Source organism: Peromyscus eremicus, chromosome 1, assembly GCF_949786415.1.
Source record: "Peromyscus eremicus chromosome 1, PerEre_H2_v1, whole genome shotgun sequence".
Taxonomy (NCBI): domain Eukaryota; kingdom Metazoa; phylum Chordata; class Mammalia; order Rodentia; family Cricetidae; genus Peromyscus; species Peromyscus eremicus.
In genome coordinates this window covers 26,991,652-27,063,740 of record NC_081416.1, presented here as the reverse complement: position 1 = coordinate 27,063,740, position 72,089 = coordinate 26,991,652, and positions in this window count along the sequence as shown.

The window sequence follows — 72,089 nt, the reverse complement described above, 5'->3', positions numbered from 1 at the left end:
ATTAAGAAGGACATGCTCTCAGGGAAGCTCATGAGAAGGTAGGAAAACAAGGCGGTGAGGAGCAGTGGACTAGGCAGGGGTAGCATTTTAGATAAAACCTTAGATTTAGATTTTGCTTTGGGACAAAGAAGCTAAGACTCTGAGCTCTACTTTAAGTTATTTTGAAGCTACCCCTGGCTTTGTCTTCTCTCTAGTTCTGAAAACTCTTTTTGGTTGTCAACTTGACTACATCTGGAATCAACTACAATCAAGAAATGGAAGGCACACCTATGAGATATTTTTTACTTTGTTTGAAGTGGGTGGCTCTGTAGCCAGAAAAAAAAAGAGAGATGATAGGATGAAAGGATAGGTTATTGAACCTACTTTTAAAGAGCAACAACTTGTTTAAAATGTTTTACATTGGTATAGATTTTAGTTCATTGATACAAATTTAAAGTTAATTTTGTTATACTGTATGTGCATTTCTACTCTTATTTAATGTTATTTATATACAACTCATTAAAAATTGTAATGTATCATTAAGAAATACAAATTAATAGTTAATTATCTATGACAGTCAAACTTATAGTCATGTTAGTTTAGTTTTCTAGGTATACATAGATATATTTCAGATAAATAGGAAATCTTCAAACACTTCAAAGACCTACAGTATGGTATTTAAAATGTTTTAAAAACTTAGACTTTCTGGACAATGAGACATGTCTGCTCCTGGCAGCACCAATTTAATTCAAAGAGAAAGATGGGCATCGAAGACACTCCATATGAAGTTTATCTTCTTCTTGGCAAAAATAGCCATTTGGGCTAGAAATTGTTCTTGCCTGCACTGCTTGACAAGATGTTGTATTGACTGGACATGCAGGACCCATAAGAAGATGACCACTGCAAGGCGAGATGGTCCTTCAGGTTCCTGCTTCGCAGAGGAGACTACCAGACATTCTACAGGATACAGAAAAAAGTGACTGAGAGACTAGGCCTATGGGCTGAGGATGGATGACCCAACATTGCAGAAGAACTTTAGGTGACTGTCCAGGCAGCCAGCTGTCTCCGTCATTCTAGATTTTTGGAAGTTGTTTACAATGTGCTTCCTGTTTACTTAGGTAATATTATATCCTTCTGTGGTCTTTAATGTAGTTGAAGACTAGATAATTATAGTTTTCTTTGGTTATGATAAAAGATAAATTAGATATAAAACTTTAGACTCACAAATGTAGAATAGATAGAATATTTTCTTTAATTTTGCCAAATACAAATAGACTAGATATTATAACTGTAATTCTTGCTTGATTACTGTTTTGTTATATGTAATTTTAGTATGTTAAAGTTAAACCCTTCCTTTTTGATTAGACAGAAAAGGGGAGGTGCTGTGGGATGTTCTGTATGCTGTGAATGTATTGCTCTGATTGGTTGATAAATAAAATGCTGATTGGTCAGTAACCAGGCAGGAAGTAGAGGTAGGATAAACAGACAAGGAGAATTCTGGGAACAGGAAGGCTGAGTCAGGAGACACCAGCCTGTCGTCCAGGGAGCAGCATGTAATGGCACACAGGTGAAGCCACGGATACGTGGCAACATATAGATTAACAGAAATGGGCTGAGTTTAAATGTAAGAGCTAGTCAGTGGTAGGCCTGAGCTAATGGCCGAGCAGTTTTAATTCATATAAGCTTCTAAGCGATTATTTTATAAGTGGCTGCAGGGTCCGTGGGGCTGGGCAGGACTGAAGAAAACATCAGCTACATGGCTCCGTATCTAGTACATACATTTGAGGGAGGAAGACACATACCTTTAATCTGGATCTTGAGGAAGGAAGGCACACCTTTAATTTGGGCATATATTCTGCTGGAAATCTATATAAGGACTTGGAAGAAGAAAGCTTTTGCTCTTTGCTTGGTTGATCTCACTAGCAAGTCCATTCCTTCAATGGCATTAGAGCTTAGTTTTTTTTGGGATTCTAGTGTCTACTAAAGACCAGCTGAGACATCCAGCCTCGTGGACTGAACAACTTGTGGACTCTTGGAGTTTCTGTTCATAGCCAGCCATAGCCTGTAATCATTCTAATACATCTCCTTCATATATATATATATGAATACACTGGTCTTCTTAGGGATGAGAACTTACATTTAGAAGCAAGCAGATGATCATGCACAAGACAAATTGCAGACAAATCACCAGAACTTATTACACAGATTCCAAGATTGTGCTTCTCACAATCTTTGTGGCACACTGTCTTTTAGTATATGCTGAAAATAAAAAAAAAATCCCCCCCAAAAAAACACTGAAGCAAATGTATGCTACAAAAAGGTACCTTATGAGAAATATTCTTAGGAGAATCTTAGGAGAGATATTCAAGGCAGCACCTTTGAGAACTGCACGGTTATATAATTTTTTTTAGTTTCATGGGGAAAATATCTGCATAGAGCCTCATACCATAGAATTATTGTATGGGATTTTTTCTCTCAAATTTTCTCAGTAGTTAAGGGGGAAGAAGGCTTATTTTATTTCTTCTTTGATAATTTCATTTTTGTAAAAGCCTATAGCTTTTCTCCATTACTCAACCTTTAGGTGAGCAGTTTTAAAATGTTTTATTAGAGTAGGTGAATTAAATATGCCCTGATTGTTGAAATATACCATGATTATTGAAACCTAATGACAATAACATTTAACATTTTTAGATTAATTGCCTTATTTTCAAGCTCCCTCAAAGGAATCTAGACTTAGGTAAGACAATGAGGAGTCACCCCCTTTCTTAATGCACAAACATTAAAAACATTCATCTGAGCCGGGCAGTGGTGGTGCATGCCTTTAATCCCAGCACTCGGGAGGCAGAGCCAGGCAAATCTCTGTGAGTTCGAGGCCAGCTTGGTCTACAGAGCGAGTTCCAGGACAGGCGCCAAAACTACACAGGGAAACCCTGTCTCAAAAAACCAAAAAATAAAAAATAAAAATAAAAATAAAATATCCATCCGAAGCAGATCTTACTCTGATAGATGTGCATGTTGGCACTGGGGGCTCAGTCTGGAGTTCTAGGAAGAATTAGGTGTATATTGCATAGTTATTTGAGAACTGATATTATCACAAGTGAGTTTATGAGATACAATTCCGTTGATAGTCTCAAATAAAGAATAAGATCTATTATTTATCTTTAATCTATTACCCCACTGACACACACACAGTAAAACAAACAGAAAGATGATTCCCATAAGGAAAGGGGATCCAAAGCAGCAGAGAGTTCCAGTCTCTCCAAGGGCTCGGATTTTTACACATTTGTAAATTAGATAAATTCTCTTTCTCCTCTGGAACTGGCTGGTTTGGACTATCACATGGGGATTGAATACTCCAGATAAAGACAGGGTAGCTGATTAATTACCCTTCCTTAAAAGTTCCAAAGAGCAGTATCCTCCTGTGGGGTTATTAAAAGCCCATCAAGATAAACACCAGAAATTTATGTAATGTGGAAATAAATAAGAACGAGACTATATAATGGCAATTTTTCAAAATCAGAATAAAAACCAAATGCAGCCCCTTAAATTAAACTGAAACATTATTCTATAAAAACGTGTTCAGGCCAGGCAGTGGGTGCATGCCTTTAGTCCCAGTACTTATGAGGCAGAGCCAAGTGGATCTCTATGACTTCGAGGCCAGCTTGGTCTACAGAGCAAGATCCAGGACAGGCACCAGAGCTACACAGAGAAACCCTGTCTCGAAAAACCATAAACAAAACAAAACAAAACAAAAAACAAACAAACAAAAAAACCCCAAAAACTTGATCGGGACCATGTAGCACTGCTGTTATATTACGTCATCATCTGTTGGTATTCCTGGAAATGGGGCACCCTTTATCAAAGCACTATTAAACATGGAGGCTCTTTGCATCTGGAATTCTTGGCTTATTCATTATTACTCTTTTTCTGGTCATTTCAAAAGAAGTTATTTGTTTCCCTTAACCAGATTGACTGGTTTTGTTTCTTTCCTGAAAAATGACTTGTTGAAGGGAATCAACTAAGAAACAGCTTGTATACTGGAGATAATACAAGGAAGCACAGAGCCGACAGCTCACCCGAAGGAGCACATTTGTTTTGGGAGAATTTTAATGAGCTCTAAAGAAAAACAACCATCAGAAATTAGCTCCTGATAGATGAGCTAATGAATTTAAGAAAGGAAAGACAGTTACTGTTCAGGACTCCATTTTAACATGTTCCTTAATATGTTGAACTACATAGAAATGGCAAGAACAACAACAACAACAAAAACAACAAAAAACAAAAAAAAAACCATGATATTGGAAAGAAATATTTGGTTTCATTGAAAATATGTGTTTTTATTGTCAACAATATAACAAACAAGACCACTCAATGATCCAAAGGAAGTTGGCAAAAGAATTGCTTAGTGTCAGTTACTCAAACCTGTAATTAACATTTTTATTGAATATCCTTGATCCAGTCAGTGAATTATGCTATCAGTTTTGTCATAATGGACCACATAGTATATTTATGCAGTATTTTTGCTTAGTATATGCATCCTTTGTGAAGCTTTTTCTTAATTGCTTGGGCTATAATCCTTGTGAGTACATTCTGTGGTTTGAACTGTGAACCTTTGTTCACCCTTTCTTTTTTGTGCTTATTTAACATTCTTTACTGAGTTAAGAAATGTTCCTCTTTGAAAAACTGACTCAGTCCATGAGGGTATAGTAATCTCCATACCAAGATATGTCTTAGCTGGGAGACATGTTTGTAGCTAGAGTTTTCCTGCCTTGCCCACAGTCAGGACAAATCTTTGTCACCTGCCAGTCCCACAGCCACTCAGACCCAACCAAGTAAACACAGAGACTTATATTGGTTACAAACTGCATGGCCGTGGCAGGCTTCTGGCTAACTATTCTTATAGCTTAAATTAATCCATTTCCATAAATCTATACCTTGCCACATGACTCGTGGCTTACCTGCATCTTCACATGCTGCTTGTCATGGTGGCGGCTGGCAATGTCTCCCTCCGCCTTCCTGTTTTCTCTTTTCTCTTCTCTGTTAGTCCCACCTATAATTCCTGCCTAGCCACTGGCCAATCAGTGTTTTATTTATTGACCAATCAGAGTAATTTGACATACAGACCATCCCACAGCACATGTTATTGAGAAGACATTGATCTCTTTCTTTCGGCTGTCAATTGAATTGAAAGAAAATGGAACTATCTGAAATTAGCATTACAGAACACATATACTCTGAACGTATTTTTTCATAAGAATAAACTCACTTTGTATAACACTTGAATACTCAAATTCCAAATACACATAGTCAATGGAAGATTGTCTGCATGATAACCTATTTATTCCTTTTCTTTCTTTCTTTCTTTCTTTCTTTTTTTTTTTTTTTTTTGAGACAGGGTTTCTCTGTGTAGCTTTGTGCCTTTCCTGGAACTCACTTTGGAGACCAGGCTGGCCTTGAACTCACAGAGATCTGCCTGCCTCTACCTCCCGAGTGCTGGGATTAAAGGCGTGCACCATCACCACCCGGCTTATTTATTCCTTTTCTTGCTTTAATCTAAATAAGCTGTATAATGTAATAATCAAAGGAAACTGGCCTTTCTATTGGCCTGGGGATAATATTGATCACAGTGCTTATTGTCTTCCATGTTTAGTTAAGAAATAGGGAAGAGTGCTTAGCCTTTCATGTCACAATTGGGACGAGATGATGAGATGTCATTTCGAACTAAGGTGACAGAGCTCAAACTTCCCAGCATTGTTTGGTTTCAGGCTGTTCTCATGAAATTGCTAAGAGTGCCTCTTTATTTGTTTGTTTATTTATTTATTTGGTAATATTCTGAAGTATTTTTGTTTTAAAGATTGAACATAAAATGTTACCACAGGCACATATTACATCCAATTTAAGATTTACAAGGGGAGATAAAAGTACTTAAATGTCTTCAAAATAGTTGGTCAGTATTTTTTTCAAAAAGTTCAACTTTTGGTAATAGGCAAATTACCAATTTCATATTCTAGCCTAAGTGCTAAGTAAAATATAGCCACAGATCCAGTACTAGGCAGAAGTGGGTTACATGAAAATCTAGCCTTGGCTGAGGCTTTGAAGCAATTGGTGCATTTGAGTATTTCCTTGTAGTATCTTGAGTAGAAAATTTAGGATCAGAAAAACCTCTCACTCGGTCATTGTAGAGGTCAAACCAAATGCCATGTAAGAGAAGGAGGTATCCTAAGTTTTACAAATTTTATGACACACAGCTTAAAGGCTAACAGTGTCCTATATCAGAAATTTTATGCTGATGACCTTAAAATTTTGGATCTCAGAGGAACAATAAATTATACAGCCAATATTGCTGTTTAGAATTTTACTCACCTCTAAAGGGGCTTAAAGGACAGTTCTCTGTATGGATAACACGTAAGGAACAAAAACTTTCTGTCTTTGAATGTACTTACACGTCTTATCCTAAACAGCACAATGCCATACATATGATGCAGGCTAGTGGCCTTCTTTATTTTTAAAAATATATATTTTGTATCTGTTCTTTGAAAATTTCATGCATGTATACAATGTATTTTGACCATACTCACCCCATCCTCCCTCCAACTCCTGCCAGAGTCCTCTCACAATGGTCCCCCTCCCAACTTTGTGTCCTCCCCCTTTTTTAAACCTACTTGAACCCAGTGCGTGCTTCGTGTGTGTTCATTAGGGTAGGACCATCCATGGTAGCCATGGCAACCTAATGGGAGCCACATCCTTGAAGAAAACCGACTCTCCCTCTCCCAGTGGCTATCCACTGCCAATAGCTTCTCAGTGAGGATGGGCTTCATGAGATTCTACCATCCATGCTGGAATTCAGACTGGCTTTATCTTGTACAGGCAGACACAGCCACTAGATGAGTTCATGTCCATGTTTTGTAACAGTTCTCTCCAACTGCCTATAGCCTTGTCATCACAACTTTTACAATGGTCCCCAAGCCTTGAGGGGAGAGACTGTGATCCAGATGTTATTTCACAATAACTTGATCTCTGCATTTTGACCAGTTGTGGATCTTTTTATTAACTCCCCTCGCTTACAGCTGTTCTCAATCTGTGGGTTGAGACCCCTTTGGGGATGAACAACCCTTTTACAGGGGTGGTATAAGACCATCAGAAACCACAAATATTTATATTACAATTCACAACAGGAGCGAAAGTACAGCTATGAAGTAGCAACAAAAAAATTTATAGGGGGGGTCACCACAACATAAGGAACTTTATTAAAGGGTTGCAGCATTAGGAAGGTTGAGATATACTGCTCAATTGCAAAAATAAACTTCTCTGATAAGGCTGAGAGATGCTCTCATCTAGGGATATGAAGATAAATATTTAATAGGCAATTTGATACCATGTCAGTTTAGCAAAATAACAGTAGTAGATTTTCCCTAGTGCTTATGAACTCCCCAGCCAGGGGTTCCTGGCCACAGTTGCTGCAGTACTAGTATCAAGTTCTCCACTGTGAAGTGGACCTCAACTATAGTTTTCAAAAGTATGTGGTTGCCCCCATCACATTCATGCCACTCTTTGTGTTCCAATGGGCACATCTTGCTGGGTTGGTCATTGTTGCATGCAGGATTCACAGCTGGATGGGACTGTTGATGACTGCCCCCCTACCCCAGCATCCTGTATAGCATCTTACAGCACCGTGGCAGGTAGCCAATGAGAAGGAAGCTTGATATTGATGAAGATATTGATGCAGAGGCATTATTTCTTCTATAAAAATCATTTTATTTTTAAGGTTGAAAAGAAATCAGCAACTCAAATATGAAAATTGGTTATTCTGAAACAGCTAGCAAATTGCAAATCTACAAATCCAGCTATCTTTTTGAGCCTTTCTTTGATTGGTGAATTGTGCAGAAATGATCAAGTTCAATTCAAAGATGCATTTTGTCTTCTCAAGTTTCTGAATGTTGTATGGGGACTGTAATTCTGCCTATAAGATGGTGCTATTAGGGAGTGAATAAAGAAAGTAATTGATATTTTATTCTTCTCCTTGCAATGAATATTGCTTATTATCTTTTCAGAGTACAATTGAGCAAAGAGTGATTACTCTTACATAGGTACAAGTGCATAACATATGGAGAAAGCTAAAAATGAAAATAGCCTTTAGCTTCCAGCATCATTTTTCCAACTGTTAAGTGAATCCTGACTTGTGAAGTGGATATCAACTGTGAAAAATGGGCTTTTTTAGTCTTCCTGTAAATGTGGAATCCAGCAAGATAAAGTTAGCAGAAAAAATGATAATATAGACTTTTCTATCTATGGCTATGACTAAGAGATTCCTAGTAACACGTCTTTTAGGTGATATCTTTTTGAAGTGTACATCAGAAAGCTTGAAAAGTACAGATTACAGCAGGCAGTTTTTGCAAAGCTTCAGTAGCAGATGGATGTATGAAGATATTAATTGAGTTTACATTAATTTAATACCTTACCTACTTGTTCACTTACAGGAACTTTGCATATTGTGTTAGAAAATACTTGTGAAATCAGTCCATAGATTTTACTCCATTAAAGGGAAATACATGGTTATTCTAATTATTTTTTTAAATATACTCTTCCCTCATGGTAGATATTTCCCACTAATCAAATAATGTCAATAGAATACATATGATGCTAGTTTAGCTACTTCATTTGCAAGTGTTTACTCATAATGATGTCAACTTTTTGTATTTCAAGTATATCACTAAACTCATGCACATATAATGAACTCTCCCAGTACAATAAGTAATTAAGAAAATGTCCTACAACTGGATCTTTTGGAGATATTTTCTCAGTTGAGGTTCTCTCCTTTCAGATAATGCTAGCTTTCTGTGTCAAGTCGACATAGAACCAGCCAACATTCCTGGTCACCAGAATCTGTGTTCCAAGACCAGAGTTGCTTACACTGGATGTAACATATCTTCTTCCATAAATAGGCATCCCATGCTGGTACTTGGAACTGAGGAGACAGCTTTGTGTTGGATGATGAAGGGTGGAGCTGGATGCCAGGGTTGACTGCATAGTCACCCTTGCATTTGACTAGTTAAGAATGAAGTGGCTTTTTGAAACACATACCCTAGGGTGGGACACCCTGCTCAGCCTTGACACAGGAGAGAGGGGCTTGGCCCTGCCTCAACTTAGTATGCCAGACTTTGTTGACTCCCCAAGGGAGGCCTTAACCTCTCTGAGGAGTGGATACAGGGTGGAATGGGGGAAGGTGGAGGGTGGGAGGAGGGGAGGGAGGGAGAACTAGGATTGGTATATAAAATAGAAAACAAACTTTTTAAAATGAAAAAGAGTGTCTGTTTTATGTGTCTTTTATGGAAATTTAAAATCTTTAATTCCATGGATCATTTATGCAACTCACATACATCTAGCTTAACCAGACCCTCTCTGTACCCTGGAAGTTTGTTCAGTCTTTTGACATTTCCTAGCTTTGCAAATGGATTCTCTGGATCACCAAGTTTAGCACTCTTGGCCCAGGTCCTTTGCACTGCCACCACGACATGGCCCAAGGCTCTTCTCTGCATGCTGCAGCCCTCTGAGGCCTCCATAGCCACTGCCGTCTGCTTGACCTCTTAAGCATGCTGGGATTTCAGTCTTTTTGTGTGGCATGAATTCTGTATATTAATGTGCTAACTCATTGAACATGAAGGTGCGTCAAAATGTAGTTTGGGGAGAACATGCAAAATCTATTCACAGTTTTCCTACTCATTATTATTACCTGAGTTCTAGTCACAGATACTGTGTGACAAAATTAGCACATAATTCTATCACCTGGTCACTGTAATAACCTTAGTTGCTGTGGGATGTTCTGTATGTCAAATGTGTTGTTCTGATTGGTTAATAAATAAAACACTGATTGATTGGCCAGTAGCCAGGCAGGAAGTATAGGTGGGACAAGCAGAGAAGAGAATTCTGGAAAGTGGAAGGCTGAGGCAGAGAGACACTGCCAGCCGCCCCCATGACAAGGGAGATGCAAGGTACCAGTAAGCCACGAGCCACATGGCAAAGTATAGATTAATAGAAATGGGTTAATTTAAGATATAAGAAGTAGATATCAAGAAGCCTGCCATGGCCATACAGTTTGTAAGCAATACAAGTCTCTGTGTGGTTACTTGTTTGGGTCTAAGCGACTGTGGGGCTGGCGGGTGAGAGAGATTTGTCCTGACTGTGAGCCAGGCAGGACCAGAAAAACTCCAGTTACATCTACGCTTAGTCAATATTCTCTCCCCCCCAACCCGTGTGTGTGTGTGTGTGTGTGTGTGTGTGTGTGTGTGTGTGTGTTGCTATTGGGTAAGCCCAAAGCTTTCAACATACTGGACAGTTACTTTATCATAGAGTCAAATACTCAGTACCTGAAATCTAAATTATTGTTGAAAAAAAATATAGTCTATTTTCTCCTCTGCTCAAAACACAGTAATGGATTTTTGCTTACCAAAGAATAGAGTTAAGATTTATCAGTATACTCTATACATATATTGCTGGTTCTCGCTACAACCCAAGTCCATATATCCAGATGTCTGTCTCTTATTTAGCCTAAATTCCAGCAAGAATAATGACTTCCATGTCCCAGAAGCCTCTGCATGATTCCTTGCTTTGTGCTTCTGCATCTGTTGCCTCTGTTCCTGAACTGTTTTATGTTGTATATATCCTATTCAACAGAGAACTAATTTAGTCACCCATCAGGTTACAGCATCACCGTGGGTTGAAATGGCAACCTCACCTCACCTTCTTGTGATTTCTTCAGTTCCAATTAAGTTGAATCTATTTGCCTTGAGGTCTTATAACAGAACATGTGCTTTCTTCATATAATGCTTTGGTTGACAGTTATCTTTTATTTCCTCATTTTTCAAAATTTTATTTTTGAAATTGTAATATAATCACAACATTTCTCCCTTCTCTTTCTTCCTTCCAAACCTTCCCATGTACCTCTGTCCACTTTCCTTCAAACTCTTGTGCTCCTTTTCACCAATTGTTACTGCATGCATGTATACATATATATGTATGCCTAAATATCTGCTCAGTCCATATAACATTACTTGGATGTATATTTTTAAGACTGACTATTTGGCATTGGACCACCAATTGGTGTGGTCTTTCCAGTTCTCAGCTTCCCTCAGTTGCCTGTAGTTCATTGTGTAGGGTTGAATCCTTGTGGGCTTTTCCCCATCTGCTGTGGCAGGCCCGTTGGTGTAATCCTTGTTCAGCTCATGTTTGTGTAGGCATATTGGTGAGACTTTTTGGTATAGCTTTTTATATTCCTGGGAGACACAATCTCACAGCAAACTCCCTGATCCTCTGGCTCATGGCAGTTATTTTTTAGAATCTGAAATATAGTATTCCAAGCCACCCTGGTTCTTGCTGAGAAATCTTCGATTATTTTGATGGGCCTGCCTTTGTTGGTGGACTGGGTTTCTCTCTTTCAGCTTTCAATGTACTGCCTTCATCTTGTATTTTAGTGCTTTTAATTAGAATATGAGTTATACTTTCATCTACTATATTGACTTTCTTATTTCATTAAGCTGATTCTATTCTCTTGGAATTCACTAGGTGTTTATCTGTGTTCTCTTCGGTTTCTTTCTTTCTTTTTTTGAACATGTATAATATTTCTTTTGACTTCTTTGATTTTATCTAATTCATTCTCACTAGAAGCTGTAGCTTTGAGATTATTATTTTAAGAGTCTTGTTGCCTTGATTTTTCATGTTTTTTAAGACTTGAACATCTGGTCTTAAACTATTGAATGGATCTTTTTGACTTTTAAAAGTTACTCATTCTTTTAGTATAAGTGTTTATTATTTTTACAAGGGATTAAATTATAGTAGAGGTAAGTATCAATTTTTTTTCTGGTAGCATTATGTTTATCATATAATGTGCCTCTAAAAGTAGAAAACTGTATGGAATAACATTCACTATTAAAGGGTTTCCGCATTATCAATATAGTAAATAAAGGAGGAATAACTATGAAGAGAAGAGGGCTAGGTGGGGTATAACCATCTCAGGGTATGAGTTCTTGACACTTGCTCTGGGTTTCCAGAGAGTAGAGTTCACAGAGGATCTGAGTTGCCAAACCATCCAGCAGGAGTCTTTAAAATGGCATCTCAGCTTTGCTCCAGTCAAGTGCTTAAGAGGGCAGGTTCTCCTATCCCCCGTTCTGCTGCTGCTGAGTTGAACTTCTGTCTCACTTCCTCTCTTCTGTTCTCTTTGAGGTGCCCATTACTGAGAGTACAATGCCAGTTTTTTGAGGTTCTCTTCTTTAGCATGTTTCAGTCACTCCCTTTCAGTATTAAGGAAGCATGCTATAGACTGCACCTATCCTTGAAAGGCTGGATGGACTTTCTCTTGCTCTGCTTTGTAAAGTTTTCTAATTTTCTCTGCTGTGAAACTAGAGGTTTCAGCAGTTACTCACCTATTCTGGTTGTTGATGTCCAACTGATGTCTACAGCTTATTCCCTGGAAATTACGGTAGACCATATCTGCATTTTGGTTACCTCCTCTGAGTTTGTTCTACATTTTTTCAATGCCAATTTTCCTTATGCAATAGAAAAAGATGGTAGAAAGCTGTTTTTCATGGACTCCTTTGTGACTCTCTAGTTTTTGCTTCAAATGATGCTTTCTAAAATTAATACTCAGTGTTAGTATGTTTTCTGGTCTCTTATTGTCTATTTATAAAATTAAGGTATAGATTAGGCATATGCAGAATTGGTTAGACCAAAATTAGCTAGTTACCTTTCAAAAATGAATATAGATTGATCATTTTCATGACTTGATAATTATAAAAGAAGACTGATTGCAGACCACATTCTCAGAACAAAGCTTTCTAAATGAGAATGGCAGAAAATATGTAGATAGGACAGAAGAGTCATCAGTAGATTTTCAACTCCTAAGAAATTACAAACTTAATATAGTAACTCATAACAAAACTCTGAGAATTTAATCAAACAATTACACACAGAATGGTATTTAATTAAGAAGTAATCAACAGGATTTCAGGCTTGATAAGAAATAATCAAACTCAGATGATAATATCATGTGAGAGAACATCTTTATAAAGAGTTAGCAAATAAAATTGATCCTTTGCTTCATCACGGGTACATCCCAAGGCTCAAATATTAGCAGAAATGCCCCCAAAAGAGCTACCCACTGTAACAAAATGAGAAGTAATTTTCTGTGGTGATTAATGAGCCCCACACCTCAGTGATTTCCAATCATAAAAGCTTCTTTCTCATACATTTCATACTAGTTGTGAGTAAAATATAGCTTTGCTTTCACGTTTTTATTTCAAGTCCAGTGGGAGGAAGAAGCACCTATTTGGGACAATATGTTCTTCTAGGAAAGGACACCCAAGAGGATGTGTTTAAACTTGACATCACTTTTAAAGGTCCTCTTTAGATGTGGCATATGTCACAACTGCTTACACTCCATTGTCAAAGCAAGCCATGTAACTAAGCCTTATGTGAGTGTGAGGAAGTATCTGATACCAACACAGAAGCTCTGCAAGGCTTGTGCCAGTTGTGAGAGTGTTAGTGTTATATATCCTTCTTATGAGATGGGATGGGTAGTTTGGAAGAGTAATTTCCTATACCACAGTCTGAATTTGGATATAAAGAGGACAGACGCACAATTAGAGTCTTGGCAGAGACCTAGAGTTAGTTTGAAAATGAACATGTTTGTGACATAACATTTCTGACATAATCCATTTCTGTGTAGTCCATTATTTAAGAAGCTTAGTTGGTTTCAGGTTTAAGGACCTAGGCACACAGATTTCAGATGATCCTGGTGACAGTGTGGACTCTATCACTTATTATAATAGTGTGTGGTTGTTGATTTTAACCCAGATTAATTTAGATGCTCTGATTCTCAGTGTTTTTGTTGGCAGCTTTTTCCCCTCATGTATAAATGTAAAAGACACAGTTATATGCTTCTCCAGTTTTATTCACATTGGTGTGAGTCCATGTGAGTGACTCAGCCTAGTAGGCTGTGAACACATAAAGACATAGCTCTTATATCCTGTATGAGATACTCAGGTCATTTTCTTCTTTTTTGCATGACTGGAATTTCTGGGTATATGTGTGAATCCCCAAAGGACACAGTGTGTGTTATCACTCAGATGTTTGGGTTTTGTTTCTGCAATATTGATCAACCACCAACTATAGAAGAAGATAAAGAATGATCTCAAGATGGGGACTTGCAAAGATTAATTGAAAGAACTTTTATAAAACATGGTTGACCAGATGGCTCAGTGGGTAAATGTATCTGCCACCAAGCCAGACAACCTGAGTTCAATCCTCAGGACAACATATGGTGATAAGAGAGTTATCACTCTGTCCACATGTGTGCAGTATCATTCATGCATGCATGTAACACACACACACACACACACACAGAGAGAGAGAGAGAGAGAGAGAGAGAGAGAGAGAGAGAGAGAGAGAGAATAAAAAAATATAAGCAAGAGATATTGAGACCATGATTGAAAAAAGCACAGGGACAAATAGCCAAACTAGTGGAAACATATGAATTGTGAACCAATAGCTGAGGAGTCCCCATGAAACTGGACCAGGCTCTCTGGATATGTGAGACAGTTGATTAGCTTGAACTGTTTGGGAGGCCCCCAAGCAGTGGGACCGGGACCTGTCCTTGGTGCATGGGCTGGATTTTTGGAATCTAGTGCCTATGCTGAGACACTTTGCTCAGCCTTGGTGTAGGGAGGAAAGGACTGGATCTGCCTCAACTGAATCTACCAGGCTGGGCTGACTCCCCATGGGAGATCTTGCCTTGGAGGAGGTGGAAATGGGGGGTGAATGGGGGGAAGGCTGGGGGATGGGAGTAGGGAGGACAGGGGAATCCATGGCTGATATGTAAAATTAAATTAATTATAAAATATATTTTTTTAAAAAAGATACTTGTACCAGGACCCTACCACACATAAGAAAATCTGTAGGTGTCAATAACTGTGTTATTTGTATATGACCCACAAGTATCCTCTGCATATATTTAAGCATATCTTGATCACATAAAACAACTAATCCATCATAAATGCTCTAAGTAGTAATTGTATTATACTGTTTATGGAATATTTTCAGCCTGTGGTTGATTGAACCTATAAAGGTAGAACCCACACAAAGAGGGTGACTGATGAATGACATCTTCATAGAACCATCTGATAGAAGTAGAGTCCACACTTCTGTTCACAACCTAAATATATTGTCCTACTTTTCTGTAAAAAGAGCTCTAAGCACAGGGAATGTGTCTTGGAGTTCCTTCACGAAGATGCTATTTTTCTTGCTTCCCTCCCTTGATATAAAACAGTAGAGAAACTGGCATTCTGGGCCCAGGGTGTTTTTGTTCAGCCTATTTTCTCATACTGCAGTAGCCATGTTTTCAGATGTTATGGTGTTAGCTGGGTATCTCTGAGGCCAAATGAACCTTTCTCGTGTGTGTGTGTGTGTGTGTGTGTGTGTGTATCATTTTTCTCATTGAAGTCTCATCTCTTCTCATGTTAAGAAGAGAAGACCTCCCCAAACAATAGAATTCCAGGAATTCATATGCATGAAGACATACACTACATAGTGCTGCCATGGGCCAGTATTACAGCCAATGTCTTCTAGACTAAAAAAATCATCTGATAAATGTTTATTGATTGCTGTAGGGAAGGGCTTCTGCCTACATTTGAATTTCAAGCCATTGCTCAGTAGCTGTATGAAACAGGTTGAGCCAAGCTGACCTCATTTCCTCCCCAGAAGCCTATTACTTTGTCCTGACTGTAAGTGAGGCAACCCTGCAACCATGGAGTAAGCTTCATTGACAAAATAAAGCACACACTTTTCTGGGTTTGAGAGGGGACAGATCATACAGGCTGCTGGTTTACATTTGGGAATTTAAAATTTAAAAGTTTTAAAAGTTAAAATTTAAAACTTAAAAAGTTTAAAAGTTAAAAGATTTGTATAGCGTATGATAGCAGTAAAATAATATTAATGCCCTTATTCAGAGAAACAAACAACAATGTCCATTCACATACATGTAGAAGAACATGGGGGAGAAGAAAGGAGTTGACTCAAGAATCCAGAGTGTGGACTCTGATAGGAATTGTATTGAAATGAAGAGAGCCAGGGTGTTACACCATCTCCACGGCACCAATTTCATCATTTAAAAAATCACATTTCCAAACCCTCTACTGTCTCTTATTGATGAAACAGTAATTAAAATTTGAGTCAATCAGAAGAGAACACTGACTATCGGGGATTCTAAGAAGGAGCTTAGAATGTGAGGGAAGCCAGAGGTAGCTGCATCAGGGAAGCATTTTCTTGGAGATAAAAGCACTGTGGGTGTAAGAAGAGTCTCTGGGTCCCTTGCAAACAGATCACAATAAAATACAAGGAAATAAAAAAATCAGAAGATGAAAGCAAGGGGAAGAAATATAAAAGGAACAAGATAAAATACCTTAAAAGCAGAAAAACATGATAGCAAGCAAATATTACTATGAATTATTTTTATATGTGGTATTGTGGTAATGTGTTTTGAAAGATTTTTGGAATTCTCTTACAGTACTGATAAAAGGTTTCCTAGTTTGCTTTAATTACCAAATTAACACAGTTTAAAATAACCTGAGAAGAAAAACCTCCGTCAGATTGGCCTGTAAGAATGTCTGTGGGGCATTGTCTTGGTTGTTAATTGATGGAGGAGAGCCCGGCCCACTGTTGGTGTCTCTGTTCCTTGCACAGTTGGTTCTGGGCTATTATAGGAAATTTAGCTAAGCATGACAAACAGTGGGCAGAATTCCTCCATGGTTTCTGCTTTATGTTCCAGATCTGATTTCCCTCAGTGGTGGTACTGTGGCCTGGAAGTGTTAGGTGAAATAAAGCCTTCCTCCTCCCTGTTTCTCTTGGTCAAACTGTTTTTAATCACAGCAACAGGAAAGAAATTAGAATAGGAGGTAAAATATGATCTAGCCACTTGGGGAAAGAGTGGGGTACTATCTTAAGAGTTAAGCATATGTTTATAATCTTTAATACAGTTTTGTTAGAAACCAGTGAAAACTATTTTCAAACAGAAAATGAATATAAATGTTTCAATGATTTTGTTGCTGTTTTTATAGGCATGAGAAAGTGGAAATAACCCAGCCACCTTGCATATACATAAACTATCGTATGGTCCTAATACAGAATCCTATATAGCACTTAAAAGAGCACATTATGAATAAAAGCAACAACATGGGTGGATGTCACAAGCACTATGCAAGATGAAGAAGCTGTCTTCAAAAGGCTATTATTTGATTTTACTTGTATGATATACTGGAATAGGCAAAACTATAAGGATAGAAAACAGCTAAGTTCTGATGTGGGAAGGTTCACTATAAAAGGTCATTGGGGAATCTTGTGGCAAGATGGAAATATTCATACACATGCACACACACATATATACATATACATATTATACATACACACATATATTACACACATATATATTACATATATATGTTAATGTGTGTGTATTTGTGTGTGTCTGTGTGTATGTGCACGCACGCACATGTATATGAATGTGCCCACAGAGGCCAGGAGATGGTGTCAGATCCTCTGGGGATATAGACAACTGTGAATGGTCTAATAGATACCAGGAACTTAACTCTGGTTCTTTGTAAGATCCCAAGCAATCTAAAAAACTGCACCATCTCTCCATCCTCTTGTGTCTTAATTCTAGTGGTTTTTATGTAATTATATGCATGGACCCATAGGTGGAATAGCATATTTTAAAATATTAGTTTTCCTTCATCTAAATTGTATATCAACACATTTTTTAGTTTTAGAGATTCTTTTTTTCCATTTTATTGAAAATAGATTCTTTTCTCATAAAATATATCCTGATTATAGTTTCCCCTCCCTCTATTCCTCCCACTTCCTCCCCACCTCCTCTCCCCTCTAGATCCACTCCTTTTCTGTCTCTCAGAAAAGAACAGGTTTATAAGAGATAACAACCAAACATGACAAAGTAAAATATAATAAGATAAAGCAAAAACTATCATATTGAAGTTGGACATAGTAACCCAATAGGAGGAAAAGGGTCCCAAGATCAGGTACAAGAATCAGAGACCTACTTGTTCTCAATCAGGATTCACATAAAAAATACTAAGCTAATATGCACAGAGGATCTGGTGCAGACCCAATTAGACCCTGTTCTTGCTGCTTCAGTCTCTGTGAGCTCATATGCACCTTGGTTAGTTCATTCAGAGAGTCTTTTTCTCCTGGTGTCCTCCATCCCCTTTGGCTCTTACAATCTTTCTGCCTCTTCTTCTTTGGGATTTCTGGAGCTCTGAGGGGAGAGATTTAATGGAGACCTCCTGTATAGATTCTCCATGTAGAGATTCTTGTTAAAATTTTACAGATAAAATAATATAATATTTGATATTTAGTTCAAGTTAACCCAATGGTTTAAGAAAAATATATAAAGGTATATGTAAAATCATATTGTCCAAAATTATTAACCATTAAAATTAGAGCTCCATATTTTATATACTCTACTGTTCTACATATTTGACCCTAACTATAATAAATAACATTTTGAATATAAAATATTATATGTAATTGGAAAATATCAAACATATAATAGGGATTCAATCTCAAATACTCTTAAGGTCAAAGAAGCAAATTGTGCTTATTTTTCAGGAAGCTGTTCTGTTGACATCATTGACAGAGGCTGGTTTGAAAGCACTGGGGTTAAGAATCCTAGGTTGGAATTTCATAAAGTGGAATATTCCATTTAATGAAACATCATTTTTTCAGAGTGGTTGATTTCCCAGATTTATTTGTATACAACTTATCTCCCTCCCTCCCTCTCTCTCTCTCCTCTCTCTCTCTCTCTCTCTCTCTCTCTCTCTCTCTCTCTCTCTCTCTTCCCCTCCTCTCTTTCCCTGTGCAAAGGAGAATTGTACAATATTTCATAGACCATACCAAAATAAGTAGACTAGTATCCCATACTATTTTTGATATTAGCTATCCATACCAAGAGACAAACTAATCCTGAGGTAGCAAACACATTATGTTAGGATAATGCTAGCTGCTATGACACATGATTTCCAGAAGTAAAATGGTTTAAAATCAGAATTACTTTCTCTCATACTCCTATCTAAGAGTAATTTGTATAGCAAGCCAGTGTCTTTTGTGCACTCTTTCAAGATGTGAAGCTTGTTACACTTTGAATGTGGCACCTTCAAAAATCTAGGTGTTAGTAGTGTGATAGTTATGAGACTGAACTTTTAACAGGTGGATAAGCTACAGCAGATTTTCCCTGTTCAATGAAATTATGCGCCCTTATATGAAGGCTTTGAAGAGGGCATTCACGACTTTTCCCTTCTGCCTTCTGCAATGTGAGGCCACAGAATTCCTTCCTTCAGAAGGCATGCAGTACGATTTCTATGGACCCTCACCCAATTTTTACTCTTTGGGCTGTACTCTATGTAAATCACCTGTTCTTAGGCATTCCGTTCCTGCAGCACAAATGATTAAGATATATCCCTTAACATCATAGCCCTTCTCCATCTCCCATGTGTTCAAAAGTGTCTTTATCTACCCAAGCTGAATAAAGGATAGAGGAGACACAGTGGCATCTTAATCAGCTTTGTCCAGAAGTGACCGCCATCTCTTCAGCTCTCATGTCGGTGTTGAAGCCCCGCCCACCCCTGCTTCTTTTCCCGCAGTCTATATGGATACAGTGTGGGTCTGAGAAATGCAGTTATTGGCTAGGGAGGTGTATCATGTGAAAAGAGAATGCAGATTTTTTTTTTTTTTTTTTTTTTGCAATACAGTTCAGTTCTATATATCAGCCATGGATTCCCTTGTTCTCCCCCCTCCCGCCCCCCTCACCTTCCCCCCAGCCCACCCCCTATTCCCACCTCCTCCAGGGCAAAGCCTCCCCGGAGGACTGAGATCAACCTGTTAGACTCAGTCCAGGTAGGTCCAGTCCCCTCCTCCCAGGCCTAGCCAAGCGACCCTGCATAAGCCCCAGGCTTCAAACAGCCAACCCATGCAATGAGCACAGGACCCGGTCCCACTGCCTGGATGCCTCCCAAACAGATCAAGCCAATCAACTGTCTCACCCATTCAGAGGGCCTGATCCAGTTGGGGACCCCTCAGCCATTGGTTCGTTTGTGTTTCCATTCATTTGGCTATTTGTCTCTGTGCTTTATCCAACCTTGGTCTCAACAGAGAATGCAGATTTTTATAAGAAGTCAACCGTCTATAGTCTGCGTCACAGTGCATTTGAGTATTACATAAATATATGTAGAAAATTCAATGCAGATAATTGGTGTTTTCACAGGATATTATGACATAAATTATCTTAAGTGGAGCTGTGCTTCAATATCTTAAAAGCTGTCACATAATTATATTATTCGGTCTGCTTTAAAAGCACTGGAAGGGTCACTAATTTTTTAACATAGAAAAATTTCTGAATTGCCTAACCTGATATAGATTACAAGGAAGTTGTTTCTTCAGAGGCTGTGCCTCCTGCCTAATACTGGAAGCAGAGGTTGGGATTTTAGACTATGGTTAGCATATAGAATGTTTGTTAAGGAAATTCAGGCCCTTGATGTGAATGAAGAGGATAAAGGGAACAGTACTGGTTGGATACATGAAGAGACTGGACTAAAATGAGGCTGCAAATAATGCTTTCAAGCTAAAAGTTCTCATTGGGATTTCCCTGTTTGGGTGAAGAAATGCCTGAGATTTTCTTCCCTGACTCTTTGTAACTCACTGGGGTGGATTTGCTCAAAACGGGTGTGTGGTGGATACTACTGAAAGACAACTTGACAAGATATAGCAGGGTCTGGAAGACAACTTTGTGGTCATATCTGTGAAGAATTCCTACATCATATTAACTGAGCTATAAAAACCCACCCTAAATATGAGTAGCGCCACTTCATCTGCTGGGGAATAAAGAGCAGACAACATTTGGATCAAAAAGGAAAGTAATTTCTTCTTCCCTTACGTTGCGTGGGTGTTTCGTCACAGCAGCAAGAGAGGTAGCTAATAGATACTGGATGGACAGTTCACTTTAGCTACCACAGCCCCGAAAGACTGATGTTGAAAACTACCCGCCCCCTGCCCTCTCATCAACTTAATTTAAACCCTTTAAGAAGAAACTCTGAGATGAAGTGATGGTATTCCCAAACCCATCACCAGTTTATAGGATCATGTGCTAGAGTCCCATTTTCCATGTTCAAGACACACCATTTACTACATGTATTGATTTAGAAAAATTATTTAATGCCCCAGAACCTCAGTTTACCTGTTACAAAGTAGAATATCATGAAAACACATATATTAGATATTAGTAATAATATATAGACTGGGCATGTTATACTTACATATTTAGGAATATGTATGTATATGCATAACATATATAATATAATATAAAACACTCTCATGTACCCCTCCTTGCTCTTTTTCAAATTCATCAGCATGTATATATTGATATATACATATGTATATATTGACACACACATATATGTTGATGAAAAAGAAATAATGAATTTTAAAAAGAGCAAGGAGGAGTATACAGGAGTGTTTAGAGAGAGAAAGAGAAGGGAGATTATGTAAGTATGTTATAATTTCAAAAAATAAAAGAAATAACAAAAAATAAATATATGGTGATAATTTTAAATGTTCTTACCCAGTTGTGAACCCTGTGAGCTATAATAATGACTGGCTAAGCAAGATATGCCCACTGTACAAGAGTGGCGTGAATGTTATGGGAGTAACCAACTACCTTCTGATTGTATTTAAGGCTCACTCCACAAGAAAGGACTCACACCTGGTATTATTAACTTGGTCAGAAACCATGGCTGGCTAGGACATATGCCATATGGAGAATAAATACTATTATTCTGGTAAACAGAGATAATATTAAACTATTCTCTAAGTTCTTATCTTTACTCTTAGAATAGTCTATCTCTGGTTCCTCATCAGAGAGGCTTCCTTTTGTAGTTAGATTGTGATTAATGAAGAGACTCACAACTGTTCATGGTAGGAAGAAGATGAGGCTGTGGAGTGTTCAGTTGTAAATGAGACATGTATTATCCATCCTACCCCAAGGCTCAGAGATCATTATGGGAAGGGGACAGAAAAATCGCAAGAGTTAGAAGTAGTGAACATCTGCAGCAAAATAATGTTATTAGGCATGACAGTGCATTGTACATATGAACTCCCAGGGGCTGTGACTGTGTGCACACGATGAAGCCAACCACAATCCCAGCATGGAGAGGGAGGAGGTCAAGAAGTCTCACCCATAGCCAAGGCACGACTGCAAACTTTGGAGGAGGGTGAATCCATTTTCTTCAGGGATGCAGCCTCTGAGAGGATATCCATGCCGATTAGCCAATCTTACACTTGTGTACATGTAGACAACAGTAAGTGAATGCAGTGTGTTTTTAAGAAAAGAGCACACAGATTTGGGAGCTAAAAGCAGTAGGAAAAAAGGGAAAGAACTGGAGAGGAGGAAATGATAGCTAGATTTGATCAATGTGCATTACATGCATGAGTGATTCACAAATAAAATATTAATAGACATAGAATAATAATAAATAAATATAATACATAAAAAGTGTATACAGTGATTAGCACTATTGTTTTCAGTCACTTTTATTCTCTGCTACAGCACACTAACACACCAACAGTTCCTCAAAAAAGCCCACTCTCTAATCAGGATCAGATATTTTCAATGTCATGTTTGGAGCCCTTGTAGTCGGTCATTTACTCAAATTGTGTCTTGTACTGTCTGACTCTTCATCACGCATGTGATTATTTTGCAACTGCTGGCTCTGTTATTTTCCAACATGTTTCTGGCAGAACAGCTTCTTTACAGCTTATCTAGAAATAAATTCTTTTCTTTCCTGAATATTTAAAATGTGAAGTAGTTTTAAATAACCTTTTTCAGCACAGTGAATAGTAATTTGCTAAGATTTTCAGGGTACCAAATCATTCTGGTCACTCAGCTGATGTCCTGAAATCTTGACTCTTTGAGACACTAAAAGATCAGATAAAAAAAAAAATAGGAACACAATGTCCAGGAAATTCTCACTGAAATATTCATGTAAGACTTGAGGGCAACTTCCCAAATGAAGCTCCAGAATAAGTTGGCCTAGTGCCCTAATTAGCTGACACATTAGACTTAGAAAAGTTAAAATGTGGAGCAGGAAATTTGCAATGGTTGGTGGTCATGATAATTTAAGTTGCTGGCCTGTCTGGAGTTCTATGAGTAGGCTAATAGACAATGGGCGGAGAGAGTGACATGCCATGAGACAGTGGACTGGGGTTAAAAAGAAACACCAAAAGCAGAACTTACCTATTTCTACTTAGTTTAGTGAGCATTTGAAAAGGATGTATTAGAAATTTGACAAAAGCAAACAATTCAAGCAGTACCATATGTTTTCTTTATATATTGTATCAGTCAAGTTTCTCTACAGTAACAGAACCAATGAAATGAATATTTACACACACACACATGCACACACACACACACACACACACACACAGTTTATTAAATCAGCTTATGCTGAAACAGCAATGAGAGTTGTCTTGCACCTGAGAGGCAGAGAATCTGGTAGTTTGTTGGTCTTCGAGGCTGGGTGCCTCTGCCATCAGAGTAACCCACAGTAGGTATCTCTCACTGTGGAGGCCAAGGGCTGCATAACTACTGCTGTCAGAAGGTGCTAACCACATTTGGAGTAGGTCTTTCACGTCAATGAAGGTGTTCAAGACAATTCCTCAGTTGAGTTTCCCTATTCAAGTGATTCTAATTTGTATCAAGTTGACATTGAAACCAACAATCACATATGTGGAAACTAAAACAAGACAAACAAACAAAAACAAAGGATGATCTGAAAGCAGAAGAGATTGTTAAGGACTGGGAAAGGGGTCAGGGAGAAGATAGAAGGAAGGTTGATGGACATAATGAACACATGTGTGGGAATACCACAGTAAATTCTTCCCCAAATAGTAAACATCTCCTTCACCTCTCCATTTCTCACCCTACATTACTTCACCCTTCCCCAAACTAAATATTGCAAACAGCTTCTTATTTCTCTCAGAACTTGTCTGTGCATATAAACAATATATGTATGTTTGCAACTCCTGTCTTACACCTTGAAAATGTCAGTTTGATAGTATTATTCTCATCCTCATTTTACATAGGAAGGAACGAAGCGATTTAAATGTTACTCAAAAATATATAGCTAATAAATGGTATAGCCATGATGAATATATCTTTGTTTATATCATGTATGCAATCATTTATATCTATAAGCAAATATCATGTGTGGATTTTATTAGCGCTTTTCTGTTTGAAGGTCAATTATATGAAATCTTTTTATATTTCCAACAATGCTGTTAGGTTATGCAGTGAAAACACCATGTGACCTGTGCAGGTTGCATACTGCATAATTCAAAGAGATGTTTTTCATATGTATCATACTTTGAGTTGAATTCTGGGAATATATCCACATGGCATCAGTGTTTGTTCATATTGATGTAATTTTGGATGAAAACCCTCTGCCCAGCTAGTATGCTCACTAGAAATGGTACCTACTTACAACAGTGTTAGAATGTCCAAACTCAACAATTTTTAAAATCTTCCCCACCTGGCAGCCTGCCTCTTCCTATTCCCATGATGTCTTTATTTATCATGGTATCTCTTTCCTTGTTCTCCCATTCTGTCTCTGTTCCAACTCGACCCTCCTATTTCCTTTTGTTCTCACCTCCCCCATTCTTTGCCCTCCATTCCCCCACACACACTTTCAGTTTGCTCATATAGATCTCATCTATTTCTCCTTCACTGGGCTATCTACGTGTCTCTCTTAGGGTTCCTCCTTGTTAGCCAGCTTCTCTGGAGCTGTGGGTTGTAGTCTAGTTATCCTTTGCCTTACATCTAGTATCCACTTATGAGTGAGTGCATACCATGTTTGTCCTTCTGAGTCTGGGTTACTTCAGTCAGGATGATATTTTCTAGCTCCATCCATTTGCCTGCAAAATTCATATCACTGTTTTTTACTGCTGAGTACTTCATTGTGTATATGTGCCACATTTTCTTTATCCATTCTTCAGCTGAGGGGCATCTAGGTTGTTTCCAGGTTATGGCTATTACAAATAATGCTCCTCTGAACATAGTTGAGCATGTGTCCTTGTGGTAAGATTGAGCATTCCTTGGGTATATGCCCAAGAGTGGTATAACTGGGGCTTGAGGAAGATTCATTCCCAATTTTCTGAGAAACCACCATACTGATTTCCAGAGTGGCTGTACAAGTTTGCATTCCTACCAACAGTGGAATCCTCTCCAACATAAACTGTCTTCAGTGTTTTGGATCTTAGCCATTCTGACAGGTATAAAATGGTATCTTAGAGTCATTTTGCTTTGCATTTCCCTGATGACTAAGGAAGTTGAGCAATTCCTTAAATACCTTTCAACCACTTAAGATTCTTCCATTGAGAAGTCTCTGTTAAGCTCTTTAGCCCATTTTTTAATTGGATTGCTCAGTATTTTGATGTCTAGCTTTTTGAGTTCTATATATATTTTGAGGATGACCCCACCTTGGACTACTGGCAATGGTCAGGAGGGTACCTGGACTGGTCTACTCTGGTGTCAAATATACCCTAAATGTCATCATAGAGCCTTCATCCAGTGACTGATGGAAGCAGATGCAGAGATTCACTGCCTGGTGCCAGGCTGAGCTCTGGGAATCCAATAAATGAGAGAGAGGAGGGATTCTGTGAGCAGGGGATGTCAAGATCATGACGGGAAAACATGCAGAGATTACCAGCCATACTAGTGGAAACCCATGAACTGTGGACTAATAGCTATGGAACCCCCATAGGACTAGACTGGGCCCTTTGGTTACGAGAGACAGTTGTTTAGCTCGAACTGTTTGGGGGGCCCCCAGGCAGGGGGATCGGGATCTGTCCCTGGTGCATGGGCAGGCTTTTTGGAGCCCAGTGCCTAGGGTGTGACACCTTGCACAGCCTTGGTGCAGAGGAGAGGGGCTTGGACCTGCCTCAGCTGAGTGTGCCAGACTCTGCTGATTCCCCATGGGAGACATTGATTTGGAAAATGTGGGAATGGGGGGTAGGTTGGTGGAGAAGGCTGGGGGGTGGGAAGAGGGAAGATGTGGAATCTGTGGTTGGTATATAAAGTGAATCGAAAATTTCTTAATAAAAAATGAAAAATATCTTCCCCACCTTCCTTGTTTAAATATAACATGATTGAATGTTTTTTTGCCTTGTTGTTTTATGTCAATTAATTTTATAAAGGATAATTATTTTCCTGTTTAAACAATGGATTTGTAGATTCTTTAAAGATGTGAAAGTCTATAAGTTGGATTTAAAAAAATAATTGATGCCGGGCAGTGGTGGCGCACGCCTTTAATCCCAGCACTTGGGAGGCAGAGCCAGGTGGATTTCTGTGAGTTCGACGCCAGCGTGGGCTACCAAGTGAGTTCCAGGAAAGGCGCAAAGCTACACAGAGAAACCCTGTTTCGAAAAACCAAAAAAAAAAAAAAAATACTTGGCAAATACTGAACTAAAACAGATTTGTGGACATTGTCAGGAGAAATAGTTATATCATTTTGGGCTCTGGGAAGAGTTTTTCAGGTACATTTGACAATCAGCAGCCAGTGACACCTGGAAGCACTTGGGCAGCTTTTTTCCCTCCAGAATGTGGTAGTTTTCCCTCACAAAAATATCATATTTCTATGCAGAGTCCTCCTGGATCTAAATCATGTGAACTCAGAGCCTTAATTGTGGACAGGATGACAGATCACTGAGTGTTAAATCCTGAAGGAGATGCTATTCTTCACAAGTGGCTATTAGAACATCACTCACTTCGTAAAAACTATTCCAAGCGTTTCAACCTATGGCTCCTACTTTGTATCATTAAACTCAACACTAAGTAGGATGTCTACTGCAGATGACTGAAATAGACTTTCTTTTATTTAAAAACATATTTGACATTACAGTATTTACTTCATTTATATATCTTAGTGGGTTGCATTAAACTAATTTGAATTTATCATACAAGCTTCTACAACCAGGCTACTTGTCATATACCCAGAATTTCCCTTTCCATTCTGTGGTGAAATATTTGTGTGTGTTGCATCTACAAAGGTCCAGAACATATGTGTACATTTCCATTTGTGAGATATGTTTATGTTATTCTAACTGAGGAACATTTTGTTCTCCTAGCACTAAGATAATTACAGAAAAGAACCTTTTTCTTATAATTTCATGCTGCCCCTAAGCATAATCTATCAAATTTTTCTCAACTTGGTTTTGTTAGACAGTGACTATCTTGTTCAATTACTAAATAAAGCCTATTGATAAAGCTCCCTGAACATCCCTTCACACTGTCTACTTATTTTAACCAATGAAATGACTAGATTAGATTAGTCAGTTGCCATATGACAAGAAATAGTCACCAATGTAAGACTGACTAATTGTATTACATACTAAAGTGAGGTCATAGGGGAAATGGTTGTTTAATTAATATGTGAAAATATGTATCTAAGGTAAAACAAAATACTTATAAAACCAATGTCTAATAACAGAGCTATTTCATTTTTCTTATTAAGTGAGAAAAACATTATCCTTTAAGTCTCGGAAAGATAACTTATCATAGATAATTTACTCATTCAACAAACATTAGTGAGGACCAAGTAAGTTATTCTGTGTTGGACATTGAGGACACATGATGAATAATTCAGAGTTCTTGCCCACAAATAAACACTAGACTCTGTAAAGAGATATATTGGTAAGGAAGCTATTTCAGTAGCACACAGTGAGTATAAGCAATGTATGTTGAATGGAGGGAGAAGTAAATTATTCTTTATGTCTGAGGAAATCAGGAGTTAACACAGATGAAGCTGATTAAGTTATAGAGGGATTGATTGGCATGGCAAGGCAGATAAAGTGGTTTATCATACTGAGACCATAAAATCAGTAGTGAGTTCTACCCAGACCCATATGGAGAGTCTAACTCTTCAGGCTTTATTTCTAGAGCTCTGGATTTCCAAAATACATGTATATGTGACTTCTGTCAAAACGTAAACAGAGTTCAACTTGGTTTTTTTTTTTTTTTTGCACCATCTTGTTTGCTGAACAGGGCATTTAGAAGTTGGTTGGCTATAAGAAAAGTCAGTCAAGGGAGAGCAAAGACTGGTAACTAGTTTGTTGGCAAGAAGTGGTCATTCTTGGGTCAGAATTGGCTGCAAGAAACAGAATGTCTTCAGAAACATCAGCTTTTTCATTGGTGGATGAAATTCTGGTCAGAAAACTTACATAGAAGTCTAAGTTGTATTTTATGTTTCCTTACTTTGACCTTGCCATTTCCTATTGTACTTTTCCTATTGTATGATCTCCCTAATATCCACACACAGTAGTTGAGGGAGAGGGAGGGCTTGGATTCTCATAATCTAGCTACTGCAGTTATTTCCAGTGTACCCATGATGTCATGGCTAGAGACTCATCTTGCTGGCTAGGTCTGGGTTGAGCATAAGTCAACAATATTTCCAGACAAGATGACCTGTATCCTTCAGTGCTCTATACAGTCCAGAACTTTCTTTCTTTGGTTCTACAGGTCATGAGTGCTAATGCTTGAGCACTCTTGTCCCAGATACAGCTTCCCAGCAGGGTACTAACTGCTTCAAGGATGCTCTTAGAAGTGAGTCTGGTTCCTTCCTCAGTCCATTGTAAGCACTTTCCCCTTTTTCTTTATGGGGGAAGCTCGTGTTAGTGGGATCCTCATTCATCAGCGTCTCTATGTTCATTACTCCCTTCACCCTGTAGAGAGATTTTAAATTCTCACTCCTTCTGGAATGAGAAGAATCTGGGTCTACATGAGTGGAATCAAAGACCATGAGATATGGGTCTTCCTGTCTCTTCTTTCAATCAAGAAACAAAACAAAACAATTTGCTTCTTAATTAAATGCATTTTTTGACAGTTTCATACATGAGAAGTAAAACACCCATTTGAGTTTGAGTCTGGTGTCTTAGATCATTTGGCTGTCCTCACACCCCAAATAAGACATAAGCTAGACTACAAAGACCTTATCCTCTTTCCTCTTAGGGTCTGCCTTAGTGTTTCATTCTCAGATACAAATTTTAGCATCGACATTTCAGGATTCTGTTTTGTTTTGTTTGGGGGGGGAGGTTGCGAGGGCAGAGGGCAGATGAGGGGATGAGGAGGTAAGAGGCATTGGGATGCATGATATAAAATAATAATTATCACAGATGACCAATAAAAAAGCTTAAACAATTTATGGATTCTACAAAGTCTTTGAGGGGAATATTTTAAGTATATTACACTGATTTATCTACATGTCATTTTTTCTTTTATTAATAATTTTTTTATTCATTGTACATATCAACCACAGAACCCCCTCTCTTCCCTCCTCTTGCCCACCCCCAGCCTTCCGCCCTCCCCAAACCCATCCCCTTTCCCTCCTCTGACAAGGGACAAGGTAAGGTCTCCCATGGGGAGTCAGAAGAACCTGATACATTCAGTTGAGGCAGGTCCATGCCCTTCCCCCTGCATCCAGGTTGTGCAAGGTGTCCCATCATAGGTAGTGGGCTCCAGAAATCCAGCCCAATAGAGGGTAGGAGATGGGGGATGAGAGCATAAGGGATCTCTATATGTCATTTTAGTCAATTACAAAATAACTCATATCTGCTGACACGAGGTTGTGCTAGTACTAGAAGGGGAAGGACACACTCTTATTATCAGCTCTCTCCCTGAAGGTGCTTCTTAATGTTCTACCAGAGAGGGAGCTGGGAGAACGGGATTTCTCGAAAGAAATCCATTTGCATTGGGCACATAAACTTGGAAACATAAGGTACTGTGGGGCATCAGTTTGTGGAAGTGAGTGGTGGGGTAAAAGGCCAGAGCAGAGGTTTGGAGACAGATAGGCAAAAGGTTAAAAGTCAAAATTAACCTATTTACTGGTTTTACTTTGGTCTCTTCAAAACCTTGAGTTTTCTGTAACAACATGTAGTACCTTTAAAATAATGGATGAAGATTATGAATACTACAGAAACACAGCCCACAAAGTGAACTAAGCAAGGCTCATAAGGGCTAGCAGAGATTGTAGCAACAATCATGGACCCTGCATGGGTCTGAGCTAGGCCCTCTGCATATACATTATGGTTATTTTGTTTGTTTGTTTGTTTTCTTTTTCGAGACAGGGTTTCTCTGTGTAGTTTTGGTGTCTATCCTGGATCTTGCTCTGTAGACCAGGCTGGCCTCGAACTCACAGAGATCCACCTGGCTCTTCCTCCCAAGTGCTGGGATTAAAGGCGTGCGCCACCACCGCCCAGCATACATTATGGTTATATAGCAAGGTGTCCTTGTGGGACTCATAGCAATGGGAGTGAGGGGTGTCTATGACTCTTGCCTGAGTTTAGGACACCTTTCCTCCAACTTGGTTGCCTCGTCCAGCTTTAATATGAGGATTTGTGTCCAGTCTTATTGTAACTTGTTATGTCATGTCATGTTCAGTTGATATCACTGGGATGCTTGTTATTTTTTACTTTAAGGGAAATAGAGGAGGAGTGCATCTGGGTGGGTGGGCGGGGGACTGGGAGGAGTAGAGAGAGGGGAAACTGTAGTCTGGATATAATGTATGAGAGAAGAATAAAAAGTATTAAAAAAAAAAGATTAAGATGCAAAAACTAATGATGCCAGGCTAGAGTTTTAGAAACAAGCTTAGGCTAAGAAACTCTCTAATTATAAGTACTTCCTCTCCTGACAGTTACTACATTAAAGGGTTTGTTTGAGCTGTTTTAGGTTCATAGAGAAGCCCAGAGGAAGGTACAGAGATGTTCGGTATAGTCTCAGCCTTAACCGTGTGTAGCCTCCACCATTATTACCCACATTTCCCATCAGGGTGGTTCATCATCTTTCCCTCTGGGTGCCATGTGTTCCATCAATTAGGACAAATGAGGAATGGCATGCTCTCACTGTTGTGATATATACTATTTTTCAGCATCCTAAGGATCTTCTGTCCTCTGCCATTTTGCCTGTTCTGCTGTATCCATTCTGGGTTATTTCAGAACACTCTCAGCTAACTTGACATTCAAAGTACATACCTGTGATCTAGAAAGCTGGTAGTAGTGCTATGTTCCTTCGGTCATTGATCTGCTGATTTGGGAAGGTGATTTCAGCCTGGTGCAACCATTTGCCATGACAGGAAAACGTATTTCTCTGATGTACTCAGTTGCTCTCTGCTCACCAAGATGCCCATTTCTATCTGTTCTCCTCAACCAGACACAGACACAGAAAAGCTGCAGGGTAAACACAGCACCGTTTTTCTGCTGTCCAGTGATTCCAGTGAAAATTGAAGTTTTTGCTTTTCTACAAAAGAACATTTGCTAGGAATTTTGATGATGTACTGCTCCTGTTATATAAGGTAGTTCTTAAACTAAGACACATGTATGAAAACTTTTCTAAGTATCAGATTCTTTAGCCATTTCTCTTTTGTTGCGTCGTGTTATGTTAATGAACAATTTCACCATTTTAAAAAGTCATCATTTCAAAAATTATTATTTACTTAATATTGTGGATCAGAACTAAAGAGTCCAGTCATTAAAGGGCCATCAATAATGAATTTTCATCTCAGGGGAAAATTTTTGGTGAAGAGAACACTAGAAATACTTTTTTGACAAAAGATTCATGTTGCTTTCTGTTTTATTAGTCTACTGACCCTTCAGTGTTTGGTAAGCTCAGCCGTCTACGTGTCTTCAAGTTAAAGTGTTCAGTGAAACAGATGCTATGAGCCGTGGGAGCATCATGACAGAGTTACTGGACAAGTTGGGAAGACTACGACAATGTTTGTCCCCATTACCTGTGAGGTGTGCCATCATTGGGAAACTACTGAAATTATCAGATCTGCCTTTTCCCTTCCTAACAGAGATAGCAATTCTGCCATGCCAACATTTGAGGATTAGGGGTGATGCATACAGTGGGAGTGAAGCTCACAGACTGAATGTGACAGTCACGTGTTAGCGCTGGCATGTGTCCTAGGCGGTCTGTGGACTCCGTGCCTCTGGTGCCAATGCCCTGGGGTAACCCGTCTGTGAGCACTGCTGTGCCTGCCACCTTGCTTCTACAGCATAGAATGTAGCAGAGAGATGGTCTCTGGCTAATCTCCATAATTTCTTGCTATGGGAAAAGCCAGTTGCCACACGGACGCAAAGTTTGTTGTTGGGACTCAGGTGAGGGTAGAGTATAATGTCCCAGCAACTGAGTGGCTGAACTGGAACACACATTCTGTCCTTACCTGAGCTTTCAAATGAGGCTGCAGCCCCTGTGGGACACTGACGACATTTCCTGAAAGGCAGCAAATCAACATCATTCCACCAGCTGGGCCCAGATTTATGATTCAGAGAAGTTGTGAGCTAATTAATTGGTTTTTGTCTGTTTGTTTTTTGTTTTTTTAAACATTATTTTTTATTGATTCTTTGGGAATATCACATCATGCACCCCAATTCCACTTACCTCCCTGTGCCCCCATATCTGCCCCTCACCCCGGCAGCATCCCCCCAAAAGAAAATTTTAAAAAATCAAACCAAATCAAAACAAAACGAACAAATAAACCTCTTCAATTCTCTGTCTTTCCCACCTCTCCGACACCTCTTAATTTGTCCTAGTGGCATTGGGAGCCATGGTGTGTCACACAGTATACCTTTTTGTCTCATCAGTTTTACCTGCAAATGTTCATTGCAATGAGTCACTGGTCTGGTTCAAGGCCTCTGGTTTCTGGCACACCATCATCACTGGATCCTCACCAAAACTCCTGGCAGATATCCCAAGGCCACCCCGAGTCATAGAGATCCTGCAGGTTTCGTACCAGAGGACCAGTCCCCTCAGGAGCTCCAACAGGTCCTAGATGGGGTAGATGTCGGTGTGGGCCAACCCAAGGCCTGGTTTTGGGCCTGGGTAGTAGCTGAGCTAGACATTCCAGGCCATTGCTCCCCCTCACCCCTCCCTTGCCAGGTGAGGGGCAGGGCCAGCTCTGCTATACCCGTGCTATGCAAGTTCTAATCAACGTTTTTAATTTTTAAGCTTAATTTTAAAAAGCATATTTTGAGATTTATAATTTTTATTTTAGATGCATGAGTGTTTTTCCCTCAGGCATTCTATGTACCACATGCATACAGTGACCCTGGAGGCCAGAAGAGGGTGTCAGATCCCCTGGAACTGAAGTCACAGACAGTTATGATCAGGCATGTGGGTGCTGGGAATTGAACCTAGGTGTTCTGAAAGAGCAGTTGGTGCTCAAAACCATTAAGTCATCTCTTCAACTGAATTAACTGCAATTTTTATGTTGTTATTTGACAATTTCATATTAGTATATCATATATTCTGATTACTTTCTCCTTCCACACCCTCTTTAATCTACCTCCTATTTCTGTCAATCTCCCCCAATTCTTGTCTGTTCTTTTTTTCCAGGTTTATGGCTTCTGGTTTTGTTTCATTTGAGCCATTTAGTTTAACCAGAGCGGTATGTGCAACAATTGGACTGCAACTATCCATTGGTGTTTGGTAGGGTCCTCAGAGAGTACTCAGTTGAATGCAACCATTCCCCATTCCAGGAACCTATCATTATCAATAGCTCAGCAGTAAAAGGTCAGGTCTCCAGTGCTTTTCCTCCATCTTTACATGACTGTTGATGGGCCCAGCCTTGTGCATACCAAGAGCAGGCATCAATGGCTGCTGTGAGTTCATGACTTCAGTGGCTGATGACGTCAATGGCTGCTGTGAGTTCATGACTTCAGTGGCTGATGACATCAATGGCTGCTGTGAGTTCATGACTGCAGTGGCTAATGACATCAATGGCTGCTGTGAGTTCATGATTGCAGTGGCTGATGACATCAATGGCTGCTGTGAGTTCATGACTTCAGTGGCTGATGACATCAATGGCTGTTGTGAGTTCATGACTGCAGTGGCTGATGACATCAATGGCTGCTGTGAGTTCATGACTGCAGTGGCTATGTGCCATTCAGAGAATGACATTTCACAGCATCTTCTCCTCCTTTTCTAACTCTCACATTTTTCCCATCTTGTCTTCCACAACAAGGATGGTGTAAACGACATGGTTAGAGCCAAGCACTTTCCATCACTAACTCTCAGCAACTTGTGCAGAAATGAATCTCTGCATTTGCCACCATTTTCTGAAAAAAGAGACTTTTCTGATTTAAGTCTGAGAGATACATTTATCAATGGGTATAAACATGGGTATTTGTAAGGCATCAGCTGAGAAGTTTGAGGTGACTTGTTACATGACAACTGATGATGAGCAAATCATATGATAGTAGATTGATTTTAGGAAAAATATTTCTCAAGCACTTTATGGAAACCATCTTGTTTAGTAATATAATAAATCCATGCATCATTCATGTTAAAGCTATATACCTAATGTGTATTGATGTCAGAGTTACAGGAGACCCCAGACTGTGTCTTGTTTTCAGAAAGCAGCTATGAACTGCAACTTCTTGAAAGGCTTTGAGAAATGGAGTAAGTGTGGTGTGCACTTTCACCTTTGGGAAATCATGAAGAACATACTGTGACACAGGCACCAATCATCTCCAAGTCACTAAGGTTTCTGAGAAGTTAATGACTTTGCTATATTCTTCATGGGTCTCCACAAGGTCATGTGTTTGAATTAATCAATGCAATACTACTGGAAGGGATTTGGGAAGATGTTTAGGTCCTACTGGCTGCACCTTTATGAAAGGACCAATGCTGCATTGAAAAGGGCTTGTGACAGTGAGTATCTCTCTCTTGCCCTTCTGCCTTCTGCCATGTGATGACAGAACAGGATAGACATCACCCAGTTGCAGCACCATGATCTTGGACTGCCTAACATCAATGGCTATGAGAAATGCATCCCCACTCATAGGCATTCTTTTTCATTAGCACAGAAGGGGTTAGGAGAATCTTTACTGCCAAGCATCCCACCACACCCTTTTTGCATACCTTGGTTTGACCAGCAAACTTCCGAAATGTTTGCTCACTCCCAGAAATAGTCTAGAGTTGGCTTATGAATAGCTTCTTCCAGTCTGTTTAACCTGGCCTCGGCCCCAGACCCTAGGGCCTCAACCTTTCCCCAGAGCAAATGTTTCATTATAAAACAACAGGAACTCAGTGTTATAGTCACCAGATGGTAGTAGCTAGACACGTTCTAATCTGACAACACAACACAGAAGAAAGTGTTCCCAGGATCATACTGTTTCTTCTATTTTATTTATTTATTGGATTTGTGATTGTTTAATTCTAACAATTCATTAACATTTTCGGAAATGTCGGGTCTCATTGTTTTCTTACCTACCCTTCCCAAGGGTATATATCCTCCCCAGTTACAGCCTTTGGCCAAGTACAATTTTAGTTTTCCATGAGGACTCTTCTGTGCTATGACTTGTAGCATTTCTGTTAAATATTGTATAATGTTTTCTCAACATATTGAAAAACCCCATGAAAATGTTTGCATATCTCTTTAGTACCATTTGCTAGCAGCGCCTGGAGGTTACTATGACAACTACCTTTAAAATTAAAAACCAAAATTAAAAGTTCTGCATAATTGAAAGGACTATCTGACACATGGTTTAAAATGATGGGATTTTAGAATTAGCTGTGTCTAAGTGTGTAAGTTCCTTTTTATTGGGATACAATTTTAGAAATCGCCATTAGACATGTTATTGCACCACATTTTCTCCCCATGGTAACTATACTAACTAATCTCACTGTCAGAAAGTCTTTACTTTTTCATGCAGTGTGCCAGGTAAACTAATTCTCCTCTCTGAGCACTGACAGCAGTCATCACCAAATGCCTCTGTGCAGTGCTAGGCGTCTTATGCCTGCATAACACATATTTTTTATTTAAAGGATATTTGTAGGAATTGAACCAAATTATGCAATTTTATATACATAATTAAATTTATTTTTTACAGCAATCCTACAAAATTGTCATTATGATCCTTATCTTACACATAAAGAAACAGTCATACAATCACTAACTGAGGGTCCTAAAGCCAATGAATGTTAGAGTAGTACTCACACTCATGTTTCTTTACTCCAAAAGTTGTACATATCTATATATAATTTATCATATATTTTATTTTAAATTTGGCATTCTGTGCAGTTTGGTCATGAGGGTTCAACAACAACAAAAATCCTCCATAATGCTGCATGTAGCTTTGAACAAAGCCCTTGTGAACTGAGCAGGACATTTGGGGATGACTCACACCATGCTTCCAACTTTATGTTAGACCAATCCCACCATAATCTGATATACCTGATGGAACAAGTGAGCCTACCTTCTGATATAGTTTGGATATGATTTGAATGAGTTTATGTGTTGGAAGAATGGTCCTCAGTGTGGTGATATTGTGTCCCCCAATATATTGTGTACTCTAATATACTTATCTGGGGTCAGAGAACAGAACAGTCATTAGATAGACATAGAGGCCACAAAATGGGTTATTGGACACTGCCCTTGCAGATTAAACCTGATCCATAGCCTCTTCCTGCCATGACTTTAGTTTCTGTCTATGAGGAGAAGAATTTCTCCTGCCATCCTCTCTTATTGTTATGAAGACCTTTCCAAGGATGTAGGGCCAAGCAGTCATGAACTAAACTTCTGGAAACTGAGAAAAAATTAATTCTTCCTGTTTTTCAGGTGTTTTCTCAAATATTGTGGTCACAGCCACACAAAAATAACTAATCAACTGCAGCACCATACAATTCCTCCCTCTTCTACAAACACTTGCAGCTATAATACCATCTGATATGACTTCACTAGAGCCAAGGTGCTCCTGCACCATGCTTATGAACCCCCAGTAGTGTTAACTAAAAATAAACTTCCTTTCTTTGTAGTTTGACTCAACTACAGTAAACAGGAAACAGACCAAGATGCTTTCCTTTGAAAACTAGATAGAACTAGTTAACACTCAACTTATACTTGTCTTTTAGAGAAAAGTCTACTTGAAGAAAATCATTCATCCAGGCATTTGCTGACAAACTAAGCCTAGTTTACTGTCCAGGGCATCTGCAGTTCTGAAATGATTGTATTTTGTTATACAAATGATGAGTCTACTGTTCTATAACCATTAGATAGAAGAAGTTGACAGTGTTCTTTAAGCCATCTGTTTCTTTACTGGTATTTTGTCTCCCTGCTTTACCAAAGTCATTTTTGAAATTTGTATGATTAAGAATTGCCCTTTTCCTTTATGGTCTTTCAATTCTTGTTTTATGTATCCCTCACTTTTTATGTTTTGGTGGTATAAAAGTTTTTGATCTTTTTATAAATTTCAATGAATTCATGTTTATATTTAAAGTGTGTTTCTTATAGACAGCATAAGGTCAGTTCTTAATTCCCTACATTGCTTCGTTAATCGCTGTCTTTTAATTGGGAGTGTTTAGCCATTAGCAGTTAGTAGTTTCTTGGTGTGATAGAATGTACCTGTTCTTTTGCCTGAAAGTACCATTCTTTTATCTCTGATATTAAACAATGGTTTTGTTAGATGTTGAATTCTAGTCTTACAATGTTTTCATTCTACATTTTGAAGATATCTCATTAGTTGCTAGTCTTTGTAATTTCTGATTAGTCCATGGTAATTCTAATTGTTGTCTTGTAAATATTACACTAAATTTTGACTGTTGAAACATTTTTGCTATATCTTTACATTCTATCAGTTCAAAAATAATGAGTCCAATATGGGTTTTCTTCATATCTGTTCTGTTGTGCCAGAAATTATTTAAATGCTTCTAAGAGTCAAATACTTTAGTGTCACTTTTTATTACATTAGAATTAGGTTCTCCAGTCATCTTTTCCTTCCACCATGATATTTAACTTTATGCCTATTCTATTTTTGGGTGTGTTATTTTTCCATGCATCTGAAAATAAGTCAACATGTGGAAACTGGTATAATTCAGAGAAACAACATGTGTTAGCTTTCCATTACTATGGCAAAATATTCAAGGAAACCAATCACAAAATGGACTCAGTAATTGTATTCATCTGTGCATACACATACACACATATATTTATGTAATAATAGTAATCAAAGACAAAGAGGCTATCAACTTGAGGGGTCGTGGGTGGGGATGATTAGAAGGACGGTACCTGGTAGGGGCTGAAGGGATGAAAGGGAGGGTTAAAATAATATAATTCTATTTATATTAAAAAATCATTTTTTAAAAGTTTGAAAAGTAAAGGATTGGGTCTGGAGAGATGACTCAGTATTTAAGAGCACTTAATGCTCTTCAGAGGACCTGGGTTTGGTTCCCAGAACCCATATGAGGGGGCTCAAAACTGTCTGTAACTCCAATTCCAGGGGATCTGATACCCTCTGGGCTCCTCTTGAACTGTACATAGATGGAGCACATAAACATACATACACACACATAGACACACACACATATGCACTCACACACACATATACACACAAAAAAGTAATAAATTTGAAAAGGAGTAAAAGATTAACTTTTGGCTCACGGCTTTAGAGGTTTCAGACCAAAGTTGACTGGTTCCATTGCTTAGAACTGAGGCAACTGAGAAATAGCAAAGAAAAAGGACATAATGAAGGAAAAAAATGTTTACCTCATGGTATCCAGGAAGCAGGGATAGCAAAAGATGAAATGTCTTGAGACTACACACCCTTAAGAGGTGTTCTCACAGTGACCTGTTTTCTCTACCCAAGATCCACCTAGTAATAGCTTATTTAGCTTTGTGTTAATTCATTAGTGAAGTTATCATCCTTGTGATCTAATCACCTCTTAATTAGACCACCATCTAGACACCAAGCTCTGAAGACATGTATATTCTACCTCTAACCCACAATGGCTAATGTCTGCCTTATCACCCACAATGCATTTGTTCCATCTCCGGTCTTCATTTTCTTGGCAGTTCCAGTATTCTTCAACAGTTTATCCCCAAAGTCTCCCGAGACTCAAAGTAATGCTTAGCTGTAAGCCCCTGGAATTTAAAAATCCCAAGTTACATACCATCAGTAATGCAAGGGTACCTGGGAATATTCCAATTCAAAAAGAGAAGAATGAGGAAATACCACGAAAAGACCAGGTCTAATCAAGACAGAAATACAGAAGTTTTATCCCTGGTGTGTGTGCTAGCCAGGGACTTGGAGGAAGAATTAGCATTTGAACTAGTAGTGAGTACAGAGCTCTATCCTTACACAAATAGACAGGCGTTAAGCAATCCACTGAGGGTGGGTATAGAACAGCAAACCAACTGAAGATAAGTACAGAATAACAAAGAAGTGGAGGAATTATAACTACTGATGAGAATATAAACTAGAGCCACTTCAGTGAATGATGCTTTGGTGGTTCCTCAAAAAGTCCAACTTATGGCCAAGTTAGATGGCTCAGTAGGTAAGGGGTACTTGCCTCCAAGCCTGATAACCTCACTTTGATTCCTAGAAAACACACAGTGGAAAGAGAGAACCAACTCCAGGAAGTTGACTTTTGAGTGCCACATGTGTGCACTGGCACAGGCCACCATCTCAGTAAACAAATAAATTTAACCAAAAACAAATACAAAAATATTATTTTAAAAGACAACCATAGACTCACTAGGCATTTGAGCAATTCTACTCATAAACCAAAAACTTGAAACTTGGATAAGTATTTGTTCACAAATGCTTGATGGCCTTTATTTGACACACAGAGAAATAAAGTTCTGCTATGAGCCATCACAGCACATACAAATGTTTAAAATATTATGCTGGATGAAAGAGCTGTATACAAAGGTCTAGTGTTTCATGGTTTCACCTATATAAAGTATCCATAAGGAGCAAAATCATAGATACAGAAAACAGTTTGGAGACTATAAAAGGCTTTTCAAGGAAAGAAACAGGGGATTATTCCTTGATGAGTACAGAATGTCTATTGGTAAAAATGAAAACGTTTTAGAAATTATTAAATGGTGATGGCTGAATAACATTGTGTATAATAATATTTCTGAATTGTACACCAAAAGTGGTTAAAAGAACATCTTTTGTTACACACATTTTTTTCATAATGATTTTTTAAAGCATTTCAACTACCTCCACTGTAAACACTTACCAAACTCCCCTCAGTTGTCCTGTTCAAGTGTCATTTCATTCAACTCTGGCTGTAGTTCTCCCCTCCTGTAGTCTGTCCAGAAAAGTTGCTCATCGGTCCAGATTTTTAAAATTATGCAGGACTTAGAAGCCATATGAATGCAGTCTGCTATTTTACATGTTTGTTGTTTTACCTACTCCCTTCTATTTTTTAAAGTCTAGATTCTTAAGAACAAAAATAATTTACTCCCAGCTACTACTACAAGGTCTGACATACAATATTTGACAAATGTTAACTGAATAAGTTAAATGAGGAAAGGAGACAAATGAAACTCAGAAGGATACATTTTGGTTCTGGTTTTATTGTTGTTGCTCTTGTTCTATCCATCTGTCAATTCAAGTAGAATGTGCTGCTGCTTGCTTGGTGTTATGGACATAAGATGTTCATGTAGTGGCCTTTATGTCTGAAGTGTACAGCTGTTCACTAGTAGAAAGGAAAGAACATCTCCAGCTCAATGGAGTCTTCAGCGGGAGCTACAACTAGGGCTCGAGAGTTAGCGCATGTCAAGACCAGATCTGTGTTTTCACTTCTAGTCCAACTCTACTTGATAGAAAAGACTAGAAATTAGAAATTCTATAGTGCCAATAACCCTCATCTACTGAGGACAGAGCCAGGCATCAAGGTGCTACTCTTTGCTCCGAGTCCTTTGTAGTTGCATGGGTGACCCTGACTGGGCTGTGTCAGGAGATGGGGGTCTCTTAGAAAGTGTGTCAGCGCTGAGATGATCATCCTACATACACATGGAAGTTTCTAAAGACTGGTGGCTCTGGCTAGTCACTTCTGGGTTGAAGCAGAGTTGGGTGTATGTTATCAGTGTCTTCTCTAGTGTTGGTGGATGAAGTCGGGGCACCAGTTCTGTGCACTGTGTTAGGAGTATAGAGAAAGGTCATAAATACTATGTGAATCTGCAAAGCAGCAGTTAATGAGGCAGATTTTGAGAGAAATATCCAAAGTGAAAGAATGGGGGAAACAGGAAGGTGAAGTCAGGCATAGGCAGTAAAATAGGAGGTAGCTGGACAAAATTCAGGGGGAGAACTTCTCCCTAGACTTCCTTAACTGAGGCTGAAAATGAGGATGCTGTTAGAATTCTGACCTTACTACAGCTGTATGACTGCACATACGCAGTCCGGGAGTTAAGCAAAAAGTATTGTGTCTTACATCATCAGTGTGCACTGGTGACTGTGTACGCAGTGTGGTCACACAATCTGTACCTTAAAAAGCTCCATGCAGACCCCACCCTTTCTCTGCTTTCTCTCTGCTCTACTCCTTCTCCCCCTCCCCACGATCTTTCCCTCTGTTCTCTGCACTTGCTCCTTCCCAGGCCTGGTTCTCTTGTACCCCATCCCTCTTTTCCTCCTAATAAAGCTCTCTGTAACTAGATAGCTCATGACCTTTCCACATGGTAACTAGTGCCACCACCAGCGCCGTTCATCAGACCTTTCAGATGCTATGGCAAAGATGCCTTCTTCTCACCTTGATTGTACTTGGGGATGATCTTGGCCCTTTTCTTGGGCCAAGTATCAGTCACAAGTAGCTTTCCCAGGAATGTTAGAGGAAGGTTGTGAATATCTCAGTGATGCTCAACTACAACCCTAGCTCCAAAGAGGAAGAAACCAGAGATATGTTAATGAGTCATACTTACCATTTGCTGTCAGGGTGATTAAAATGATAAGAAAACCCTGGCTAAGACAGTTCTACTGAGAAATTTTAATTGTAAAGATGTGAAGGTGACATGCATTGAGTGGAAATCACACTTCAAATTGATTTTTTTCATGAACTGGTGATATGTTCTCTTCTATGACTTTTACAGTACAGATAGCGAACACTACTCTCAATCTACCATGTGATCAAGAGAGTAAACTCTAGTGTGCAGATGTTCTTAAGTTAAGAGTATTAGAAGTATTTTTTAGTTATATTTTCAAGATATGTTGAGTCTGTGACAACATAAATCCACTGGAATTGAAGACACTCTATACGTAGGTTGTTCCTTTTTCTTCAGTGTTGTACTCAGATCGGCATTGACCAAATACTTCAGAAACATAACCAAAATTCCTCTAACTCATTCAGTTGTGTAATTAGAGTCATTTGAATCACACTGAAAACTTTGGCAAGATCAAAGCTACTTATCAGTTTATGTGTGAGCACTCACAGTCCTTTGGATGTCATTGAAATTGCTGAGTTTTAAAATTGACAAATGGTTTGGGTGTTAAAATTGCAACCCCACATACACTGCTTACAATTTTATGTTCTGAGCAAATTGTCATCATTCGTATTTCTGGAAATTTGAGAAGTCCTAATTTAGATGCTGTTTTTCTTTCTTTCATCTTGCTTAGATTTCTAGCCTCCTTTGAAATGAGGCTCCATCTTCTGAAGAAAAACTTCTAGGACATCACTGAGATTTTGATCTCTGTCCTTTTAGCTGGTCTAGGGCCAAAGAACTATTTCTTCTGCATTGCATTTTAAGCAAGGTTCAGCTCCTTCTAGATTCTGGAGAATTTGGGAGATAAATACAAAAGCCCTGGCTGAGAAATCTGAATACGCTTCCTTTCCACCACATCAATTTTGGGTGAGTTATTTATTTCTTTAATTTTAATTCTTATTTAACAAAATTGGCAAAATATTCCTTAGTCTACTCTCATTGCTGGGTTGTTGAAATCAAGAAACGAGGGTATGGGATATAAACAAGGCTCTGAACAGAATGAGAGTCAATAACACACACAACAGCAAGGATCCCTGGAGGCTTAGTTATTTACAACAAAGAGCATGCTGGGCTGTTCCTGAGTCAGCTTTCATCCCAAACACTCACTTCATACCTGAGTAAGCAGCTCAAGTAATGTTAAAGGAATTAAACCATGCACATAGGGAGGACATTGTCTGTGAATAGTAGGAACTGAACAACCTCCAAACAGAGAGAGATTACACAAAACAAAGTTACCTTTGGCCAATGGAGAAATGCTCCAAATTCTCTGTACTAGAGAGCAAAATCTTTACACAGAAAATAGGAGTCCAAACCTTGACCTTGTGTCTTAGGTAGAGCAAGGCTTTCTGCAGATTTATAAAAGCCCTTCCTATATCACCCTGCACAGGGGTGATGTAAGTGTTGATAAAATAGACCCACTGAAACACTGAGCATGTTTCTCCAAGTGGAAATGTGTCTTATTCATTGTAATATTGCACTTCCATGTAAATGAGGCTGCCAGTGATCAGTATAGCACTGAGACATTAACAGTATATTTTTCTTGGCTGGGGAAGTGGCTCAGTTGGTAGTGTGTTTGACTACCATGCATAAGGTCCTGGGCTCGATACCAGTACTATAAACAAACAGACAAAACCCTCAGACATAATTTCTCTAAACTAAACTTATTTTATAACACATGGCTTCAAAACATATTATTAAGCAAAATGGAAAAGAAGTTATGAAAACTTTCCAAAATTCCACAAATATAGTGAGAGATAATTATGTTTCTGTAAGAATTAATATTGATTCAAAAAAACTATAAAATAAATATAAGAATATGGAGCTGTTTCATATGATAGTCATTGGATAGATGTGACTACTGAGCATGCAGTATGTGGTCAATTAAAAATTGAGATAGGTTCTAAGTGTAAAATGCTACGTTAGATTTTAAGGACAATATGTACAAAGAATACAATTTCTAGCAATATTGAACAAGTACTAGAAAAATAATATAGTGGATCTTTTGGGTTAGATAAAATATATTATTAAAATTGATTTTTATGCCTCACTTTATTTTCTAATGTAGTTAATAGAAAGTTTAAAGTTAAATATGCGGTTCTACTTTATTTTTATTAGACAGTAATCATGTGGAGAATTTAAATACCACCAAATGTAAGCTTGATTCATTGAACATTTCTAATTATATATCAGCTTTGTGTTTCTAAACTGAATCGAAAATGAAAATTTTACAGACACATATGAAGTACTAGGTTTCATGGAGAATATTAATGTGAAGATGCTTCTTAACACAGAGTGGGCTTGCGACCTGCTAAGTCCATAATAAGTTAAAAATACTTTAATATACCCAAAATACTAAAAATCACGGCTCAGCAGCACATTCTCCTGCAGAATATAGCTGACTTTCCATTCTGATTTCACGGCTGAGAGCTGAGGCTACTTCCACTGTCTAGCATCCTAGAAGAGCATTATAAAGTATGGAAGTATAGCTTGTAGTTTAGATAAAAAAAACTAAAAGTTCAAATTTTATTTTATAAATTATACTAAATATTCTTCCTTTTATAGCATGGTAGAATCAATAAATGGTTAAATCCAACTGTGGTAAGGGGAACAGTGCTTATTTGCTCCAAAGGCAAAAATAAATGTAAAAACAAATAAATAAGAAAATAATCCAAATATATTCCCCCAAATGTATTCAAGTGGCTCCATCAACCTAAATGATCCTGTGATCATGCATATGAGACACATGTGGGCAAATAATGTCCATAAAAAGCCCACCCACCCAAGTATATCTTGGATTCTTTATTTTATTTTATTTTTGTGGCAGGATCTCTCTATGTAATTCAGGCTAGTCTATAACTCATATTTCTTCTATCCCTTCCTCTCATATTCTGAGATTACTGGCATGTTGTCACCACAGCTAATTTATTCATTTTAAGTCACCTTGATTCCTTCTAGCTCTGAGGCCTTGATGATAATAATAGCAGAGAATAAGCTTCAAGATCAGAATATGTGTAGGCTACATGAGGCTGAGTCAAATCAGGCCCCTGATGACAGTGTACCTGCAGTTTAGAGTTACCTAGGAGAACTGGCAAGCACTTAATATCTCAATAAATAGCAGACTTCATCTGTCACATTCACTGTCAAGTATAGTAAGCATGAGCTCTGAGAAAGATCCCAAATCAGCAAACAAGAGGGCAGCAGTTTGGAACAATGTTCTGGAGGGTGGACTTCAGTATCTTGAAAACCTGGCCTCAGAACCTGGTTCTACTTGTGATACATAATTCTATGAGCCTCAGCATTCTCACTATAAAATGGGCCCAATAATAACAAATTTCATATAGTCCTTACGGAGGATGTAGCACGAGCTCGAGTATAGAACAATAACTAAAAAGAAAAAGGGGCCGGGCGGTGGTGGCGCACGCCTTTAATCCCAGCACTCGGGAGGCAGAGCCAGGCGGATCTCTGTGAGTTCGAGGCCAGCCTGGTCTCCAAAGCGAGTTCCAGGAAAGGCGCAAAGCTACACAGAGAAACCCTGTCTCGAAAAACCAAAAAAAAAAAAAAAAAAAAAAAAAAAAAAGAAAAAGAAAAAGGGTGAGAGATACATATATTGATTTTTTGTTGCTGTTATTTTATTCAGTTTTTGCTTTCATTGAAATAGATTCTTTTCTTATACATTATATCCCAATTACAGTTTCTCTTCTCTCTATTCTTCCCAGTTTCTCCCCACTCTCCTCCCCTCCAGACCTACTCTCTGTCTTTCATTAGAAAATAATAGGCTTCTAAGAGATAACAACCAAACATGACAAAATAAAATATAACATGATAAAGCAAAACCCATCACACCAAGACTGGACAAGGCAGAAGGAAAAGAGCCCCAAGAGCAGGCATAAGAATCAGAGACCAACTCATTCACACACTCAGGAGTCCCATACAAATACTAAGCTGTAAGCTGTAATATATACTCAGAGGATCTGGTTCAGACCCACACAGATTCTATGCTTGCTGCTTCGTTCTCTTTGAGTTTATATCAGCCTTTCTCAGTTGATTCCGAGGACCTTGTTCTCCTGGTGTCCTCCATTATCTCTAGCTCTTACACTCTTTCCACTTCCCCTTCTGCGAGGTTCTCTGAGCTCTGAGAGAAGGGATTTGATGGAGATATTCTATTTAGAGCTGTGTGTTCCAAGAACTGTGTGTGTGTGTGTGTGTGTGTGTGTGTGTGTGTGTATGTGATGTCTGGCTGTGGATCTCTGCATCTGATCCTATCTGCTGTAGGAGGAAGCTTCTCTGATGATGACTAAATAAGGTACTGACCTATGAATAGAGTAGAATATCATTAGGAGTCATTTTATTTATTTATTTATTTATTTATTTATTTATTTATTTATCTATCTATCTATCTATTTATTTATTTATTTATTTTTAGACCAATAGTGTTTGGTTTTACCCTAGGTCTCTGAGCTATCTAGTCTCTGGTTCTTGGTCACCCAAGCAGTGTCAGGTATGGGGAGGACCTTAAGTCAAATGAAGGAGGGAATGCAGGGGGAGATAGCTGGAATTGAGGGGCATTTGAGGGATGATATGGAAACCTAGTTCAGATATATTCCAGCTGTCTCCACCACATTCCCTCCCTCAACTCTACCTCCCTCCTTTTTCTCTTCTTGATGTTCCTATTCCAGTCCCCACCCAGCCCCAGTCCACCCATAAAATCTATTTCCTGCTCCTAGAAAGATCCATATTCCCCCCAAGTCTCTTCTCCTATATCTAACCTCTGCATCTATGCATTGTAGGTTAGTTATCATTTATTTAATGGTGAATAGAAAGATAAATATTGTATTCATTCACTTATATGTGGATATTTTTATTCTTTTGAAGCAGAATCTCTCTGTGTATTTTGGGGTAGTTTGGCATTCACTGTACAGGTCAGGCTGGTCTTGAACTTGTGGTAATCTTCCTTTTCTCCTTCTTAAAAACTGAGATTATAGTATTGACACAATGCCTGGTAATATTGTTATTATTTTAGGAGTCACATATAGTAAAAGATCAAGAGATTTTTTTTGTGAGAAGAAATAAGGACACAAAACAAGAAATGGAGTGGTATTTTAGGATCACTGCAAGCAAAGGGGCGGCTGAGAGGAACCTGTGCAGGTAGGAAGTGGTCATCACACTGAAAACCTTTGAATGACATGGTAGAGAGCTCAAAATTTCTGAAGCAGTGGCTAGTCTTTGAGAAGTTGTGATAAGGAACACCTTTGAAATCTGTAATTGAAAGGAAGATTTATGTTGTAGACATGTGGTCCTACATCATAATAATGAATTTGAGGAGATCAAAGTCTTAGCAAAATGTGATAATTAGGAGGCTATGGCAGAGAAGTGGTGGTTTAGAAGTCAAGTTCAGAGATAGCATACTTACACACACATTCATGATGAAATTAGTGAAAGTTTGTGATTCATTTTAATTGGAAAGGGGAAATAAAGTATATCAAAGTGTTTAATATATCACTAAAATTTTTACCTTGAGTAAAAGGAAGATGCCATTGTCTATGACAGAGAAAACAAAGAATTAATTAGGAAGAGAGAAAATGAAAAGGGAGGAAGAGATCAATTTGGATATGCAGAGCCCCAATGTGTTCATGGGGCATCTGACCATACAAGTTTAGAAGGAACTTTGTTACTAGGACCTCCAACAAAGGAGGGATGAAGGCATTGATTTGTAACTCATTTGCACAGTTTGAGGCACAAACATTAATGTGATACTCAAAGGAAAAGATGACAATCTAGGAAACTAAGTCAGTAAAATCAGAAGAACAAAACAAAACCAACAGAGTCTGATGTAACAGAAATGTTTTGGAGAAAGTTTTAAAGAAAACAGTTTTGTCTAAGTAACAAGACAACAAAAATATCTACCAACAATGGAGATGATATTGAAAATGTAGGAAAGAGAAAATATAAATTGGGGAAAACTGTTCCAAAAGAGATGAGAGACATTAGTTTCATGATACCACTGAAGAGGGTTTGTCTAGGAAAAGACGGCGAGAATATTATCCTTCGAATGTGGAGGAAGGAATATGGTATCGATAATGGATGCAGCTCTGCTGTAGGGTGAGAGATACTTGAAAGTTTTCAGGAAAGCAATGCAGTCACCTTTTGAAAATGAGGATCACTGGGTCAGATTGGAGTTTTGAGGAGAGTGATGACAGGTTAGAATGATTTTTGAGAATTTCTAAGGAGAAGAGAATTAAAAAAATATTGAGCCGGGCGGTGGTGGCGCACGCCTTTAATCCCAGCACTCGGGAGGCAGAGCCAGGCGGATCTCTGTGAGTTCGAGGCCAGCCTGGGCTACCAAGTGAGTTCCAGGAAAGGCGCAAAGCTACACAGAGAAACCCTGTCTCGAAAAACCAAAAAAAAAAAAAAAAAAAAAAAAAAAAAAAAATATTGGATGGGTGTGGTGATATTTTATTTGTGCTGAAATGTGGTGATATTTTATTTGTGTTTTAATAAATAAAATTTGCCTGGAGATCAGAGGAAAAAGGCCAGCCATTATAAGTAAACAAAAAAGTTAGGCTTGTAGCACATGCCCATGCCATTAACCTTATCACTTAGCAGGCAGGGTCTCTGTGTGTTCAAAGCCACACTGGAAACAGAGCCAGGTGTGGTGGCACATGCCTTAATTACAACACTAGTTAAGCATGGATGTCTAGAAGTCTGTACAGACAGACAGAAAGTGACAGAGCTGTGTAGGAAGAGGAAGTGATGTAACTGGACAGAGAGCAAATCAGAGGGCAGAACAGCAAAGCATATGTGTTTGGGTAGACAGGAAGTAACTCTCATTTGGAAGCTGCAGAGTGGTGAGGTAAGATTGGCTGGTAGCTCTCCCTAATTCCCTGATCTCTCTAAGGCATTCACCTCTATATTTGGCTCTGTGTTTTTTATTTAACAAGACCATTTAGAAATTCATCTACAGATGGGTCTGGCTAGGTGCACAACTTTTCCCAGTAGCTCTTGGCAGGCTCACCAGAATGGCAAAGGCATGCCACAGTATGGATCACATTACTAAGTGTTCAGTAACTGGATTTAGTAGCACAGGGCATCATGGAGCTCAGGTTCTGGTGAGAGACTTGCTAACTGGAAAAGGCTGGAGGCTCTGGGCAAGTGAAAAAGTAAGGTTATATAGAGCCTAGAAATGCAGGCAAAAGACAAACAATAAAAGGTTGATTGTCTCTGTGATTTAAAATAATGGAGAATGGATATAAAATAACTGAATGGATATAACAGTGTGACAAAATAAAGTCAGTTATGGGTTGATTTAGAAGCATTTTGGTGGATGATGCCAGGTCTATGGTGTTAATGAGACTGTAGCTGATTGAAGGGAAGTTCATATGTAAAGAAAGGCCTTGGTGTTGGTTTCTCCATATGGCTGTTTGATAACCCAGACAGGAGTTCAACAGGAGGGAAAGTTAAAGTGTAAGCTACACAGCCAAAGCATCAGGAACGTGAACATGCAGCCAGGAAAGCAGAATACAACAGAGATAAGTCCTCAGTGTCACATGACCTTAAAATACGGATAGAGTAAGTTAAATGACATTTCCCTCAAAGCCATCCATGCACTAGTCTCTAGAGCCAGTAACTACATGGCTTTACATGCTAACACAAATAATGTTTCCTGATTGAATAAGCTGAGAGAAGTGAGAGGGGAATATTATCTTGGGTTTTCTAGGTAGACCTGGTGTACTTCCCAAGATCCTTATAAGAGAGGTGAGAGAGTCAGAGCCAAAGATAGAGAACTGATGACAGAGGCAGAGGTAAAATGATGTGGAATCATGAACCAAGGAAAGTTGGTGGCCTCTAGAGGCTCAAAGAGACCAGGAAATAGATTTGTTCCAGATCCTACTGAGGGAATGCAGTCATGCCAACACTTTGATTTTTAATGTTTCTTATGTGTACAGATTATAAAATATTACACACATGCTTTGGGGGCTTTGCTCTTGTTGTTGTTGTCCTGAGAAATGATCTCATGTAGCCTAGGCTGGCCTTAAACTCCTGATACACCTGCCTCCAGCTCTCAAGCTCTGCGATTACAGGCATGTGCCACCGTGCCAGCCGTCCATGTTGTTCTAATGTATTGAGTTTGTTACAGCAACTATTGGAAACTTTTGGGACTGGTGTTGTTCAAACTCACACAGGCAGTAATAAAGGTCCTTTGAAGACACCATCACCACATTTACTGGAAGAAATGTGCCAAAGCAGAGGCTAATAGCTATGCTCTTCACTACTATGGCCCACAGTTTGAAAGTACAGTCCATCCTGGCAGAGAAGGCATGAGGCCATTGGTCACATTGCACCTCTAGTGAGAAAGCACACAGGGATGAATATGGGTGATCAGCTTGCTTTTTCTTTTTGTTCAGTCCAAGAACCCAGATTTCAATGAACCTAATTTAGAAACTCCTTCATGGACAGACCCAGAGGTTCACATCTAGGTGAGTCTATATCCTGTCAAATTGATAATCAACATTAACTGTCACAGGAAGAAATATTTAAGTGATAAAGAAGCATACCCAGAAATAAGTGTTTCCTGGCTGGGTAGAGTGATAGAACTCCCAGAGTAAAGTAAGAATGATTTAGCTCCAAGCTCTGTCTAGGGACTCAGACAAGACAGCTTTCAGTGACCTCTTACAGTCAGTCTTATTTATCAGATTCCATGGCTCTTTCAAGTAGGATTTTTCCCCTGGGATTTCTCCTACATAAAATTTATTTTTTTACTCTCTTTCTCTATGTTAAAACAAAAGAAATATTTGTTACTTTCTAACTGAAACACTCATGGAAGAAAACTTTTCTTTCTGCTAGTTAGTCTTAAGGATCACCATATGCTTTGATTACAGAGCTCACCATCTTCTTGAATGTGTGGCAGGCATGGGAAGAAAGAGGTGTGAGTTGTGGAAAAGTTAGAGTCATTGACACAAGAGGCAGTTCTATGCAGACAGGAGCAAAAAGTTCACAGCAGGAATCTGGTTATCTACACAAATGTCCGAGTTAGAGGTGCAGGGCATCAGAGAGAAGCAGGGACTTGAGTTTGCTCCCTTTTGAGTCCACTATTGTCTTTCTTCCCAGAGCAAGAACTTCTCCCAAAGCATGAGTTTTTTGTTCAGTGATCACAGCAAATAGGCAAATTCAACTAGAATAGGGGACAAAAGAAAACATGGGATATAGTAGTTCCTGACAGGCTGCCATTTACACCGAAGCTGTAATAATGAAGCCAGAGAAGCCCTTATAAACAAGAAATACACTATTACTAGTTGAGCTTGATGTGGTAAGTTCCAAGAATCTATGCTAAGTTGTTTCTAGTCTACAATACTAATGACTCTCTAGGTTAACTTTAAAGTACGTACATCTGTCAGATAAAGAAGCTAAAGCTTAGGGAATTTAGGAGTCTATGTAGAAACATACAACTTAAAGATATTCCATAAATAGAAATTAGTGTGGAGAAACCTCAAAAAGCTAAAAATAGATCTACCTTATGACCCAACTAAGCCACTTCTTAATATATGTCCAAATGACTTGATATCTGATTACAGAGATACCTGCTCAGTCATGTTCAACTGACAAATGCATAATGAAAATGTGGTATATACACAGTAAACCTATGCATAGTAGTAAAGAAAAATGAAATCATGAAACTCACAGCTAAGTGAATAGAAATGGAAAATGTAGAAATGGAAAATGTCATACTGAATGGGGTAACTCAGATCCAAAAGGACAAATGTTACATGTCTCTTATTTGTGGACTACAGATCTGGATCTTTAGGTTTGAGTGTATAACTTGGTGTAACTGTAGAAGCGGGGAATGTAGAAAGGCACCACTGAGGAGGGAGGTAGAAGGAGCTCTAGAGAGGGGGATTGTAGGACATAGGTACTATGAAGTGGGGAGAGGAAAATGCAGGAGACACTTAGCTGAGAAGTGGGAGGAGAAAAAAAAACAGAGAGGAGAGGGAGATTAGAGGGATAAATAACAATAAAGATGTTTGGAGAAGCCATAGGGAAACATTATTTTATAAGCTTACTTAAAAATACATACACAATCACATACACATATTTAGTCTTAATGCAGTTACCTCACACAGTGGGATAATGCTCCCCACCCCAGGAGCCATAGGCTAGCAAATAGAAACCCCAACCCTAGGCAGAAGATACATCCCTTTGAGTTGTTGGTCAGAAGATCAAAACGACCCTCAAAATAATACGAACTATTGCTCTTTCTCTTTGACTGCCTGCCGGAACATGAAGATAAGACACTACTTTTGAAGATATCACACACTTTAGTTACAGGACTTCAAGAAATTGAGCAGATTCTGACATGGAAGCCTTCCTGGCAAGGGATAGCTCTTATAGTAGCAGAGGGTACAATGCAAACTTCCAAGAGAGAAAATTAATCAACATCCCTACCTAGCTATAAAGCCTAAAATCCCCAACAATGACAGGACTGCCAAGATGTCTCCAGTGTGACAATAGTGACATATCTCTTGGGATAAGCAACAGCTGTCTAATAGGACCTAAATCCCAATCAACTAGAGAAAACATACCTGGCACCTTAAACTTAGCTCAGAATCTGTGACTGTAGAGGTTCTAAGTCCTAAATGAGAACTTATTACTACCATATTTGTGATAGTTTGAATGTTAATGGCTCCCATAGGCTTCTATGTTTGGTTGTCTGTTCCCCAGGGGAACAGGGGAAAGAGTGGTAGAGGGAACATGGAAGGGGTGGAGAGGGGAAAGAGTGGAAATGAAGCAAATACAGTATACCTAGGTATGAGATCTTCAAATTAAACAAAAGATATTCCATAAATATTTGAGACAAGTCTCAAAGCACTGGATTGAAGATTCCAAATCCACAGATACATGCTCCCTTGATTTCCACCTTATTGACCCTCAACAGCCTCAGTATAAGCTCCTATAGCTACTTGGAACTCACCACTGCAAACACCATCCTAGAGAAATCTCCTTATAAAGCTGATATATGAAGTCACAGTCAGTTACAGAGTTCTAGTTCAACATTCAACACATATCCAGATGATAGACATTGATGTTTCCTCTTAGAAACACAGGCAGATCTTTTATCACCAAGTAAAATGTGCCTATAATCTCTCTGGGTTCTATTATTTCTGGTTGGCATAGCTCAAATCACACAGCTTCAGTTTCTAATTTAATGGAACATTAAACATCCATTTCTGTTTCCTAAATTACACAGTACCTGTTATCTATAGAGCTTACATACAAAGTGTTTAACTGGAAAATGGAAATAAAAGTAAGAAATGGGTGAGTGGCTGATATCAAGACTCCTAAGTGATCCTATAATATTATTAAGTCTAGTAGGTAATGAGTGATAAAAATTTTTATTAATTTTAAAATTAAGATTTGTTTCCTTTAGCTAATGAGGTTCTCGTTTATCTTGTGTGCTCCAAACTGGTGCTTCAGGATACATCCCAGTCTTATTGATTGTGATGTATTGATACCTTCCCCTCTCTCCCTCTACTTTTTCTCCCCTCCCTCTCTCCCTCAATACTACAACACAGATAGCAGAAGACGCAGACTCTAATAGTTAACTTGTTCAGCAGGAAAGAATTTTGTCAAATACATTTTAAAATTCCACTAAGAAAGAGAATATACATAATCTAAAAGCTTCCTTTTGCTGAGAATATTCAAAAGATATAGTTTCTTCTTTTTACTGATTTTAAACATATGGAAAATGTGTTTAAAGTTCCTTCTGACAGATTCAGAAATGCAAGCAGGTACCTGGTAAGATGAATGCATGGATCCTCCTAAAGTGAAAATAGTCTGTCATTTTATTTTATTAGTTGTTTATTAAAACACATTTGGGAGTAACAGCTTCTTTCCTTTCATACCACATACATATTAGGTCAGGTTGCCATCCCAAAAGATCCTGACTCTCTCTTTCCACATAATGAAAGCTAGGTATGTACCGATGCATGCATGCCATTTTTTGGATCAGCCTCTTCCATTGGAGAGCATCCACATTTCTTCCATGAGCAAAGTATCGCATGGCCTTCCTTAAGCTTTGGTGGCTATGGATTATAAGGGCATTGCTCATCATTCTCTGTTCTACTAATGATTTCATCTAGGCTGCTAGTCTAAGGAGAACTTTGTTTCATTGCGGTGCCTTTTGGCTCCTTCTTGTTTTATTTACTTTTATTTCCTATATCAGCCAGCACCCCACCCCATATACTTAGGCTTTCCAAGCATAAAATTATTTCTACATTTTTTTTTGATTTTTCAAGACAGGGTTTCTCTGTGTAACAGTCCTGGATGTCTGGAACTCACTCTGTAGACCAGACTGGCCTTGAACTCACAGATATCTGCCTGCCTTTGCCTCCTGAGTCCTGGGATTAAAAGCGTGTACCACTACCGCCCGGCCTATTGTTCTATGTTAACTGCACTGGAACACATCCAGTAAGATAATCTGTGATCTTTGCACATCATCAAGAATCTGCCAACAAAGAGGATGGCAAAAAATGAATATTGGGGGAAAATATGAAGTCCTTGGCTCTGGAATATGTCATTGTTTCCTTGTGTCTTAATGGGTACTACAGAAGCCCCGTGACAAAAACCTTAGTTATGCAGGATATGCAGTTAGGAGGAAACCATTGATCCAAAGATCACTGGTTTCAAATTCTGGCTTTACAACTTAAATAAGATACCTCACTTCTCTGACACTGAGTTATGTAATAGGTCCAAAGAGTATTCCAAGTTTATAACATTGTTGAGTCATTAAGCCATGCACTGTCACAGGTGGACAAAGATTGCCATAAGCATGCGGTGTCACAATGGAATGGATCATCTTACACGACTGATACACACTAATAAGGTGACTTTGCAGCTGTATTTCAGTACTGAGATCATCCTAATGACCAATATAGTCCATCTGTTGACCAGAGACTGCAAACACTTTTTAAGTTACAAGTTACTGCTGGGACATATGTATGAGCATCAGAATTAGACCCGTGGGCTGTGGAAGAAGACATAGTTCCTCTATTTTGCAGTAAATATAGGTTTTTATCTATCTCTCCCTCAAGGACTCTAGGATAATTTAGAATTGTCTTAAGTTGGAAACTCAGCTGCAAAATGTAAACATTCCCAACATATGGTATGGAGTACAACGGATGCTACGGTTCCAGAAACCAAGATGGAAATCCAAAGAAACTAAAAATATTTTCTTTAAACAACCGTTCTCAGTGCAGCTGCTTCTGGTTAGACCAGCTGCTATACCTCCCCACAGGGGGTTCTTACATGGGGCTATATTTATGTTCCAATGATTTAATTCTTATAGCTCAAAAGGAATTGTCTTCGTGATGTTTTTATGCTTCTACCACTGGGGGAAAAAAGAGAGGTGCAAGAAAAGACTGAGTGCAGATTTATGGAAAGTTTATGTACATTGAATTCAAAGTGTAAGGAGAGGGTAGATGAGGCAACCACTAGAAACATAAAGGGGAAATTTTTCAGTCAGGAAATAGACTAAATGTATCTTTAAAAATTATGTCAAACTAAAAAATTCAGGAAAGAAGAAATAAAGGGAAAACTTTCGATCATATGGGGAAATGACAAGTAGTACAATTGATTACTTAATGATTTATGATTCAGACATGTCAATAACGTTGAATAATAGACTCATTAATGGTCAGAGATAGTCAAATAGATAAAAGTGTTAACTTCATGTATTTAAGGATATATGAGTTAAATATGAAACTATAGTGAAACAGAGAGTAAGAAGATGGATATATATATATATATATATATATATATATATATATATATATATATATATATATATCATACCATACAAGTAATGAACATAAGGAAGAGAGGGATATCAAAGAAGCAATATCAAAATGATACAGGCTTTACAAAGAATTTTACTAAAGATGAAGTTTGCTACCAAAGGCAAGGAGTGCTGCTTGGATACTCCATAAGAATAAATGTCAAGTGCATCTGAATGATATAACACACATACATATTTATGTGTCTAATAACAGAGCTTCCTAATATATAAAGTAAAACTGAACAGAATTAAGTAAAAAAATAGATAAATCCATGGGATAGTCTAACAAATGGCTCCTAGAAACTGATAGAATAGGCTAATTAATAGGTTCAAAGCATGTTCATATTCTCTAACAGCACTGAATAGGTACGTGCTTTGGAGGAAGATGCTGCCTGTGAAGCACCCTTGTAATTTCCATGAGTAGCCCAGTGTGTTACGTGGTGTTCTCACTTTCCACTGAACGTGGAAGTTCTCAGACTTGCTTGGGCTTTCTATAAAGATGTCAATACTTACCTGGCTCTCCAAAAGATGTTAAATCCTCCTTCCAACACCAGTGAAAAGTGGCCGAGTTGTACATGCCTGGTCCATGGAAGCTCTTCAAAGCCTTTCATGTCACCGAGACCCAAAATAGATATTTGGAGTCTTATATTTATCTGCAGTTTTATGATCACTTTGAAAAACACTTCCCTCAGACCCAGATCTCACAAACACAAAGCAAATTGAAATCATTTGAATGATAATTGTAAGAATTTCACTATAAAGAATATCATCAAAATATATCATATGAAAAAAATTTAATTAAAAATAAATTATAAAATTTCAGTCCCTATGTTAGGCATTTCTATATTTTGGAAAGTATTCTCTACTTGAGTTTTATACCCTTCAATTTTTAATTAAAAATAAATTTAAAAATACTTTAGCCCCTATGTTAAGCATTTCTTTATTTTGGAATATATTTTCTACTTGAATAGGAATGTCATGGTCAAGAAAGAATTATTTGTTTTTTGAATAGGAAAAAAATTTAAAATCTAAACCAGAAAAATAAAAGAAGAATAGTTGCGTGGTGGAGAGGTGGGGAGGATCTGGGAGGAGTTGGTTGGGTGGATGGTGAAGTTGGGGAGGTGGGGAGGATCTGGGAGGAATTGAGGGATGAGAAGCCATCATCAAAATATACTGTATAAAAATTATTTCAATATAAAAAGGGAAAAACAATCTTTAAAAAAATTTCAAATAAGCCTAGAATGGACACTCAAACAGAAGTAGAATAAGAGGGTATTTGACTCTGTTACCTCTTTCTAGTCATATTTGTGTTCTTAGCATACAGACAGAGGAATAGATATAGATGAGAGATTTAGGTGCAATGAGGAATGAAGCATTTTGTATTAGGTCTTCCTAGTATAAATGTTTTAGTGTCCAAAGACTGGGTTGAACCATGGGTCTTCTGATAATATCTCATGCAAACCCATCATTTTACTTTTACCTCTCTGGAACTGTTTCTCGTCTTCTCAATTTTCAGGTCCCGTTCACTTCTAATATTCACAGACAGAGAATTAAAGGTGCAGTTCCTTGATGACTATGGGCAACATGAAAGTATGAGGTCCCACTGAAGAAATACTTTCACAAATAGAACCAAAAATATAGGGAGCTGTATGCAGGAGGCTCTTTTCTGGACACCTGGGACTTCTGTGCCTTTCCTGGGTACAGAGGTCAAGTGAGCTGCTAGAAGTTAAAAAGCAGAGGTTCCACAACTCTGTCTTTTGATTGGTTGTAGTTTTCTGTAACAGTCTCCATCTATTGAAAAGAGAAGTTTCTTTGATGAGGAGCAAGGACTAAACTTATCTGCATGTGAACAGCTATTCAGAATGTAGTTAGGGATCATGCTGGCTTAGTAAAGTGGCAGTTGTAGCTTCTCCCAGACCCCTGACTTCACCAGCCATGGTCTTTTGGCCAGCTTTCCAGTATTAAGCATTACTTCCCTTGTTGATCAGATCTTAAGTCTAGTTAGAGAGCTGCTGGTTACTATAGGCATGCATGCCATTTTAGTAAGAGTTGTTGAAAAGCAGCTTCATTCTAGAAACTATTAAAAAATGTGACCAATATGAGAATCAAATGTCTTCTAAACAAAAATATTTATTTTATTTTTGAAGGGTAAGTTAAAAGAATGAAAAGGATTGTGTGAACCATAAAAGGAGTTATAGGCCTTATAAAAACAAATGTTATCAATTGTTTATCAATAGCTGACTGATATTGAATGTGATCAATAACTGATAAGTCATTCACCTCTTGCTAATTGTATATGTAACTTTGTGTACTTTTCAGGGTCTGAATTTTAAGGCGATGTCACCTATGAGAAGTGAGTTCTCGCTATGCTTCTCTAGGTCCCAGCTGTGGATTTGTAACTTTCCTTATGCATTAAAACTTTAAGAAAACTCACATATAACACCCATCCAATGTAAATTTCCATTTCAGTACTGTTGTTTTGGTACTATAAAAAAATCTTAATATTTACTATTTTAAAGATGAATTTCTCTATAATCTAAACTAAGACGACAGGAATCAGCTAATTTAGAAAGGAAGAATATGGGGGTTCAGATATTGGCTATAAATTTCTATCAATTTCAGAGAAGATATTAATGATAGATCTTTTTCTGGTATATGCATTAGAAAGAGATAGTCGTATTAGAGAGTGGTTGGTTACCATGAAGGTATGTGTACCTCTCCTGCACCCTTAGAAAAGTTGACATATGATGCTGATCATTGTTGTGGTTTATGGAGTCATGGGTAGAACTATTGGTTGCTTCTCTCCTTTGGAAGCTTGCATGGTGGCTTCTGCTACTATTTCTCAAGGAGGAGGTTATTGTTCATCAATTGGCTATCCAGTTCCAAATGGCTAGCACTGAAAACATACATACAAGTAACATTATACAGACTGAGGAGGTTGTACTTATATGTTTAGGAACACACACACACACACACACACACACACACACACACATAACAACAGGTAATGAAAAAAGAAGACACGAATTCGAAAAAGAGCAAGGAGATATATATCAGAGAGTTTGGATGAAGGAAAGAGAAGGGAGAAATATTGTAATTATATCTCAAAAAAAGGAATACTTTTCTTAAAAAAATGAGATAGACTACCTGTCTGTCTGAGTCAACTGGAAGCATCCAAAGCTAATTAAAGTCTATGTTTCTACCTTGCTACTTCCTACAAAAAGTATTGCTGTTTTCCCAATTGGTTTTCTCCAATATACTCCCTAAGAGGACAATAAGTAGTTGGTACAGTTGTCAAGGAACAAAAGACTCCTCCACAACAGAGATCCTGTAAGAGGCCACTCTTTGTAAGTGGGAAGATAAGAAGAACCTCAAGAAACTATAATGTTATAGATTACATAAACTGACAGTTTAAATTATGATTGCCCTACAAAATTAACTTTGCAATAATAAGCTTCTTAAAATTATATATTTTTAAACCTTTAAAACAGGCCATTAGTTAGCCTTTTTCTTGATGCCCTTGAAGCATCAATACCAATGAGGATTTTTTTTTCTGTACCAAGATCTTCAAGTTATTTCTGCCTTTTATATTTTTCTATTTACCCTTTGGTTTTATGCTGAAAGATTTCATTTTCTTGCTATCAATTTTTTGTATCTCTACAGTCTTCTCAAAATAAATATGTAGATAAGTAAATCCAGAAAATAAAAACATAAAAAACCTCAGGAACTATCTTCATACTTCCAAACATGCACACATGTAGACATTCACCCCCCAGCTATCCCCTCACATTATGTTTATATATAGAAGGGAATACTTTCAAATGTAAGTTGTAGTTATTTGTGGAAAGTGAAAGTAGTTTTAATTTTATCTCATTTTTAATATTTGTAGCTAGAGTTTTCCTGCCTGGCCCACAGTCAGGACAAATCTCTGACACCCGCCAGTCCCACAGCCACTCAGACCCAACCAAGTAAACACAGAGACTTATATTGGTTACAAACTGTATGGCCGTGGCAGTCTTCTTGCTAACTGTTCTTACAACTTAAATTAATCCATTTCCATAAATCTATACCTTGCCACACGGCTCGTGGCTTACCAGGATCTTCACATGCAGCTTGTCATGGTGGCGGCTGGCAGTGTCTCCCTCACCCAGCTTCCTGTTCTCTCAATTCTCCTCTCTGTTAGTCCCACCTATACTTCCTGCCTGGCCACTGGCCAATCAGTGATTTATTTATTGACCAATCAGCAACACATTTGACATAAAGACCATCCCACAGCAAATATTTTAGCATTTTCTGCTAATTTTTACAATGCCTATATATTTGCTTTATAATAAACAAATCAATATTTTGATATATGATCACACTCTTCTTCATTGGTTTTGCGTCTGAGCTCTACTCTGCCCCTCCAGGATAGAGGCCATCTTGGAGCAACCAGCAGTCTTTGGAGCATCAATTGCTTTTCTTGTGAACCATCTCTTTCATAGAATTGGGAGTCTTAAGTAGAGTAAACTAAGATAAGTGCTTGGCACAGAGAAAGTGGTTGAAAATCTTAGTTCCTATTTTAGGAATTTTATGTTAGTGGATGCAGAAGGCAAGAGAGACTAAAATGCTCAAATGTGAAGTAGAAATGGTGAAAATAATAATTATTCGGTACTTGGAGTTGGTTTCCAATTTTTGGATTTCACACTGTGTCTGAGAAAGTTTGACTTTTAAGATACACTGCACCTCACTGAGTTCTAACACTTTAGAAGTGGGTGGAGATTTCTGAAACTAAATCATTTACTTTGGAGTTGAAAATATTTGGAGGAAGGTTTATCCTGAGTGCAGCTTTGCTTCTAGTACACCTTACAAGAATCATTAGCCATCTTTCAGGGGTTGTATTTATGATGGGATGACAATTTGATACCTGTATTTAATGTGTGCTGATTACTCTCACCTTCTATGTTCTCTTATCTACCTTTCACTCTGTCAATCTCTCCTTCATCCTCCCTACAAATCTTTTTATCACATTCATGCTTTTTGTCTAGTTTTTGACCCACTGACTTTAATCAGGAAGGTCTCTGTGTCTATGATTTTCAAATTATGCATTGAAGCTTGGTGGACTCATCAGTGTGTACACAACTGAAGACACTGACTCCCCCTCTCCAAGAATCTATCTATAATGACTAGTGCACCAGTTAGGTGTAGATTCCATAGGCCCCTCCCCCATTCATGACTGAAAGTTGGTTAGGGCAGGTGCTGTGAGTTCATGATTGTAATGTCTCTAAAATGCCCAGAAGATCCATTTTTACAGCCCTGCCTCCTATCTTTCTGGTCTTGTATTCTTTCTATTTTCTCTTCCTCATTGTTCTCTGAGCCACAGAGGGGGAAACATAAATGTCTTATTTAGGAAGAGTAGTCAATGATCACTTATTCTTAGCACCTTGAACAACCACAAGTCTGCATTTACCATGTCTTTAATCAGACAGACTTAAATGAGTTAGGCTGAGAATAGCATTTGCCTATGGATATAAATATAGCTATTCAGAAGGCAGTTTGACGCTGTTTTAATTTAGCTAAACAGTGGTAATAAGTTCCCCATAGTGCCTACTACTTTGCCTGCCATATGTTTTTGTTTGAGTTTATAATACCAAGCATCCATTTCTTCTGTGGAATGGGCCTAAAATCTAAGCAGAGTCGGTGGTCACCCCTACAACAATCATGTTACTGTTGTACAAGGAGGCACATCTTGCTTGACAGGTTGGTATTGTAGACCACAGGGTTAGCATCTGGATAAAACATTGCTGCCTTTTCTCTTCTAGCACCCTGCAGAGCACCTCCTGCCACTTTGAGAGCTAGCCAGCAGGGAGGAAGTTTCCTGCTCCAATATAGTTTGGTTTCTCTATATCTTGCAATTAAAATGTATGGAGTCTTTAGCAACAGGGTCTAATGATCTAGTTCTGGTGGGCAGTCAAGCACAACCGTTATTCTTGATTGACAGTCTAGTGGGGTTTAGAATCACCATGGAAATGAATCTCTGGGCATATTGTCAGGGATTATCTAGATTAGGTTAATGGAAGTGGCACACACACAAAAAAAGCTTGCCCTAAATGTGGGTAGCACAACCCCATATGAAGGGTTCATAGACTTAAGTTGAAAGGAAAGAGCCCCTGAGCACCAGTATTTATCATTCTCTGCTTTCTGACTGTAGATGCCGTATGACCAGCTGCCTCTTGCTCCTGCAGCCGTTCTCTCCATTCCATGATGGGCTGTATCCCCTGGAACTGTAAATCACAGCAAACCCTTCCTTCTAGAAGTTGTTCCTGCCATGTATTTTCTTGCAACAGTGAGCCAAGTACTAACATAGCCGGGGTTATCTGTCATCACCTTAGTAGGATTCCTCAGTCCCGGGCTTCAGTGGCTGGGATAAAGAGGAGACAACCAAAGGTGAGAAACAATGCCACAGGAGAGGAAACAAGACGACGGAAAGACAAAGCATAGGAATCAACCCAGCTTCAAGTACACAGTGATTAAGTCTGTCTCCAGCTATGACTGAACATGTGCACAGGGAAAGCACTTCCAAGGGGCTTTATAAATGGCACAACTGAGCTAAGCAGCCACTTCCATGTCACAGCTCCTTAATTTATGAGATTTTGTACGCCTTGTATGATGTCTTCAGCAAGAGATTCTGTCCCTTAGATAGATGATTGGTGCTAAAGGCAGGAGGACATGTGGTGCACTGAAGAATGGTGAGCATCTCCTGACCTCCAACACAAAATCCCCTCACTCTTAATTTGAGTAATAACATTCATAGAAATATCTGTATGCCTTAACTACCAGACATCTCCCTTGTATAGCTGATCCCACAGTGTGCTACTATTGACATTAGTTGTGGGAGTTCCTTTTCAGCTTGTGAAGAAGTGCTGATTTTTTCTTTGGTTAAACTTCTAGTTCCTAGGAAACAGCTCTCCCTTTCTTGGAACAGTTCTGTCTGTTGCTTCTATCTCAAAGCAGCCTCCAGGTTAGAAGGCCTTTGTGTTGATTTAAATTTGAGTGATGGAAAATAGCAACAGGATACTGGAGCTCAAGATCCTTGCATCTCAGTCTCCCTACACTGCTCCTTTATAGGTTTCACTGGGTTTCTAGTCTCTGGATATCAGCTTGACATTTTTCTGTACTTAAAATTGCCACTGGAACTGTGGAGATGATTCAGTGGATAAAGCACTTATTACCCAAGTGTGAGGATTGGGATTCAGATCCTAAGAAAATTCCAGGCAGACAAGCACAGAGGCTGCCTATAATACCATCTCTTGGGAGGTGGAGACAGGGCATCTCTGGACAAAGCTAGACTAGCTGGAATTGGTGAGCTCCAAGTTCATCAAGAGACTCTACTTCAACAAATAAAGTGGAGAACAATTGAGGAAGGCAGTCCACATGCACACATGAACATGTCCACTGCACGCACACACACATACATGTGTTCCCACATATGTCAACACATATACACATGTGTATGCATACCACACACATAAACATGCAGAAAATTACCTTCAGTTGGCAACAGCCTTAGATGAAAAGTGAATTAATGACTTCAGAGAGTGGGAAGTCATTATTTCCCAGGGATAAGCCCCCATTTGGTCACCCAAGACCTATTGGTCAGCCATGAAATCATATACAAGCAACACCAAATGTACTTAACATTTTGTACTTATATATTTATTCATATGTATAATATATGTAATAATAAATAAAAAAGAAGTGAATTTGAGAAGGAGTGGAATGCATGGCACTGGGTGGGGAGAATGATGTGATATTAACATCATTTAATTATTAAAATTAAAAATTTAAGCTAATTATGAAGAAAAATACTATATCAAAGGCATATATACAAGAAACTCAGTGTTGATGAATAAGCTTGAGTGAAGAAAAGTACACATGAAAATAGCCATTTAGTTTGATGTGGATGTTTATGCATTCATTAAACTTTTGAGGGTCCATTACAGTCAAGGATTATATTAAAAAGTTAGAAAATAGATTTCTAGATCTTGCTTTTTCAGAACTTCCTGTCAAATACAAGTATTGGAAAGCATCTGTTGTTAGTTTGGAGACCTGGGCATTAAGAATGGCTATTTTCTTCTAGTATTTCTAGGACTGGTCACTTGGTTGGTCTGTGGTACAGCTGAGCAGGAGATCTGGATATAACCACAACCATCAAGGCTAAATCAGTGCCCCTTTACAGACACAATTATAAGTGCTCCGTGTAAATGATGTCAACACATAGTCTAGTTACTTGATACCTACCCCATGTGTTACTATGTGTTATTCCTAATTTTCATAAGCCTGTAAATTAGAAATCCTGTTATAAATCAAGAAAAAGACTCTGAATGTTTAAAATAATACTCTGCAAAAACAGAAAATGACAACACAATCTGAATCCAAGTCTAGTTGGATTTTTTCACTGCTTTGTCTCCATACCTCAACACTGATTTCATGACTAAAACTTAAAAATCAACAGAATACTTCCAGTGTGTGCTATGTCACAACTACACAGCAAATACAGAGCCTATTTGTCTTAATTATGTCTTAGAGTTATATTTTTATCTCTACAATTCAAGAGACCTTATGTAATCATACTGAAAACAATACAAGCCAAGCGCTCAATGAATCCATGAATATGAGAACACAGCCTATTTCTAAGAAGAAAAACAGCTTATTTGGTGCTTCCTCAAAGCAAAGGAATATTAGATAACATTCTTGCTTTAGTTTAGAGTCTTGGCTTTAAGAATGACTGCTTCTTGCAACTGTTTCTCAGAGTTGTTTTCACAGTCTCAAAGATTATGAAAATTATATTCATATCATGTCTTAGGTTTTGTTTGTTCATTGGTTTGTTAGGAGAAACGATTATTTGTTTATTTCAGTTGGTAAAGTCCCCACAGTGACTAAGATGACCTTTAAAGAAGAAACAATCTTTTCTAGAGGAAAGAAAGTGTCTACAAATTACTACTAACAAGCCGCAGCTGTATGTAGCTGAGGAAAATCAGACAAAAAAGATAAATTAGCTATTTTCATGCACTTAATGAAATTTTGGTTATTTTTAACTTTTTTTTAAAATGTGAGTCCCTTCCTCTCTGCAAATGGACACTTAGTTCTCATCCAGTTTTTAATCTGTGGAAGTAAAACAGAAAATCAAACCATAACATGGTTTCAAGAGTAAATTTATTTTTTAAATAATTTGTTTTTCATGATCTCTAAGGCTATATCTCATTTGTCTGTCTGTCTATCTGTCTATCTATCTATCTATCTGTCTGTCTGTCTGTCTGTCCATCCGTCCGTCCGTCCGTCCATCCATCCATCTATTTATTTATATTTTCTATGTGTGGATATTTTGCCTGCATGTATGTCTATGTACAACATTATGTCTGGTGCCCTTGGAGGCCAGAAGAAGGCACAGAGTCTCTGGAACTGGAGTTATATAGATGATTGTGAGCTGCCATTTGGGTATGGGGAACTGTACCAGGGTCCTCTGAAACAGCAGCAAGTGTCTTAGTGTCTTACCCCCTGATCTATCTCTCCAGTCTCAAGGTTGGAACTCTTACTTAGATTCGATTGTTACTTTTTTTTAAACATCTTTCAAATTTCTGTACTATTTTAATTGGAGAAAAATGCATTTCATAAGCATCACCAATGTAAGTAATAATAGTCTCAGACTCTATTGCTGGTTTAAAGGGGAAAGAAAACACCCCCCCCCCCAAAGGCTCAGGATTACAAATTATGAACACTGAGTAAGTTTGTACAAGTTTGGATTTTTTACTATTTCTTCTTCCAAATATGGGTTTTAGTGGCTTTTTGATAACACAGCCTTGTTGATATTCCACACTGGGTTAGCCTCTAATCAAGGTATTTTTATTTAGAGTGAGACGTGGAGACAGTTACAGCTCAGATGTGGAAGGCTACTTCCCTCCAACCAGTGAGTCTGTGATTCTGCGATTCTGCTCTCCTGCACATGGAGCCCAATTGTACTGGCTTGTGATTTGAGTTAACCCAAAATTTAATACTACAGGAGATGTCCCAAAATTTAGAATGTTGAGCAATGTGGAAAGCCAAAGTAGATGAGTATTGCAATGACCCAATAGGGTTCTGGAGTAGTGCATTCATCTGATTTCTCCAATTGCAGTGGTTCTCAACCTTTCTAAAGCTGCAACCCTTTAATACAGTTGCTCATGTTGTCATGACCCTAACCATAAAATTGTTTTTGTTGCTACTTCATAACTAATTTTGCTCCTATTATGCATGATACTGTAAATATTTTTGGAGATAGAGATTTGACAAAGAGATCATGACCCACAGGTTGAGAACTACTGATAACTCCTGAGACAATGCACCACAGTCTTCTACCTAAAGATCACAGTGGTTACATAGCAGTTCACTGAGTGCCAGGCTGTTAGGGCTGTGCTCAATTGTGCCTTGGACCAGACTGGAATGTTTCTTCACATTTGTGTCTTGTTACTCTCCATGAGCTACCACCAATGGTATCCTGGCATTCTGCTCTCTACAATCAAATAGCAAAAAATCTCCTGGTAATGGAGAAGGACTTCAGGGGATTTTAATGAAAGCAGTGACTTCATCCATATGTGAACCATTCCAAGAAATTATATTTGAAGCAGGCAACAGCACATATGCCCTGGAATGGCTGCTGTATTTAGATACCACATGTCACTTTGCAAGATGGGAAGGCACTTGTCTTAGGAGTCTTCTTGGGTAAATAAAAAGAAACCTTAAATATATTTGATTCTTTCTCTTTGAATCAGCCTAGGCAATTCACTTACCCTGTTGGTTTGCCTTTCTCCTCCATTAGACTACCAGCCCCTCAAAAGGCTGGAAAGCTTGATCTCTGATGAATGAATTTTCTCGAAGGAACAGGTGCTTGTATATGCATGCACAACAGTAGCAGTATTAACTGATGTTACTATGATTTCATTGTGCTAGTCAATAGGCTACACAGAGGATGATCTCTAAATTATACAAGAGAGATGTTACTACTGCACAGATCACATAGATGGAGATGATGGGGTTTCAGAAGGTTGCACGTATCACATCATACGGAGTCAGGCAGGTCTCCACACAATCACACTCATGCAAGAGCCTGCTCTAATCATAGTTCTGCAACATCCCGTGCTTTCAGAAAAGAGAAAAATATTTCTCTACAACCTTGATTATTGGGATAAATTGTCACTACAATACAATTTCTTTCAGTCATCATAAATCTCATAGAAATAGTTCAGTTGGAAGATCACACAGGCAAACTGGAGACTTCAAAACATCTTGAGGGTGAACTCGTGTCATTGGCAGGCTATAAAATTTGTCTTCTGTGAACACTAGCTTATTTTGCTTTCAAAGGGACAATAGTGTATATTTTATGATGTTATTAAGCTTTTGGACACTCTTTACACAAAGTAGGTGTTCAATCACGATAGTTTTATTTTTATGTATTATTTTTGAGACAGGGTTGGTTTTATATAGCCCAGGCTAGCCTAAAATTCACTCACTACCCAAGGATGACCTTGAACTTTGGATCCTTCTGCTGCCACCTCTGGAGTGCCAGGATTACATGCATGTGCCATCATAGCCAATTTATGTGGTGTTGGGCATTGAGCCCAGGGCTTTATACATGCTAGGCAAGTACTTTATCAATTAAGCCACATCTCCCACTTCTTTTTGTGTGTGTTTGTTATTGTTGTTGTTAAAGATTCTGTGTGTAATGTCAAATTTTTCATACTTTAATTTTTCTGGAAATTAATTCATTTTTAGAACAAATTCCTTATGCCTTTGTCTTTCTAAATATATTGTGGTTATAATGTACATATCCTGATAGACTCAGAATCAGTATTTCTAGCATCTTCAATACACAGTGCCTTTGAGACATAATTAAATCTTTGAAAAGTCTCTTGTCCCTCTAGTAAATAACCCCAGTTTGCTTTATTTTTAAACTCACGTGGTTGCTTTTCTCTACTAATTTCAATCTGCCAGCTCCTTCTTTTGGGAGGACACTTGCTGAAGAGGGACCATCTACCTTATTTAAGTTTGTTCTATGTATTCACACAGGTGACAATGCTATTTTGAGAATTATATATTGAATATGAGATAATATACTCAAAGCTCTCCTACGAAACAAACAAACGTGCGTCTGAGTGTCTAGTAGGCTTTCTTCCTCTACTCTGCCTTCCTTAGTTTTTCTGAACTTCCAGTGCTTGTCTTTGTCATCTGTGTGAGAGTTTCTCTCCTTTCCAAAGTTGATACCCAGTCTGTCAGTCATCTGCAGGCCTGATGCAGTCCTTCAACCCCCTGCATTCCCCATTTCCAAACTGGTACCTTCCCTACTTTTATATTTTGAAATCTAAATCTGACAAGCTAAGTTATCACTCTGGGAACTATTTCTTCCTTATCAGCTGTCAAAACAGCTGAATGCTAAGCAATTGTTCAGATGCCCCCAAAAACAACATTAGGAATGCAAGATAGAGATGTAGTTAGAGGAGCCCTGTGAGCTATTAGCCATGAGGGATCATCTTGGAACGAAAAAGTCATTGCCTTCAAATAGGGTTTATTGAAAACAATCCATTAAACTTAATTTCTATATTTTTTTTCTCATGTTGGGCATAGGGAAGTTAACACACTACAGTATTTATCTGGAAAATAAGAAACTATCTTCATCACACTGATAAAGGAAAAGATTTTACATTCTGTTTAAGGAACAGAATAGAATTTAAGGTCATCAGAATTGTGCCTTTGAAGGTGCTGTCCTTGAAACAGGATCGAGCAGTACCATCAACGTATTACCCGGTCTTAAGTTTCCAGTCTGCCCTTCAAAGTGGTGAATAATTTATTCTCACCTGTCAGTTTCCAGCTCAAGATTATAGAGAATGAAGCCACCAATCAGCTAGCTGGGTCAACCTTCTATATTTCCTGAGTCTGGGATCTTCCCGCCTAGTACATAGTCATGAATCATTGTTTCAGCAGTTTACAGTCATGACGTTAGGCGAAAGTGCCAAAGTCTCTTATCAGCGTCTCGTCTGTGCTATCATTTCAGTCTCTGCTTCACACTTCAGAGCAGCTTTGTGCTGTCAGTATAACTACAGTGGCTTTTATGTGTTTAATTTTTGCATGTTTTTCTTTTATGTTGAGATCAGTGTATTCTTCTATTTAAAATATATCTCTTGTAAGAAGCTTATATTTGTTTGCTTTCGTTCAACCTGATGACCATCAGTTTTTAATTACATTATGTATTCCATAGTTGTTGTGTTTGGGTTTATATTGTTATCTTAGTATCGCTTGTATTTATTTTCCTTTATTATTATATGCACAGCTATATTTTTGCTTCCTTTCTTAGCTCATTACATATTCTCTTATTACTCTTTTGGTGGTTACCATGGAAATTTTGAAATATGTCCTTGATTTATTAGGACTTTTTGAAATCAGTAATTTTTCATCTTCCAGAAAGTGCAAGGATTATAGAACTACTAATTACTTCACTCAGCTACATAGCATCTTACATCTTACTATTGTATGCAATTTATTTCTATATATTAAGCCCTACAAGATTTCTATGATTAATGAATTGCATAGTTAATATTCATTTTGACTTTTAAACATTCCTGCTTACATAATTTTGTTTACATTTGGGTAGAAGTTGTTTAATGTTTGGAAAACTAATCTTATTTTTTTTTTAGTATGATGCTGGTTACAAAAATTCTGACTTCACACTTGCTTGAAAATTTCTTCTTGGGTTTTTTTACTTTTAAATATGTTTGCTTCATGTAGAGTTGAGGCCACATGGGTTTTTTTCCATCCAGTTTGGCATGTTCGTTGTTGTCCTCAAGTTCAGCTCATGTTTGGGTGGTCATGTTTGTAGCATGAATCTAAAACTTCTTATCAATAAAATCAAACCTGAGGCCAGTTATTTTGCTGGAAGATCAGAGAATCAGAACAAGCCACAGCTTCCTCACCTCGACAGTTCCTCAGCTGATCCTGTTTCCTCAGACTGGAAGCCTCTGTGTCCTTATCCGAATGGGTCTCAGTGGAACTGCTGCTCACAGCCTGAAAGCTTAACCAGCCAAATGCTTCTAGTTTCTGGTCCTCATGCCTTATATATCTTTCTGCTTTCTGCCATCACTCCCTGGGATTAAAGGCTCACTTCTTGGGATTAAAGGCATGTGTCACCATGCCTGGCTGTTTCCAATGTGGCCTTGAACTCACAGAGATCCAGAGGGATTTCTGCCTCTGGAATGCTAGGATTAAAGGCGTGAGTGCCACCATTTTCTGGCCTCTGTATCTAGTGGCTGTTCCATTCTCTGACCACAGATAAGTTTATTAGGGTGCACAATATTTTGGGGAACACAATACCACCATACATGTTGGTAACACTTACAGGTATAGCTTCTGTTATTACTAGGCGACACAGTGTCACAGCAAACTCCTTGATCCTTTGGATCTTACAATCTTTCTGCCTCCTCTTCTGCAATGTTGCCTGAGCTTTATTTGTGGGAGTATTTTATAGATGTAGTTGTTGAAATTTGGCTCCACAACTCTGCATTTTGATTGGTTGTGGTTTTCTATACTGGTCTCTACCCTAAACAAAGAGTGACAGGAAAGTGGTGAAAGTTGGGAGTGGAAGATATAGCCTTCCCAGTGCCAAAGGGTCATCCTTGAAAACATAACTACAAGTAACATGATATATACTGAACATGTTATATTAGAAATATATATATATATATATCCATACATGAATATGCATATAGTAACAATTAGTAAAAAAAAAAAGTCCATAAATTTGAAGGGGGACTGGAGGGAGGAAAGGGAACAAAAAAAAATTGTAATTATATTATAATCTCAAAAAGAAAATGAAAAATAAAATTGCTAACAGAACAAAACAAAACAAAACATTTGTTGCTGCAGAGTTCGCTCGGCAAGTGTAATTCTTCCCTGCAGCTAATTTCTTCTGAAGTCTTCTGACTTCCAGTATTCTCTGCTAAGAACTTTGTTCATCTCCTTGCTTCTCCTTTGCAGGTGATGTGTTCTTTTGGTCTCTTGCTTCTTTTGTGTTCTGTTACTTTCTTTCTAATCTTAGATTGAGCTCAGCCCCTGCAGAGGTCAAGCTTTCACTCTGCCACTAAGATGCATCTTCAGTGTTTTTGATTTGCACTTCCTGTGTATGTGGGTAATATTTTATCCTTCTCAGGTCTCTGATGGAGTTGAAGACTAGATAGCTATATTTTTACAGTTTTCTTCATTTCTAAATTCAGAAAAACTCATAAAATAGATTTTTAAAGCTTATAAAGGCTGAGAATTGATACAAAAGCTTAAGTTGTTTATCTAAGAAAATGTTTTAAAGTCAAAAGGGTATTTTTAGGTTGGTAATACAAGTTATGATAGAAAATGATTTAGGTAAATTTACTCACGAAGATGGGATAGATAATAGAGTACTTTCACCAAAACTACCAAATACAAATGGACTGGACATTGTCAATATAATTCTTACCTGATAATTGTTTTTATTGTATAAAGTTTACTGATGTTTTAGAAAGAGCCTTTTATTAGACAAAAAGGGGGAGATGTTGGGAAAATTTTTTGTATAATGTGTGAAAATGTGTCTCTTGTCCTTCCTTACCTGCCTAAGGTACCTTCTAATTGGTTTAATAAAGAGCTGAACAGCCAATAGCTAGGCAGGAGAGGATAGGCGGGACTTCTGGGGAGAGATGGGAACTCTGGGATAGAATCTGAAGTGTGGGAGATTTACCAGTCAGATTCAGAGGAAGTCAGACATATGGTCATGAGGAGAGGTAATGTGCCATATGACAGAATGTAGATTAATATAAATGGATTAAGTTTTAAGAACTGGTTTGGAACAAGCCTAAGAGAAAGCCAAGCTTTTATAATAATAATTTTTAAAAAGATTTTTTGTGCAATATCTCTTCAGTGCTCTTCCTCTCTTATACCTTAGTATGCATTTTGTGTTTTAATTTTCTGTCTTAGAAACCTCCTCTGGTTATACAACAAAGAAAAAATAGAGCTCTTTAACCATGAACTGAAAGAAATAAAGATGAGTATTAAACCCAAAGTGACCAAGGTGTAGACCTCATTTGGACTGTTATTCAGACAAAAGACTATAAAAGACATTTGGCACAGCTTCGGTTTTTTTTTTTAAAAAAGGTGTATTGAATAATAAATTACATAAAACAATTTTGTTGAGGTGAAATGGTATTAAAGTTATGCTGAAAGATAAGTGTCCTACTTTCAATTACCTTTTAAAAGTAACAATGATCAATTTCTTTAAAAAGTAAATTGATCTGTGGCTCTGGTGAGTTGACTATTTGGATGTCGGAATTTTCTCTCAAATACTTTCTTGTTTCAGTGTCTGTCGACAAGCCTAATGCATTAATAAAATGCAGAGAATCTGC